The sequence below is a fragment of the Capra hircus genome, chromosome 7 (genome assembly GCF_001704415.2).
Source record: "Capra hircus breed San Clemente chromosome 7, ASM170441v1, whole genome shotgun sequence".
NCBI classification, from domain to species: Eukaryota; Metazoa; Chordata; class Mammalia; order Artiodactyla; family Bovidae; genus Capra; species Capra hircus.
This window is the reverse complement of record NC_030814.1, coordinates 48,285,285-48,347,020: the sequence shown is the minus strand read 5'-3', so window position 1 is coordinate 48,347,020 and position 61,736 is coordinate 48,285,285. Positions and strand designations below refer to the sequence as shown.

General features: G+C 40.0%; 1 protein-coding gene across 2 annotated transcripts; it reads right to left on the bottom strand.

The window, feature by feature from the left end:
- Nucleotides 4,015-37,293, bottom strand: DCTN4 (dynactin subunit 4). 2 transcript variants are annotated; one of them, XM_005683178.3, is made up of 14 exons: nucleotides 37,119-37,293; nucleotides 34,073-34,143; nucleotides 31,762-31,940; nucleotides 26,883-26,926; nucleotides 24,696-24,803; nucleotides 23,504-23,524; nucleotides 23,037-23,110; nucleotides 22,704-22,816; nucleotides 22,301-22,410; nucleotides 18,464-18,537; nucleotides 15,171-15,225; nucleotides 14,040-14,147; nucleotides 9,542-9,639; nucleotides 4,015-6,604 (listed from the first exon to the last, which is right to left on the bottom strand). In XM_005683178.3, exons 1-14 carry the CDS (start codon nucleotides 37,251-37,253, stop codon nucleotides 6,391-6,393), a joined length of 1,404 nt encoding a protein of 467 aa, XP_005683235.1. In that variant the 5' UTR covers nucleotides 37,254-37,293; the 3' UTR covers nucleotides 4,015-6,390. The 2 variants fall into 2 exon arrangements, with proteins under 2 accessions (XP_005683235.1, XP_005683236.1); XM_005683179.3 differs by lacking the exon at nucleotides 23,504-23,524 and having other exon boundaries at nucleotides 37,119-37,292.

The window sequence follows — 61,736 nt, the reverse complement described above, 5'->3', positions numbered from 1 at the left end:
TATATTGTCACCCTGCTTATTTAACTAATATGCAGAGTGCATCATGAGAAATGCTGGACTGGAAGAAACACAAGCTGGAATCAAGATTGCTGGGAGAAATATCAATAACCTCAGATATGCAGATGACACCACCCTTATGGCAGAAAGTGAAGAGGAGCTAAAAAGCCTCTTGATGAAAGTAAAAGAGGAGAGTGAAAAAGTTGGCTTAAAGCTCAACATTCAGAAAAAGAAGATCATGGCATCCAGTCCCATCACTCCATGGGAAATAGATGGGGAAACAGTGGAAACAGTGTCAGACTTTATTTTGGGGGGCTCTAAAATCACTGCAGATGAAATTAAAAGACGCTTACTCCTTGGAAGAAGAGTTATGACCAACCTAGAAAGCATATTCAAAAGCAGAGACATTACTTTGCCAACTAAGGTCCATCTAGTCAAGGCTATGGTTTTTCCAGTGGTCATGTATGGATGTGAGAGTTGGACTGTGAAGAAGGCTGAGCACTGAAGAATTTATGCTTTTGAACTGTGGTGTTGGAGAAGACTCTTGAGAGTCCCTTGGACTGCAAGGAGATCCAACCAGTCCATTCTGAAGGAGATCAGTCCTGGGTGTTCTTTGGAAGGAATGATGCTAAAGCTGAAGCTCCAGTACTTTGGACACCTGATGCGAAGAGTTGACTCATTGGAAAAGACTTTGATGCGGGGAGGGATTGGGGGCAGGAGAAGAAGGGGACGACCGAGGATGAGATGGCTGGATGGCATCACTGACTCGATGGATGCGAGTCTGAGTGAACTCCGGGAGTTGGTGATGGACAGGGAGGCCTGGCGTGCTGTGATTCATGGGGTCACAAGGAGTCAGACAAAACTGAGCGACTGAACTGAACTAAACTGAGAGCTCCAATTAGTCTCCTGCACATGAAAAGAATGTTTCAGCTCAAATCCCTCTGACGGCTCTTTAACTTGCCTGACAGTTGGAGGCTTTTACAACTTGTGATTGTTTATAGGCCCCCAACCGCGAGAGGCACAAAGCTTACAGCATCTTAAAGATATAGAGCCTTTTCTAAAAAGCTAAAAATTATATTGGTGATGGGTTTCACTGTCGAGTCAATGGCTGCTGCCAGGCCTCCATATTCTTTATCTTTTATCCTCCCAGGCACCTGGGAGGATATTAATCAATGTAATTGGGATATAGAAAAAGGAACATAGTAGTTTTGATGTTAGCAACACTAGACTTTTGAGTTAATGAATTTTCTCTTTGTTATAAATCACTGTACTCTTCTTTGTTATAAATTGTTGTGTCCTTGCTATGTAAGAGTGTAACTTATTTAGTGCTTTCTGAGAGTGGCACCAGACTTTGGGAAGAACAACACGATTAAGACAAGTAAGTTCTCTGGTTGACAGACCCTTATCAGAAAAGGACCGTAAAATGTTAATTGGCCTTCTGGCCAGAAGATGATGTAAATCACCTAAGATTTGTGAATACAGCTAGGTATGCAGAGAGAAAGCCTGATCTCGATAAGAGTCAGGGCTGCTGATGCTGCATAATTTTGTATTATCCGTTGATCTCTATGTACAACCAAAAGTATAAAAGGCTTTTCCAGACAATAAAGGATGTGCCAGTCACTGGAAAGATTAGTTTCCCCTGTGTCTTCTTTACTCTATTTTCTGGCTGAATTCCCATCTGGGGCGTGGAGGCTCACCATGTCTACTTACTTGTCCTGGCTTCTAAGACCCACGCGAGAGGGAGCCCAAGGCGGGACACCCTCTGCTATTCAAGCGGGTGCCGGTGGCCTAATGTAGATGGTGCAAACCTCGTCTCAAGGTTTTATTACCTCTCTGCATAAACCAAGTTATTCAGCCTTTCTCTCCTCTATTCTCTTAACTGCAAACTCTTTCCTTATCTCTCTCTAAATCTCTCTCTCTCGCCACGCTGTGCCCACTTCGAATTACCCTGGATCCACCGGGGCTGGACCCCGGCAGCTATATAAACAAGAAAAAGGCAGATGGTATTATTTAACAAATACTAGTTGCCAGCTACTTGCCAGGCATTGCTCTGTGCTCTGCAGATCTATCAGTTAAAAAAAAGAAACACTATGGAGCTTATGTTCTAGTGCAAAGAATCAATAAAGTACATAGTGGTGGATGGTGATCAGTGCTATTGGGGAAAAAAAGCAGCAAAGAAGGGGGATATGTCTATTAGTGGAGAACAGTTTACATGATTACCTAGAGAGAATATGGAAAGCCTAAGGAAGAAGCAATCAAACACAGATCTGACTGGCGGGGGTTTGGGTCATACAGAAATCTGGGAGAAGAGTTCTCCAGGCAGAGGGAACAGCCAGTGCAAAGACCCTTAGAGGGTGCCTCCTGGGGTGACTCAGGAACAGGAGACCCCTGTGGCTGGGATGCACTGAACACAGGGAGGTACTTGATGAATTCAGGGAAACAGGGGGAGGCAGTGGGGTTCAGTTCCTATAGGTCCTCCTAAATTATTCTAAGGACTTTGTTTTGCTCTTGAGCAAGCTAAGAAGCCTAAGGATTTTAAGCAGCAAAATGATTCTGGCTGCTATGCTAAGAACTGACTAAAAAGTGGGACAGGGACCAGGACGGCTTCAAGATCAATTTAGACCTTACTGGATTAATCATCTGGGGTCTATGCAGATGACTCTGACTTAGCCCAGGATAGTAACACTGCAGAGGCTGTGGAGTGGTCACAGTTTGAAGACAGAACTGAAAGGGGTTGTTGCTGACTTTCCGGATGTGGCATGTAAGAGGAGCACTGGTGACGTGTGATACTGTGAGCAACTGAAGGTACACAACTGCCACCTGCTCATTCGCTTCAGTCATGTCTGACTCTTTGTGACCCCATGGATGGTAGCTTGCCAGTCTCCTCTGTCCATGGGATGTTCCTGGCAATACTGGCGTGGGTTGCCATTTCCTCCTCCAGGGGATCTTCCCCACCCAGGGATTGAATCGGTGTCTCCTGCATCGCAGGCAGATTCGTTACCACTGAGCCACCTACTGGAAGACATCTAGTTAGGGATAAATCTGCTGGAGAGGCAGATGTGGCGACAGAACATCCAGACTGTGGTTCTGGACTGTGGACCAGGGCTGGTATGTAAACTTGGGAATGGCTTGGAAAATGGATGAGGTCACTCACAGTGAGTATATGCTCCAAGGTTAGGAAGATGGGACAGAACTAGCAAAGGGCACAGAAGCAAAGCTGCCAGAAGGGCACAAGGAAAACCGGGAGAGCTGTGTTCCAGAAACCAAGAGAACTAATTCTTTCAGGCAGGGAGGCATCCACTGGTAGATGCTACCCAAGTGCTAAAGAGGTAAGACCGGAGAACTGACCACTGTATTTAACGGTCTGGACTGCTGGGGACCTTCACAAGGACTGTTTTGGTGATATGGTGGTGATGGCAGCCCAAGTGGAACAGGCTCAGATGAAAATGGGAGGAGGAAGTGGAAGGTAAAGCTGCCAGCTTTGCTGAAAAGGGAATAGAAAAATGAAGTGGTGGTTGAAGAGGGGTGTTAGTCAATTTTTTTAAAGATACATCACAGCATGCCAATGGAAATGATGCAAGAGAAGGGGGGTGGAGAAACTGCTGAAGTGCATTCCCTGAATAGGTAAGAAGGTGAGAAGTGGTGGCACTGGCTTTAGACAAGAGGAACATGAACAATTCACTACAATAAGAGGAGGGAAAAGCTGAGTACAAATGAAAGTGGATGAGTGGCTACTTGTACATTTAAAAGGTATCTCTGCAAGCAATGATCCAGGAGAAAAGTTGGTAGAGTCCTAACAATGTAACATTTATACAACAGTTCTGAGATAGGGAGCTTAAGCAACATCTATCTATACAAAGTTACAGTGAACTAAGTTGAGGTTTTACCTTACTTAGTTCATTTTAAGAAATGAGAAGGGAGCAGGCCCCACTGACTCTGGTGCTAACTGCTGACTCCACCCTCCCAAGCACTAGCATGCTACTCCAGTCAGCCATCATGAAACCAAACAAGACACACTCAAGCTTTGTTTGCTTTATTTCACTACATGAAGTTAAGCAATAAGGCAAAATAGTAACCTGTCATTCATAAAGACCAAGGAGTGCCTCTCATTCCCAAAATGGACCAAAAAGCATATTTCTTTACAAATACGCCTGACATTTAGCTCATTAAGTCTATAAACAGTCTGAACAAAACAAAACTCTAGTGGGCCAATCAAATCACAAATTCAGATTAAGTTCCCCAAATTGCAGTTTCTAGTGCTAATGACATCTAATTTGCTTGCAATAGTACACACTCACCATACTTTAAAAACCTTGCACCTGATCTAATATAAAAAATGAACAAATTAAAGTCCAAATTCACCAACTGCAGATATTGAACCATTTCTACTAACATGCAGAATTACCAGCCTGTACTGAAAACTATCTTGAGGAAACAGTAAATCAAGAGCTCTGTTATTCTGCAAGCTAATTTGGCTTCTGAGGAAACAATTCTATGATCAAAAGTGTTTTTGTGTTTCTGTGTCACATGGGGGTGATGAGACCCGTTACTTCAACATTGTTATTTCTGGGAACAAACACCAGCTATATGCCATAAATGTGTAACAGTGTGTAGTCTGTGCAAACATGTAAACACAGGACGTGATTCTCTACCTTGAGAATCATCTCCTCCACTGGCAAATATGCAGCACTGGCATCAGGGCAGGCTGTAGCGGGTAGTGAAATAGAAATTAATTTGACACTGTACGGTCACAAAAACTTAAACTATTTCTACGGTTTGCAAATTTGTCATTATACAACACACTGCCCCAACTTCTCAGAGACTAAGCCTTATTACTATCATAATATTAGAGATATAAGTTCTTTTTTTCTTACACTGCAGCATATATATTACTCTGTGGAATATTATTTCATAATATTGATCTTAAGAGTACTACTTAGTGTCTTTCAAAGGTTTCCTAAATATCTCTACCTTACAAGGGGAGCCGAAAAGTTACTGTGTCCTGTATTTTAAATTGCTATGTACATTTTTTTTTTAACTAAAGGCTTGAACTTAGAAACAAAACCAGGGTATAAACAGGAAATTTCTCTTTCTCCCAAAAGTCTGTTGGCCACTTGCTAACAATACATTTATGGAAATATGGTGCAGCTGGTGGTCTACTTGTCAAGTCTCATTTTAGAAAACATCACAGAAACTAAGGCAGGCAAGCCAACTCCAGGATACCAAGTGAAAACAGCATGTGTGTTGTTAGGCAAGTATTCTGGGCTGCTTGTTGAACTATTTTATGGTTTATGATCAAAATGGGCTTATTTGACAAACTGTACGATAAAAGTCATAAACTCAGGAAGGAGGAAGGTTTTTTCTTAATATCCAGTTTTGGATTCAAGAGATTACAAATGTTACTTTCCTCTTCAATCACTGGAAAGAACATTAGTTCAGATCATGATAAAAATCTAACCTTTAAGATATTTTCTGCATTCCAGAAGTGAACTTGCCCACCAAGTTTTCTTTGGGCTCTTTCCAGGTTCCAAATAGTCAACAACTTACTGAGTTAAAGAGGCAGAGAGGAGAAGGGGTATGAAGTAAGACATATAAAGCATGCCTCCCCATGGCAGCATAAATCCCTGGATATTGTGGCAACAGTTAAAATGAATAGAATTTGCCACCCAGTGACATGACATGCAATTGCTTCCTTCTCAAATTTTCCCTAGGAGAAAAAAGTTCCATATTCTGCTGGGAAAAAAACTTTTAAAGCAACTAATAGGTAAGTATCCTACATTCACTTAAAGAAGTCAAATGAAGGTGCCTTAACTATTTCACAGGTCTTTCCAATCATTGCAAAACTAAAGACAACGTGACAATTCTATTTTCCTGTCAAATGGATGGAAGCCAGGAGGCAAGGGAACGGATATATATTTAGAGTGCTAGACTATATCCAGTGGAATGCATAAAGCATTTGGTGCAACACTGAGACCAGTGCCAGGTCATCAATAGCAGGTCTAACTTTCAGTTATTTTATGTTTTCATCTGTGAGACTGATCCTTTATGAGATCAGGTCGGGAGACAGTATGGACAGTTTCTCAAGTGGTCAATTGAATGCCACTCCAAGGAACAGCACATCCTCTCTTGGGATGGAACTATGCTGTTGTGAGTCAACGTGCAGGGTTCAGTGAGGGAGACACAGACTTACGGGTGTGAACAGAGGAGAGAGCCAGAGGTACAGCAGTCGCTGTGTTCCTAACGCCTTGCCTATGCGCCCACCCTCCTAGGAACAGGACTCAGTAGTGCATGGTACATCATTATAAACAAGGTCTAACGAAGCAGCGGCTTCCACATTTTAACGCAGGTTCGTGGTGATACTGTCCTTGGGGATCTGCCCACCAATGGAACATTTTAAGGAAGAAGCGGGCCCAAGCTGAGTTCCACATGCTGGGTGAGCCAGATGACTTCTGTGCCCTGGTCAGTTTCTTCAATGGGGCGGATGGGAGTGGCCAGGTTTTTAAAATCATGCTTCATCTTAAAGCAAACGGTCACTTCTCCCTCCTCACGTTGCGGGGTCACTTTGATGAAAATACCCACTTTGTTGGCCTTTCTGAAGGCTATAATGCTATGGAAGGAAATAAGCACAGCATTAGGCAGGTCACAGGTCAGCCAAGCCAGTTAAACTCACAGTCATTTTATGGCCCACAGGAAATCTCTGACAACAAGATATGACTAGAATCCCGTTTGTCAACAATGAAAAGTTTCTTCAGCAAAATGCCGATCTCCTTATTACAAAAGTAAAATACAGTCATAAAACTTAGGACAGGAAAAAGTACATAAGTAAATCTTTCTTATTTTCTTCTTCAGTACACAGAGAAAAACTGTCAACAGCTTGGCTCTTAACCTACTACGTATTTTTCCATGCACTTACACTTTTATGCTTTTTTAACCAATAGAAAAGGGACACACTATTCTGTAACAAGTTTTTTTCCCACTGTTTATCACAAACACCTGTCCATATTGGTATATACAGATCTCCTCCATTTTACTTAATGGGTACACAGCAACCATAATTTGTTTACACTGATTTCCTGTTACAAACATATCTTCATATTAACTTTTATAAACATGTGGTAATATTTCTACAGGATACAGACTGATGCTAACTCAGAGCTTTAAACAATTTCTGGAATATCATAAATCAGTGTGTCTTATAAACAGCCTCTGTGAATTAGGAATTTTTAGAATAGAAAAAAAAATCTCTAGTTCAAGTTTCCATCTCAGTTTTCTGATACGCACTTGAAGTTTGTGTTTAAACAGTTTAGCTTCAAAAGAAAAAAACAATGAAATAAACAGAACGTGATCTACTATCCAAATGATACTCAACTACTCTAAGAGAAGTTACTGAAACTAAACATTTTCATATTATCCACTATTATGTACTATTAATTTCCAGATATCTGGAAGTCCTAAAAAGCACAATAATGTGAAATATAAAAAAGCATTATACTAGCACAACCATTTTGAACCAACTAAATCTTTCATATTAGATTCATTTTAAAAATTTAATTAAAAATAGTTGAAAAAAAAAAAAATTTCTAGCCTTAATTTCCCAGGCAACCATTGATGCCTGGGAAGCTTTAAAAAAAAATTCAGATTCTTGGTACCTACCTAGCTAGACCTGCTAAAGAGTAGCTGTGGGGACTGGTACTCTATACGGAATTAAAAAAAAAAATTAAAACACCCAACCTGGTGCTTTCTGAAGTTAACCCAAGTGTTGCAATCGCTGTACTAACCTTACCTTTGCAGTCACTTGGTTTTTCTTGTTTGTCCCATGTTATTATATTTGTTCTCTCCAGTATCTTGGTGAGGAAGCTTTTAATCATTTTGTTCAAAAGCCTTAAATATGCCCTATTCTAGTGTACTAAATGCTACTGCTTTTCAGCTCAAAGCACACTCTGTTTTCTTATTTCCTTGGCCGCACCACACACCTTGTGGGATCTTAGTTCCCTGAACAGGGATGGAACCTGGGCCCTCTGGAGTGGAGGTGTGGAGCCCTAACCACTGGACGGCCAGGGAATTCCCTCAGCCCACTTTCTGTATCTTGCTTTGTGACACAGGATTCTGCTAACCACACTCCTGCTTTTTAGGCTGGCTCCCTGTCAGGCTCCCTTCAGGGGCTCTAACAGAGACCAGCAGCCTGTGGGAAGAAGGGGCTGCTCCTCCGGGTAAGCCTCCTATCTCCGTGTAGCTCCAGCAGGCAGCACTCCAGCAATGCGTCTTCACTCACGAAGTGGCATATCCAGGTACATATTCCAACTGCATACCCAGCTTCAGCATGCCACCCCTCCTCTGCCAGCCTGCCATGTCAGCACTAGTCAGGCAGTGTCCCCTCCCTCCCCCACTTCCCAGAGGTCTGAGCTGCAGCTCCACGGGACTCCTCCTTCCTTCAAGCTTCTAAATTGTAATTATTTTAACCATTTCTCTTTACCCTCTTAGCCCTAGGCATGGTAACTGCTTCACTGAATTGCCATCTCTGGGATATTTCAGATTTCTTTTTAACTTTTACCCAGTTAACAAGTCTTCATATTAAATTTTCTCTGTTCAAATAACAGATGTGATTTCTGTTTTTTAGACTGAAAGCTAACCAAAGTATTCCTCATCTGGGAAAGGCTTGGCTTTTACTTCTCAGTTAATAACTGAGAAGTATTAGGTATGAGAGAGTAAAATCTATTAATCACTAATCACTCAAAGAGGGAAAGGTGGCAGGGAAGTCGATAAATCCAATGATAAACCTCTGGGGACAGAGTACTGTACCCTGTACACAACCATTAACAAATACACACCTGAAAATTTTTTACCATGGGAAACACAGGTTAAAAAAACTGTGCTTACAGAATGATCCTAATTATGGAAATGTTACTGGTTTATCTCTGGTGGTGAGATTTTATTTTCTTCTTCATATATATGATTTAATATATCATATAATAATGGGCTTCCCTTATGGCTCAGTGGGTAAAGAATCTGCCTGCAATGTGGAAGACCTGGGTTTGATCCCTGGGTTGGGAAGATCCCCTGGAGAAGGGAAAGGCTACCCACTCCAGTATTCTGGCCTGGAGAATACCATGGACTCTATAGTCCATGGGGTTGCAAAGAGTCGGACACGACTGAGCAACTTTCACTTTCACTTCACTAATATATCTTCATATATATCAGTTAATAATAATAAATAGGAAGAAAAAATTATTTAAATTCAGGTAAGGTAAGGTAGTCACTCAGTCGTGTCCGACTCTTTGAGACCCCATGGGCTGTAGCCTACCAGGCTCCTCTGTCCATGGGATTTTCCAGGCAATAATACTGGAGTGGATTGCCATTTCCTTCTCCAGGGGATCTTCCCGACCCAGGGATCGAACCCAGGTCTCCCACAGTGTAGACAGACGCTTAACCATCTGAGCTACCAGCGAAGTAAGAAAACTGAGATCTATCAGTGGGCCTCCTGCAAGCCAGCCAGCTGTGGTGTGTGGGTGGGTGGGTGGGGGCAAGTCCCAGGAAGATCACTTACTCAGGGTCGTCCTGAAAGTCCTGGGGCTCTGCCAGCTCGTCATACTCTGCTGCTGCATCCTTGCCAGCTAAGACGAGCTCTTTGGGGGGCACCACCACCTGGAGAGCAGCACACAGAGGCTGGCTCAGAAGTGGTCAGTGCACTGCACATTCGTCCAACAGAATACAGCACAGTACTGCCCTGACCCAGACATGCTGAAGGGAGCAGCAAGTCTCAGGAAACATACAACATTACTTCACTTACAAAAAGTTTCAAAACATATTGTTTGGGAATACAGACATTTATGATAAAAGATTAAGAACAAAGATATTTAAGGGAATGAAAAAGTCAAGAGAGTGCTTAGTTCACTGGGGTTGCCATGGGTAATTCAAGCGGGAGGACACAGGGGCTTCAACTGTGCCTTCAATGTTTTCTTTCTTTCGGGGCTGGTGGAACATGGGTGTTTGTATATTGTTCTCTATACTCTGTGGTATAAAAAAAAGAAAAACAAAAAGGAGAAACACATAAAACATATGAAGAAGAAAAATATAACATAAAACAAAGGAGAAACATAAAACATATAAAGGAGAAAAACATATAAAGGGGAAACTTAAAACTTCCAACAACGCAAGAGAAGACTCTACACATGGACATCACCAGATGGTCAATACTAACATCAAACTGATTATAGTCTTTGCACCCAAAGATGGAGAAGGTCTATACAGTCAGCAAAAACAAGACCGGGAGCTGACTGCGGCTCAGATCATGAACTCCCTACTGCAAAATTCAGACATAAGTTGATGAAAGTAGGGAAAACCTCTAGACCATTCAGGTATGACCTAAATCAAATCCCTTTTGATTATACAGTAGAAGTGACAGATTCAAGGAATTAGGTCTGACAGACAGAGTGCCTGAAGAACTATGGACGGAGGTTCATGACGTTGTACAGGAGGCAGTGATCAAGACAATCCCCAAGAAAAAGAAATGCAAAAAGTCAAAATGGTTGTCTGAGGATGCCTTACAAATAGCTGAGAAAAGAAGATAAGCTAAAGGAGAGAAAAGGAAAGATATACCCATATGAATGCAGAGTTCCAAAGAATAGCTAGGAGAGATTAGAAAGCCTTCCTCAGTGATCAATGGAAAGAAATATCAATGGAAAGAAATAGAGGAAAAACAATAGAATGGGAAAGACTACAGACATCTTTGAGAAAATCACAGATACCAAGGTAACATTTCATGTAAAGATGAGTACAATAAAGGACAGAAATGGTATGGACCTGACAGAAGCAGAAGAGATTAAGAAGAGGTGGCAAGAATACACAGAAGAACTATACATAAAAGATCTTAATGACCCAGATAACCACGATGGTGTGATCATTCACCTAGAGGCAGACATCCTGGAATGTGAAGTCAAGTGGGCCTTAGGAAGCATCACTACAAAGCTACTGGAGGTGATGGAATTCCACCTGAGCTATTTCACATCCTAAAAGATGATGCTGTTAAAGTGCTGCCCTTAATATGCCACAAATTTGGAAAACTCAGCAGTGGCCACAGGACTGGAAAAGGTCAGTTTTCATTCCAATCCCAAAGAATGTCCAAACTACTGCACAATTGCACTTATCTCACACACTAGCAAAGTAATGCTCAAAATTCTCCAAGCCAGGCTTCAACAGTACGTGAACTGTGATCTTCCAGATGTTCAAGCTGGATTTAGAAAAGGCAGAGGAACCAGAGATCAAACTGTCAACATCTGCTGGGTTATAGAGAAAGCAAGAAAGTTCCAGAAAAATATCTATTTCTGCTTTATTGACTATGCCAAAGCCTTTGACTGTGTGGATCACCACAAACTGTAGAAAATTCTTCAAGAGATAGGAATACCAGACCAGCTTACCTGCCTCCTGAGAAATCTGCATGCAGGTCAAGAAGCAACAGTTAGAACCAGACATGGAACAACCGACTGGTTCCAAATTGGGAAAGGAGTTTATCAGTCAAGATTGTATACTGTCACCCTGATTTAACTTATATGCAGAGTACATCATGTGAAATCCCAGGATGGATGAAGCACAAGCTGGAATCAAGACTGCCAGGAGAAATATCAATAACCTCAGATACGCAGATGACACCACTTTTATGGCAGAAAGCGAAAAAGGACTAAAGAGCCTCTTGATGAGAATGAAAGAGGACAGTGAAAAAGCTGGCTTAAAACTCAACATACAAAAAACGAAGATCATGGCATCTGGTCCCATCACTTCATGACAAATGGATGGGGAAAGTGGAAATAGTGACATTTTCTTTTGGAGGGGCTCCCAAATCACTGAAGATGGTGACTGCAGCCATGAAATAAAAAGATGCTAGCTCCTTGGAAGAAAAGCTATGACAAACCTAGACAGCATGTTAAAAATCAGACACATTACTTTGCTGACAAAAGTCTGTCTAGTCAAAGCTATGTTTTTTCCAGCAGACATGTATGGATATGAGAGTTGGACTATAAAGAAGGCTGAGGGCTGAAGAATCGATGCTTTTGAACTGCAGTGTTGGAGAAGACTCTTGAGAGTCTTGGACTGCAAGGAGATCAAACCAGTACATCCTAAAGGAAATCAGTCCTGAATATTCTATTGCTAGGATTAATGTGGAAGCTGAAATTCCAATACTTTGGCCACCTAATCCAAAGAACTGACTCCTCAGAAACGACCCTGATGCTGGGAAAGATTGAACCTGGCAGAAGGGGACAACAGAGGATGAGATGGTTGGATGGCATCACCAACTCGCTGGACATGAGTTTGAGCAAGCCCCGTGAATTAGTGATGGACAGGAAAGCCTGGAGTCCTGCAGTCCATGGGGCTGCAAAGAGTTGGACACGACTGAGCGACTAAACTGAACTGAAAGGAGAAACAGTTTTCTTCAGACTTAGCCTTTGGTTGTAACTAGGCTTCAACTTTGCTCTGTTAGAGGTTAACAGATAACAATGTTAGTAACATTTCTAATTATGGAAATAAATGTGGCTGGGGAGCTAAAAGAGAGAGAAAAGCAGCAAATTCATAAGCTGGGTATATTTATCAGACACTTATTTCTATCTGGATAGAGACACTGGATAGACAGCTCATTAGTGATATTTTAAAAAGGAGCAAGGACAGATGAGTGTCATCTCTCTTTAGAAGTGATGCTGGGAAATGAAATCATTAAAAAGCAGAAAGAAAAATAAAGAGATAAATTCTCTACTAATAAGCATAACTCGAATAACAGCTAATTAAAGATATAGGCATCCTTTCTGCTGATTTGTTATGAACATCATGCTGAATTATGAGACAATAAAATGGCCTACTACAGAGAAAAGTTCTTGTTCTAAAATTTCAAGTAGTAGACGAATCATGAAATAAAATATAGAAAGTTCTCAGTTCATTCATTCAAGTAATACTGAGAGTCAGAATCGCCTATTTTAATATTTAGTGCCACGTATACTCTCACCAACTCGATGGACGTGACTATGAGTGAACTCCAGGAGTTGGTGATGGACAGGGAGGCCTGGCGTGCTGCGATGCATGGGCTCGCAAAGAGTCGGACACGGCTGAATGACTGAACTGAACTGATAGTCTATGTAGGGCTTTCCAGGTGGTGCTAGTGGTAAAGAACGCACCTGCCAATGCTGGAGACATAAGAGATGCGGGTTCAATCCCTGGGTCGGGAAGATCCCCTGGAGGAGGGCATGACAACCCACTCCTTTGCTGTTGCCTGGAGAATCCCATGGACAGAGGAGCCTGGCGGACTGTGGTCCACAGGGTTGCAAAGAGTTGGACATGACTGAGGTGACTTAGCATGCACGCACACATGCATACTCCATGTAAGCAGAGGGCCTCTAGCTGAGGCACATCAGCTTTTAAAAGGAAATGTCATTTCCTTTGCCATCTTGAAGAATCAGTATGCCTCAGGAAGAAAGGGAGCGATGGGCATGTCTGTCAGAAGAGTGGGATGGGAAGGAAGAATTCTAGGTAAAATGAGTAGCATATGTAATTCTCCAGGAACATGAGAGTTTATGACCCACTGGATCTGCTTGGATCTCAACCATTAATGTGCATGATCTAGAGAACGCTAGATTTAGCCGTTTTAGGGAAGATCGTAATGGAAGAAAAGAGATGAGGATATTAAGGAGCTCTTAAGCTATGGCAAGGAATTTAGTTTATTCCAATGTCCAAGGGACACCAAACAAACTGCTTGCCATGATCAAAGCTAAATCTTAGAAAGATCATCCTAACAGCAAGACAGAGATGGGCTGGAGTGGAAGTGGGGGTGAACTGAGAACAGGGAGTTGAAAGTTGCTGTCCTAGTCCACATGAGAAATGATGAAACCTCCAAAAAGGGCGGTGGCAGTGTGCCTGCGGGTAAAGTAGAAAACTCTAGAGGTGAAATCAAGAGAACCTGAAGACTGGATGTGAAAACCAGAGTGTGGAATCCTTTAAAGCAGGTCAAATGAGGCCACTTCAGGAAAGTCAGGGTCACTCAGAATGAAGCAAAACACTCCTACCTTGGCAGTGCTGTTGATATTATCAGGGTCCCCCTCCTCGCACTCCAAAAGAGTCACGTGGGTGAGGTTCTCCACTGGATTCGTGAGAGTAAGGAGGACCTGGCTCTCCTGGGGAAAAGGAAACGTATCTTTCAGACATGCTACACTGCTGCCACCTAGGTCCACCTTCTCTCATGATTATATCACAAAATCATCAGCCCGTGCACCCCCGCCTTCACCATCATTCTTGAGTACCCCACCTGTACCTCTGCATCGCTGCACTCTTGAATGCTCAACTCCTACATTACTTATACACTAGACTATATCCTCTCTAGAGCTGCTATTTCACTGAGGAAATGGATCAGATTCCATATAAAGGGCCAGTTACTCGATCCAGAAATCTGAGAAATATACATTATCTAAGTGACTGTTTAAACTTTGTAACTCTTACTCTACCCAGGATGTCACTAGGACTTAAAAGAAGGAAGCCCTCATAAATAAACTATAGGAGCCTGAGGCCAGCCAAATGTATTAATATAGCCAAAAAAAAAAAAGGGCATATCAAGACTATAGAAGACTTTTAAGATATCTTGAACTTTTTTGGTATGCCCTTTAGCAAAAAAAAAAAAAAAATCTTTGAAATGAATAGGGACTATCAAAGTGTCTTTATTGCTGTAGAACATTCTGTAATTTGTTGGGAGGCATGTGTGGGAGTCAAGGACTCAAAGAATAGAGGGGCTGAGGTAACAAAGAAATCTATGACAATACACACACACACACAGATGGTGGAGAATCTCTCTCACACACACACAGACAGATGTTAGAGAATCACACACACACACAGTGTACACACATACACACACAGGAGGAGACCTGAAGCTGCCTGTGGGGTCTAACATCTCCGTTTTTACCAGCCATGATTCTACCACCATGTAATGTGCACCCTGCTCCTTCTGCATATATTCAAAGATGCTATAATCAAGAATCCCAGCTTAAGGACACTTAAAGTCTCAGTCCCCTTATTATTTCAAACTTTCTTCTATCTCTTGCTCATTGAATCCCGTGTCAAATATGCACAGCCACCACATACACTAAGCACACCTCTTCGATCAATTAACTCTTTCTCCTCCCATTAATATACATGGTACTAACCTTCATGTAGCGAAGGTTGGGAATTGACATGATTCTCACTTCTGGGATGTAATTGCTGTAAGTGAATAAAAAATGCATTAATGTTCATTGCAGTCTCTTAGAAGAAATGATTTCTTCTTGTCAATTAGAACAAGCCAGAGAAAATTTTAAAGATTCTTCCTATCACTACAATAAGAATTTAAGACATGAAATCAAACCGGTAATGAGCTCTTTCTGAAATCTCACGTGTACCTCTATATATCCATGCATCAAGGTGGATATCTCCCTTATGTATTTATTAGATATGTCTTTTGAGATTTTTATTAATTCATTTCTGTGAATCTATATAGCAACTGGTGATAAGACCCAACACTGATTTTATAATACATTCAGTTCAGTTCAGTCGCTCAGTCAGGGGTACAAAAACAATACCACATACTAACCAAACACTTTTACGTAGCATTTACTATGTGCCAGGCAATATTTGAAGTTTGTTACAAATATTAATTCATGTAATCCTCATTGCAACTGCATTAAACAGGTATTACTATTATCCCCATTATAAAGATGAAGACACCAGGTTTAGGAGAAGCAGTCTGCTGGAAGCAGCCAGGATTCAAACCTAGGCAGTCTGGCTGCAGGGCCTTGCTCTTAACCACTCTGTATGCTACCTCTCTGAATAAGACAACAGAATATTGTACTTGTGTGTGCTTGTTCTGGACTCAAAACCACTGGGGTTCAAATTCCAACTGAGTATTTATATACTAAGATATTCTTTTGTAAAGAGCAGGGCAAGATATTTAGCTCTTTGTGTCTTGGTTTCTTTAATCATAAAATGAGAACACTGAAAGTTCCTTTTTATTGTGAAGAATAAATTAAATAGTATGTACAAAAAGTGCTTGGAACAAAGCACACATAAATGTTATCATGCAAATATTAACTGAAGATAAAATCTATTGCAGAAACACTTCAAGAGGGTGTGTGTAGGAGGACATCTTAGCACTACGGTATTTTAACTTCAGACTAGGTATTTTTTATGATGGTCATCACGATTATCTGAGTAATTTGATATTAAAATTCAAGGGCCCCACTATCAAAGACTTGGATTTAGCTGGTCTGATTTGTGGCCAGAACATATATATTAAGATTCCTTGGTGACCCTGCCATGATACCAGAAAAAAAAAATACACTTTTTCCCCCAAAGAGCTCTTAAGAAACTGATGTGAAGCACATTTGGCCATTCGGGATTTCTGCAAGGAGTGTAATTCTTAATTAGGAAAGGAGTTCGAACCACATGTCACTTCTGTAGTCCTAATCAGTCATGCATTAAATAAAAGTAGTTAGGAAAACAGAACATACTGTATGGCGATTTACAGTTACAAAGCATTTGCAAACGTAATAGCTCATTGGATCCTTCTTAACAATGCAGCTATGAAATTAAGACACTTACTCCTTGGAAGGAAAGTTATGACCAACCTAGAGAGCATATTCAAAAGCAAAGACATTACTTTGCCGACTACGGTCCGTTTAGTCAAGGCTATGGTTTTTCCTGTGGTCTTGTATGGATGTGAGAGTTGGACTGTGAAGAAGGCTGAGCGCTGAAGAATTAATGCTTTTGAACTTTGGTGTTGGAGAAGACTCTTGAGAGTCCCTTGGACTGCAAGGAGATCCAACCAGTCCATTCTGAAGGAGATCAGCCCTGGGATTTCTCTGGAAGGAATGATGCTAAAGCTGAAGCTCCAGTACTTTGGCCACCTCATGCGAAGAGCTGACTCATTGGAAAAGACTCTAATGCTGGGAGGGATTGGGGGCAGGAGGAGAAGGGGACAACCCAGGATGAGATGGCTGGATGGCATCACGGACTCGATGGATGTGAGTCTGAGTGAACTCCGGGAGTTGGTGATGGACAGGAAGGCCTGGTATGCTGCGATTCATGTGGTCACAAAGAGTCGGACATGACTGAGCGACTGAACTGAACTGAACAAATACAAGAGGATGGCAGGACTGGTGTTATGCCCATTCAGAGATAAGGAAAATCAGTTTAGACAAATTCTGTGACAGAACCCGTATCTGGCCCTCCTAGTTCCTTCCTCCTAAGTTACCAGACCAGCACTTATCTGCCATTTGACTGCCAATGATTTCAATTGTTGTATAATACTCTACATGCATGTATCTCAACGAATCAACTATTTCTTTGTTAATGGTTAATCAGTTTGACATTAAAACTGTTTCCAGCTTTTACCATTAAAATGTTACAACACACATCTTTTAAAAATGTATCTTTATATATTATCGGTCTTTATATATTGCTTTTATTTCTATAGAATAGATTCCTGAGATAGTACTACCAGGTTAAAATCTGTATGTCATTTTGTCTTGATATTCCAAGTCACTCTCCAGAAAGACTCTAGCAATTCACTCTACCAACAATATGTACAAGTGTGTTTACCTACATTCCCACTAGCACTCCGAACTAATATTTAAAATTTTCCTACCAAATCCCAGCATCTTTCCATATATTTACCAACCATTGGGAATTTCTATTCTGTGAGCTACATATTCAAATCCTTTGCCCCACCTCATCTCCCCATCCCACCCATTCCAGGGATATTCAAGTTTTATTTATCATGCAGTAGCAAATATTCTTTCTTACTCGACTGTCTCAGGACTTTGTGGTCAATTTTGTTTTTTTATAACTCATATTCTTCTGCTAAGCTCAAAGCTGGCTATTTTCCTTACTAGCTTCTGGGCTTCCTGCTTTATTCAGGAAGGGCTCTCTCATCCTAAAGTCAAGACAATAATTTACTAATTATTCTTTTCGACAGATGATTTTCATACACAAAATTCCCTTCTACTGACAAGTTCCAGTGAGTTAACATGAATTATTTTCATCCCATGCAACAAAGCACTATCAGAACATAGTTCAATAATAGTGTTACATGATATTCTTCCATCTGCTATTTTGATTTCATTTTGCTGCAAGATCACATACATTTTATTTTTTTATTTTTTAAAGAGATCATTCCCAAACTTAGGTACTTTATCATTTGGAATGAATGACTCTCCAACCAACAACATACCACATTGCCAGAGACCATACTATTACATGTCCCTGATATAAACACCTTGGATTCTGTGTCTGTAGATTTGCCTTAAACTTCCTGTTCTGTATTTCAAAACCAAAATAAGAACAGAATAGTAAGATTATTCTGATGTAGCTTCTCTCTTCTCTTTTAAGCCAAGAATAAGCACATTTCATAGTGGGGGGGGGGGGAACAAAACAGTAACCTGAAACACCAATCCCAAATACTCACACAGCAACCATCTGGATTTTGAATTTAATAGATGTTGGATTAAATTCTGGCTTGCTCAGATTATGTTCACATTTCTAAAAAGAAAAAAAATACATAATATGTATCAGAGGAAAACAAGAATACAATCTGCTGATCCACACAGCTGTTAAATTCAAAAGCACAGCATTTAATACAGTTTGATTTCATTTTGCTGCAAGATCACATATATTTTAAAAGAGTGTATATTAACTGATAACCAAAATAAAGGAAAGATGATGTTTTGGACTTTTGGAAATAAGCAACCACACTATCAAATATTATAACCCTTAGTGCTTCAAATTGAAATAATAACTAACAAATACTTAAAAATTTTTTTTTTTTTAATTTATTTTTGGTTATGCTGGGTCTTCACTGCCATGCACAGGCTTTCTCTAGTTGTGGTTAGAGGGCTTCTCATTGTGGTGAGTTTTCTTGTTGCAGAGTACAGGCTCTCAGAAAAGGCAATGGCACCCCACTCCAGTACTCTTGCCTGGAAAATCCCATGGATGCAGGAGCCTGGTAGGCTGCAGTCCATGGGGTCGTTAAGAGTCGGACACAACCGAGCGACTTCACTTTCACTTTTCACTTTCATGCATTGGAGAAGGAAATGGCATCCCACTCCAGTGTTCTTGCCTGGAGAATCCCAGGGATGGGGGAGCCTGGTGGGCTGCCGTCTATGGGGTTGCACAGAGTCAGACACGACTGAAGCGACTTAGCAGCGGCAGCGGCAGCAGCACAGGTTCTAGGTTCATGGGCCTCGGTAGTTGCAGCTCGAGAGCTTAGATGCTCCACAGCATGCAGGATCTTCCCGGATCAGAGATCGAACCTGTGGTCCCCTGCGTCGGCAGGTGGACTCAAAACCACTACACCACCAGTGAAGTCCCTAACACATACTTCTAATTAAGTGTGGACAATTTTGCTGAGTTTTCCTCTTTCCCGTTTTCTTTTCTTTTTGGCTGTGGCTTGCAGTGGCATGCGGGATCTTCCCCAGTCAGGGATTGAACCCATACCCCCTGAAGTGAAAGCATGGTGTCCTAACCACTGAACTGTCAGGGAAGTCCCTTCTTTGTTTTATGTTATTTTTATTAGTCCTTTTAAATTTCCTCTCTACTAGTCTAAAAGATACCCATTCTTGGTTTAAGTGAACTTAAACACCACACTGACTGTAGGAGGTAGGTATAGGTACTGTAAATATTGTCTGAATTTCACAGATGATGAAAATGGGGCATGGGAAAGGTAAATCATCTGTGCAAACGTCACAGAGCCAGTAAGACTTGGAGCTGGGATTTAAATTCAAGTGCTGTGATTCCAGATCTCATGCTTTAGAATAAACAATTACTTGCTTACTATCTTGAATAGGCTCCACCTATATCCAGTTAAAAATTTTTTTAACTCTAGAAAAAAAAGAACAGTATAAAGATACCAGTTACTGATCCTACTGCTCCTCTCCTCAGAGCCCCCAGTTTCTCATGTACAGCTGATGAGCATAAAAAGTATACACATACATTATCTTTCTTTTTCACAGTAACACAAAAGTGAACATTTTATATTCTTCCGCCTTTTCCACCAAATCTATCTTGGAAATTATATATCAACACACACAGAGGTATCTCTGTGTTCTATTTAATAATTCTGTAACTTATTTAACCAGACCCAAATTGATAAATGCTTCCACAATTTTGCTACTACAAATAACACAGCAATGAGTAATCTTGTAGGCAAATCACTTCCCACATGCATATATATATATCTGTAGGATAATTTCCTAAAAGTCCATTTGTTATTTTGATGGATATTGCCAAATTGCTAACTTCTGCCAATCTGATGATTATGAAATGGTTTCTCATTGCAGTTTTAATGTACACTTCCTGATTACTGTACATGTTGGGTATCTCTCCTCTTTACTGGGAACTGGAATTCCCTCTGCCATAACTGGCACATTAGTATCTACGTGTCTAATTTTAGAATGGGGTATTATCTTTTCCTTACTGGTTTGTTACACTTCTTCATACATTCTAGATACTAATTCTCTGTTAATTACATACTTTACAAATTACTCTTAGTCTATGATCTACCTTTTCATTTCTTTATAGGTTTTCCTTGTAATGGGGGTACAAATTTTAATGTGTCAAATATGTAATTTTATCCTTTATGGTTTATCTTACTTATGGATCACTTACTCCCTTAACCAGAAGCCATAAAGAATGTCTCCATATTTCCTTCTAGAAATATTGCTCTTCATATTTACTCTTTAAAGTTTTTAAGGTTTCTAAAATTGACTTCTGTGTATCATGTAAGTTAGAGGCCCCATTTTTTTTTTTCATAGAATCATTTGAGATGATTTCACAAGCTATTCTTTCGCCAGTGACTTGAAAGGCCACTACTTGGTAAAATCAAGTTTCCTGACATGCGTAAGTCTATTTCTGCTTTCTCTATTCTGTTTCAACAGTCTATAATATAATCTAACATAAACAAATATTTTTTATGTGTGTGTGTGTGTATTTATATATATATATATTCCCTCTTTTCTTACATAAAAAGTTATGTGCCTGCTCTACACCCTGCTTTTTTGCATTTATAAATACATCCCGTGTTACGACATTGTTCCTTATAGATTTACAGTACTCATTGGATAGATATATCCTAATCTCTACATATTTTGGTTTGTATTTGTAGAGGTGTATCTCCAGGGAGGTTGATGGGTCAATATTTATTTTTTACCTGCTGGATCTGTCCATTTCTGAGAGACAGGCGCTGAAGTCTCCAACTATGATGGTGGAGTCATCTATTTCTCCTTATAGCTCTATCAGATTTTGCCTCACATGGTTTGACACGCAATTGTTGGGCAAATGTACATTAAGAATGGTTATATCTTCTTGGAGAACTGACCTCTTTATCATTATTTAATATCCTTCTTTAGCCCTGCTAACTGTCCTTACTTTGAAGTCTGCTGTCTGAGATGAATATGGCTACTCTTGCTTTCTTTTGATTAGTATTAGCATGGTATATTTTCTTCTTTCCTCTGGTCCCTTCCTTCCTCTATCTCTCCCTTCTTTCTTTCTATGCTTTGTTTGAATGAGGAATTAAAGTCTATACACTATATTTGTTTGGTTGACAGGCCTAAGTCTCTTCTAATATAACACTGTGTTATTTGATAATAGCAGCTATTAGTCACATGTCATTATTTAAATGAATTTCATCTTAGAAAGACTCAGGACCCACAGCTGCACTACCATATTTCAAGTGCTCAGTAGGCTACATGTGACTTGTGGCTAATATGCTGGACTGTACAGATAAGGAATATTCCCATCACCACAGAAAGTTCTGTTGGATAGTATTGGTCTAAAATGTCTCCCTTCCCTTCTTTGGGTCTATTTTCTTTTACAGTATTTCTTTTATTAATTGAAGGGACTCTGATGTTTCATAGATTCCCTGAGCCTAGATTTTGCTTCTTTTTCTTCTTTCTTGCTTTTCTTTTGAATTGATTTTTAAAAACCAGTCCTTTTTGTTTCCTCCCTACTCTCCTAAAAGCTTTATATTCTTTCAGTATTCTTTTAGGGGTTAGCAGTATGAACTTAACTTTCAGATACCCCAGCTTCCACATTTGTAAAATAAGGCTAACAACAGTACTTACCTCACTGAGTTAGGGGCTTTAAGCTTATCTTGAAAGCTTTAAAACAGTGCCTGCACACTGGAACATTCTCTATAAACATTTTCTAGTTACTATTTTCCAGAGGTTTTGATACTGACCAGATCCCCACTGCATTTATTTTTGCTTTTTTCTTACAAAATGACAACTCTACAGAGAGGAATACTTACTCGGCAGCGCAGGGACCGTTTGATCAGAAGATGCTTATGACGAGGAAAGAGCTGTGAAGCACAGACTGGCTGGAAATCAGGCTGTAAGAGGCGCTGCTGAAGGGTGGTCACTAGCATGAAAGGCAGAAACCATGCTTAGTTTAAGTGACTTGCTCAAAATCAGATGTATATGTGATAACTACACAAAATAACACTGCCTTTGTGACTTCCAAAAAAATATTGAAATTTGACGGACATTTCTTCAAATGATTACCTTTATCTTATTTTCTGCATGATTCATTTTACTACTAACAACTATACCATTAAAAATCTCAAATGAAAAACAAAAATCACAAGGCAAAGAAGTAACAAAAACAGAATTAGACGTAAAACAGAAACAAAGTAGAATCATGTATAAAATTACCCTCTGTTAAATTTACTGGTCTCGTGTAATAGTCTTCAGGTAGAGGTTCCACTTCATCTACAGCCTGAGCTGGCTCAATCTTTATCTCCTTCTGGTCCTCTCCTTCTTTAAGGCTAAAAGATAACAGCAATCATTTCTCAAAGGTCCTCCTAAAAGTCCACGAGATCGCTAACTGAAGTACTGTTCTACTGTAGAATATTCTTTCTGGCTAGGTTTTTCCTAAGTATGAGCATCTTCTTCCCCACTGGCAACTGTTACTTTAAAACCACATTCCTTCAATATTCATTTTGATACCAGCTTTTTCCCTCAAAGCCATTTAATGTCCAAACTTACGAAAGTCCAGCAAGGGTACTAATGGTTGTACCAGCTCGTGGTCGCTGAAGCCTGGTTCCAAGACCGTATTTGTCCTAAACAGAGTTGAGAAATTTCTCTTAGAAATTCTATTTTTATATATGTTTTGTATCAAATAAAGAATTTGGGGAGGGACAGCATGAGAAGCTCAGGGAAATAAGCAAAAAAAAAAAAAGCTAATTTAATAAGTGCTTCTTTTAAAGACAGTAAGTGTAGCCCCACATCATCTTATTTTTAAAATGACAACAAAAGCACCAAACATGGAGACTGAAACTACATTAATACAGTGAAAATGAGCAAAATGTGATTTTTAATCTAAAAATACCTAAGCAATGGCTTATACCAGAAAATTATGTGAAGTATCTAAGACACACGATGAATGTCTTCTTGGAACACCAGTGAGATCGTCTGCTAACTTTAGGGTCAGCAAGAATCATAAAAGAACTTACCACTACATGAATAGTATGTTGCTGTAGGCACCAAAATAGCAGCAGGTTGCAACAGAGACAAAAAAATGCAGGATAAGATACAAGCAAACTCATACAGCAGGCAGGTCATAGGGGAAAGTTGGAAGAGTAACCCATTTAATTCAAATTCCTCCCTAAATACACTACTACATATGCTGATTATAACACTGGATTGTTCAAAAAATTCATGGAGACGTCATAAGAGTCTCTGGCAAATGTGGATGCTTTGCAAGTTCTAATGTTTTATTAAGTTCTAAAAGACATTTTTATATGACTCTTACCAATTCTTAGGGTTTTAATGGCTTAACTAATTCTCAGGCAGAAGCAGTACAAGAATTTATTTAACCATTACAAGTCTCATTCCCTTCAGTGTAAAATGGGAATATACCACCTACTACACAGGACTGTTGTGAGGATTAAGCACAGTAATATGTATAAAGAACTCAGCACTGAGTTTGATACATCACTGCCATTCACGAAACATTATCTGTTAAATGCCAATCTGCTTGGCTCCAAGAAAACACACAAAAAATAACTTATTCTGGGAGCAAATAAAACTTCAGGGGACAACAGCAAAAGCGTCAAACCCTAATTTCTCATTTCTAATTGGCAGTTTACAAACTAGTAGAGAATAACTTTGATCAATAATTTCTATCAAAATTACACCTGCATATATTACTACTTATTTAACCACAAAAAAACTCAGTATAAAAGTCAGTATTTTTCACATTGGAGAAATATTGGAAGGTGCCAAAAAATTATGATAGCTAAAGTCCGGAAATCACTACTACCAGGATGCCAAAGGTGGGTGGACTACATGTATAGCATGAATAAAATCTACGATTTGTTCATATTCTTCTGACTTTCTGTAATGTGCAAAAGCTGTAAATGTGGGTGCCTACAAAACTAAAAGTAGCCTCTTTAGGAAATAAGATGATAGAGGGGAGTGATGGAGAAAGAAACACAAATGTACTTAAAACCCAAAGAACTCAGACCTAATGATACTGCAAAAGCATATCCTTTGGACTTAGACACCTATCACCTAAGGGACCTTTTTTTGCTAGCCATCATTCAGGAATCTAGGGACAATGGCCGCTTTCTGAAATGTTCACCGCTCTTATTCCATACTGGTCTTGATCAGTGAATTGGAAACTCCTCTATACCAAGTTCTCACCGAAAAAGCCAAAGGCATATAGTTTCTACGCCGTGCCAGTTTCTTGCGATCTCGCTCAACCTTCTCCTTCTGAGCAAGCTGCTGGTAATATTCAATCAGTTTGTTCATCTGTAAGAAATCAAATATGTGAAACAGCTAACAAGAAGCTTAGGAAATTCAACTAAACTGACTAGAGATATAATGAATAGAAAAGACACATTAAAGTGGGCAAGTTTCTCTTCCCTGAAGAGAATCTGTCTTCCTTACATGATCTATTTTCAGAATTGAAATGGAACTTTCAAGTTCAACAACAGAAGAAATGAGCAATGAAAAGGCTTGAAAATTCCATGTTCTCTCTTCACTGCTCTTTTACTTCACTGCTTACTTACCCTCACAACCACTCCTATTTTCCTGGCATGGCCACAGGACCATCTATTTCCAACAATGTGACATTTCATATTCTATTTCTCCTCAACTCCAATGCATATTTTCATTTCAAAAATATTCTTTAATCATAAAAGCCATACAACTGTGAAAAGTTCAAGCAATATAGAAATATAAAGAATGGAAGGTAAAATTTCTCTTTTATCTCTTGTGCCCATGTTCATCCTTCTCCTCACCACAGGTATCCACTACTACAGGTTAGAAATCTTTCTCACACACAGACACAGGTATGATATTATACTCTGCATACATTAAAAAAATGCATGCATAGACATACAACTTTTGTATGTGCAAAATAAATATGTCTTTATATTTTTCATATAAGGGGGAAAAACTTGCTCTTTTAAAACTTTTTCACTTTATGTGTGAATTTTCCACTCAGTACATATATTAATAGATTTACCTCATTCTTTTTAAAGGTTACATCTTATTAAATGGTACAGGTGTCCTAAAGGTATTTAACCATTTCCTCTGAGAGCACTTAAATGTCTCCTGATACCCACTCTTCTATCAAGTCAATAGTAATTGTTTTTTAGAAACATTTATCTGATCCTGTCAGCTCTTCTGCTTTAAAGGCTTCTCAAATGCCTTAACTTGGTCCAAATGGTTCTGCGCAGCTTGGCTCCAAATCCTTTTCTCTATTCAGCTACCGCAACTCTCCACTATGGCACACTTGCCCACTGGTCTACAACTTGCTCCTTCCACTTACAAGCTCTTTGCCTTGGGTGTTCCTGCACCCTGAATTCTTTCCCTTCTCTGCCTGTTGTCCTCAGATCCTAGTGCAACCCTCAGATGCAGACTTATCTAGTTCAAATTCCCTATAATAAATGCTCACACGCACAGCTTCTCTCTCCTTCACATTACTTTGAGTTTTTCCTTTATCTGGGGATTAACTGATTTTGTTTTCCTATCAGTCTTAAACTCTGTGAGAGGAAAGGTCATATATTCCTATTGCTCAGCATGGTCCCTGGCACACAGAATGGAGCATATGCTTGATACCTGCTTGGTAACTGAATATACATATTTTCATGCATAAGTACAAGTATTTCTGTACTTCAGAGTCCAGGAAGTAGATACTGCTGAGAGACCAAGAAAACTGTACTAGTTCACACTGACAATAGTATATGTGCAAAGGTCCAATTGGATACACTCCCATCCAGGATATTTTCAGTATTTCTAATTTTAGCTGAGTCACAAGTGAATAATTATTAATTATTATTTAATCCAGTTTGACTGTATAACTTCATTTCAATCACATTTCACCATCTTTCTAATATTCTGCTTCCAAGGCAACAAAATCAGTCCTAATTTACACGGCAGAGATCAATTCACTGTGAACTATTAAAGGATGTCTAAATCATGATTGCTACTGATTCCAAGAGCATCTTCTAAATTAGTGATGTTTCCAAGACTTAAGATGTTTATATGCTGATATGTTTACATGTTGATGATATGATATTTCTGAGAACAAATGGGCCTTTAACTTAGTTTGTGGGTATATGGAAAACAGAAACATATTATTTCCTTTTTCCAATTAACAAGAGTACAGAAATAAAATTACTCTTAGGTTTCTCTATTAACTTAAGTCAGGCTGGAAAAAACTGCCATTATGATTTAATGTCTTACATGAGAAGCACTTTCTAAATGTAAAAGACACCAAAACACACATCATGGATTTATAAGCCTAAGTCATAGTCACTGATAAAATGGTCTTTTTCTTCATCTTTCCTCATGTCATCCTCTCTCTGATGACCCTTTACTTACCCGTTGCGTGTGAGGATTTTCAGGCTCCTGCCAACCACCACTAGCTGAAAAATAAAGGAATATTAAACAAGGCTTACATAATCTGATTTTATTTTCACAAAAAAAAAACAGGTCATCTGCAGGCCACAGACTTAAACTTAAAAACATAAAATCACAGAATTTTCAAGAAAGAGTCCTAGGAATTACATAGGCCAGAGTGCTTAGAATCAAATTCTTTCTTTAAATATAATGGTGGTGATAACAATAACCACCACTAGGACCACCTCTACAACTAATACATGTATAATTTCTCTGCCAGGTATTTGAAATCTATCAAACTTTGTTTTATTTTCATAATAACCCTCTGAGGTATGGACTTTCATTATTAGGCTTATTTTACAAGTGAGGAAATTGAAGCTCAGAGAGTTAAATAACTTGCCCAAAGTCACAGAGATAGTAAGCAATAAAGCCACGATTCAAATGCAGGCAGTCTGACTCCAGAGAATTTGCTCTTACCTATAATAATGTACAATTTCTATGTTCTATGACCTCGGTTTAGAGAAGAGTTTCTTAACATAAGAAACAAAAGCACAAACAAATCATAAAGGAAAAAATTATTCCAAAAAGCTGAAAGTAAAACCATAATGAATACTTTCAACAAATGGTACTGTAACCATTTACACAATTTATAAAAAATTAACCTTAACCCTTACACCTCACAACATTTACAAAATTTACCATGAAATGGTAATAAACTTACACTCAAAAGCTGAAACATAATATTCCTAGAAGAAAACCAAAGTGAAACTCTTAACAACCTTGGGTTAAGCTAAAGTTTCTTCACTAGGACACAAAAGGCACAAATTATATATTAAAAAAAATTGATAAACTGAACCTCATCAAAACTAAAAACTTGTGTTTTTCAAAAGACACTTGAGAAAATAAAAAGGCAAGCCACAGACTGGGAGATAATAGCTGCGAAACATATATTCAATAAAGGTCTTGTATCCACAATATAGAACTCTTACAACTCAACAAAAAGATAAAAGTTCAGTTTAAAAACAGGCAAATAGGCAAAAGATTTGTACAAACACTTCACCAAAGAAAACACATAGATGGCAAATAAGCATATTAAGAAAATGCAACTTAAAACCACAGTGAAGTATCACTACACTCACTAGAATGGCCAGAATGAAAGAGACCAACAATACTAATGGTTATTGAGGAAATGGAACTCTCCTCCTTTGCTGGTGAGGACCTGAAACGGCACAGCCACTTAGAGAAACAGTTTTCAGTCAAGGTAAACAAACACTTAACCCCATGACTCAGCAATTCAGTTCCTAGGTAAATACGAAAAATGAAAATACATATTTACACTAAAATTTGCAGGCAAATGTTCATATCCAGTTTTATTCATATGAGCCTCACACTGGAAAAAATTTCAGTGTCTATCAACTACAGAATGAATAAAGAAAATATGGTATACCCATACAACAGAATACAACTCAAAAAAACCCCAGCAAAAACATGAAAGAATCTCAGAAGCACTATACTAAGAGAAAGAAGCCAGACACAAAAGATTAAAACACTCCAACTATGTAAACTTCTAGAAAAGGCACAATTACAGTGAAAGAAAGCAAATGAGTTGTAGTCAAGGGCCAGGAGGTTCGGGGAAGGAACTGACTGGGGCATGAGAAAACTTTTTTGGGGTGACAGAAATATTCTATATCATCACTGTGGACGTGGCTACGTGCCTATACACGTTCGTCCAAAATCAAAGAATTCTACGCTTAAAATTGCTGAGTTTCATTATATGTAAAATTACATCTCAATAAAGCTATGCCAAAAAAAGGGAAAAAAACTAGGAGGTGCCATTTCACAACCATGGGTTTGGGAAAACTTGAAAGAGTCAACAGTACCAAGAGCTGCCAGGGATGTGGAGCAGTGAATAGTTTACTCATGTATTTGTGGGAGCGAAAATTGGTAAACGCATTTCGGAGAGCTAATGATGTACACATCTTACAACCAGCAATTTTACTTTAAATTACGCAGAGAAATCCTTGCTCCTGTGACAGGAAACACATGTAAGAAGGATTCTAACAGCACTGTTGTCAGAAGCAAAAAATTGAAGACAACCTAAATGTCCATTTGGAAGAGACTGAAGAAGTAAACTGTGGTTAAGCCAGGGATGAATCACTGACCATCACTACTACACACCACAAACAAACTGGATAGAGAGAAGTTGTAGCAGGATACATAAAACAAGGTTCTATTTGTTTCAAGTTCAGAAACACGTTTGCTAATGGCTACATACATTATGTGGAGAACTGCAAAAATATGCAAAGAACTGATGAAAACCTGAATTCAAGACTGATGACCATCTCTCTTGAGGAAGGTTATACTGGGCTTACACTGTTTTGGCTCTGTTTAATTTCTTAAGCTGAGTGCTAAGTTCATGAATGTGTATTATTTTTATAAAAATAACTTTTTTCCCAAATAAAAACAACTCCTATTGAACGTGACACTGTAACTCCTTGTAGGAAATGGCAGCAGTAACAACCTTTAGTATAATATTTATATTTTAAAAGTTGTTTTACTTAAGGCAAACATGAAAAATAATTATGTGAAAACAATGTTTCAATAACATTTTAGAAAAATCTTAAGTTTTATCTAATTGCATTTTTAGAACTGCTGATTGATTCTGAACACAAATTTGAGAGCCATTATGATCTCATTATAAGTTTTTGCACATTACTGATGACACAAGGGCTTACTTATAAATAAACAAATAGTTGTAACTAAAGTGGTTTCAGGCTTCTCAGATACCAATTACATCATGGAAGAAATGAAATTATCTGTACTTCTTAAGAGCTCTGAGTATTCAATTATCATTGTCAAGATACCCTTAGAGGAGCTAGATTTCTAGAAACAAGCACAGGCTTTAAATTCTAAAAAATAAATTATCCAATCCTAATGGTTTATAGTCCAAAAAGTACCAAAAAAAGACTTAAAGAGTAACAAACTGAGATATCTATTTGGATTTCTAGGTTTTGTTTAATCTGATAAAGAGAAACAAAATACAAACATGGAAAAAAAACACTTAACTCACTGAACTAAGTGCCACTTTGAGGTTGTTTTTTACATTTAACTTAAATTCATAGACAAATTTAAACAATTTACTTGCTACACTAAGACACAAATATTTACTGACAATCTAAAAAGATGGTACAGAAACTTTCCAATATAAATCATATTTCAGGAAATACCTACCCACCAACAAATACTTTAAGAAACTTGTTTGTTAACTTTTTGTTTTTGAAGAATGTTTTATCAATATAATGTATGAAATTAGGAAAACAACCAAGAGCTCAGGTATTCTACACCAAAGGGCAAACTGAAGAAAATCAAGAATTAAGTTTTAAGAACAGAGTTGAATCTGAAAGAACTTCACCCATTTTTACTACCAAATTATATAAGAAGCTATAGGAAATTTTTACCTAACGTCTATCTTTCTTTGGGTTATGTCATATAACAATATATTTTTAATTGGCTTCCTCGTGTATTAGTAAGCTGATTATTTTTCAAACTTTAAACATTTTGTATTGGGGTACAGCCGATTAACAATGTTGTGGCAGTTTCAGGTGAACAGCGAAGGGACTCAACCATATATACACATGTATCCATTCTCCTCCAAACCTCCCTCTCATCCAGGCTGGCACATAACACTGAGTAGAGTTCTATGTGCTATACAACAGGTCCTTGTTGGTAAGTTGACATTTTTAATGAAAATCTAAAAATGGTAATTCTTAACAAGTCTAAAAAATTTTCAGAAAATTAATGAAATTTCAGAAAGAAAAAAGACAATGGAAAGTTAGTAATGCTACTGTTTATATAAAAAAACAAATAGCAACTCAAGATTCTGAACTGACTATAATAGTGTTTCTCTGTTATTAACCACAGAATACAGAAAATGAAAAAAATTAAGGAAGTTTCCTAATAAAGATTAAGTGCAACCTCTGCTTTGAAACCCAAAAATGATGGATAGGCAATTAACATTTTAGACTGTCTTTAGGTCCAAACACACATAACTTTTCTGTATCACTTATGATATATATAGATGTCTCTTTAAGCATGTGTTTGAATGCTTCAGGATAGATATCCAGACATGGAACTTTTGGGTAAAAGAATAAAAGCAATTTAAAAGTTTAATAAAAACTGCTATCTACGGTGGTAGCAGACAAAAAAACAATTATCTTGTATTTCTGTGATACTACCAGATTTTTAAAATTTCCCCAATCAATGGATTAAGTTTTAATATGCACTTTCCTGATTACTAGTAAAACTGAAACATATCCTTTTGCATATTTATTGACTTAAAAAAAAATCACCTCACCAAGTTGTGTGCAAAAAAACAAATTCCAATGATTTGTGCACATTTTGGTTATTGAACATTTTTATTTCCATTTCTGAGGGCTGCTATTCCTATTCTTTGACATTTTTTTTTTCTCTTGGGTAGCTTCCCTGTTGATTTATAAGGGTTCCTAATTTTTGGTTATTTATCTGTAGTTTGTTATATATAAGATTGGCCACTTTAATCTTTTAAGTTTGTTCATGGTGTGTTTCACCATCAGCAGCAATTATTTTTTATGAAGAACATTAATCTTTTGATCCTAAAAAAAATGTCAGCTATATAAATGCTATTTTACCAACCTTAAGAATACCCAGTTTCCAATGAAATATCATGGTCATAAATGTGAGAATTTGGGAACAAAGAAGATTTAGTGGCAAAATACTCTGAATTTCTCACCTACCTCCCAACAAGTAACAGAATTCATGATTTGTGTGCAATTACAACTCTGCTGATTTCACAAAATCTCATGCTAAAGTCCACCTCACTCACCCACAGATTTATCTGCCATGCCCACATCTCTAGATGTCCAGCGACAAAATCCACAGGCCAAATAGTAGGCTTTCTTCATGGTGGTCTTGGCTGGGTCATCTGGAAGCTGTGTCGAGATGCTTGTTGCCCGAGTGGAGAGGGTGTGCATGCAGCCAGGACAGTCAAAGCAGTTGGCACATCTGGAACACAACAAACAATCACTGATTCATCCCACAAATATTCACCAAGCACCTACTGTGTTCAAGATATTGCTCTGTATGTCAGGAGTTCAAGAGAGAACTGTAAGGGAAGGGTGACTCTCAAACAAAAGGAAACCAAAAAGTACTCTGAAGAGATATAAACTTTTAAAATTCAAAAGCATTACATGCCAATTATTTTTTAAAATATGCAGTCATCACCAAAGTTCCTGAATAACTACAGCATGACCTAAGCCTAGTTCACAGAGGGAATCATTGTTAACAGTCTGGAGTTAACTTTTAGACTCTTCTTATGCTTGCACAGACCACAAAGATTCTGTGGGACAAAGAAACTTCACAGCTTATGACTTTAGAGAGGACAGACCAATTGAACAATGGAAAACTGAGAGGCAACAATTTGATAAGCTGTGAAATTGAGTTTGGAAAATAACTGCTTGTTTGCTGTGCCAGAGAGCTGAAACAGATACCAAATAATGCTACCAAGGTGAAATGGTTCAGAAGTGCAGCATTTTCAGGACTTTCTGCTCTCTTCAGGCATTACTTTTCCTAGTGAACCAGTCAACATTCCCTTACAGGGGCCCCCATGCCTTTTTGTGTTTCTAGTAGAAAGTTTTCTACTTTCTTACCATCTGAGATGATCAAGATTGTACCTTCAGTCATAGACTTGCTCTAAAGTTCCATAACTCCAATTTTCTGTGATATTTTGCTACGGGACAATATTCTCAAGTAAGAATAATAATAGTACCTACCTTAAAGGGATACTTTGAGGATTAAATGATAAAATAAAGGTATGGATGGCATACAAAGCTGGTTTATATGGAGCTCTTTCTCCAGGACAGGAAGGACAAATAGTGGTTTATATCCATGGAGGTACAAAGGTGTGACTGGTTGCAAAGGACTTCCACACCATGCTAAAAACCAAAATGGCACCAGTGACAATGACCATATCTACTACTCAGATCTTGATTTTTAATACCAATCTCTAGTAAAAGGCGCCAGGGCTCCTTGGAGAAATGGCTCTGGGACAGAAAATATAGGTAAGCCTGGTGTAAGTAGGAAAGTTCTCAAGTAACTGAATAATGCTTCCCTCCCCCTCAATGCCATAAAATGATGGGGGTATGCCAAAGGGAGACAGAAATCTACTAAAGGAGGGTTATAATGGCCAAAGCTGGAACAACCTGAGTTAAAAAAAAAAAAATAGTAGTACTGGCGTATTACCTAAAGTATACAAAAATATTCACAAGTCCACACAGTTTTAAGTAAATGATTAAATAAATAAAAAAGGGAAAAGAGAAAAATCTTCCATGCAAAAGAATTCCAAGTAATTCATGGAGACAGCTCTTATGGAAGGGAAGTACAACTCACTACTAGTTAAGTGTGGGCTGTACCAGTACATTTCCTTCCCAGAGTATGATATGGGAAAGGAAAAGGGGGAAAAAAAAAAAGGGTAACTTTAAATCAGAAAAATCTGACAAACAAGAGCTCAAGCCAAGTACTCAAGGTTAACATCTCCAGTGAAAAGTCACATTGGTGGTACACACCCCGATATGGTGTGGCGAGAGATGCACTCTACCTATGTGATCCTCTTCCCCATAACACATTCTCTCAGATGATGACAAAAGCATCAGACAACTTCCAATCAAGGGACATTCTACAAAATATCTTACCAGTACTCCTCAAAACCAAGGAAACGCTAACAAAATTTCACAGCAAGAGGAGCCTAAAGAGATATGACTATTAAATACAATGTGCGTATCCTGAATAGGATCCTAAAACAGAAAAATGAGATTAGGAGAAAAACTGAGGAAATCTAAATTTAATAATAATGCTACCAATAATATTCATTAACTGAGACAAATAATACCATACTGATATACGACATTTACAATAGGGGAGACTGGGTAAAGATTAAAGGGAATTCTCTGTATCATCTTCACAGTAATCTTAAGTCCAAAACTGTTATAAAATACAATTTATTTTTTTTTTAATGGAAAAGTCACCTTTGGCAAAAAAAAAATGATGCTAAGAAAAGAAAAACAGCTAATTTCATGTGTTTTCTTACCAGCTATTAAAACATAGCTGTGGAAAATAGGAAAAATGGATCCCAGTCTTACCTGTTCTTTTTTAGTTTGGCTTCAGCCGATGGCATATTTTCCAAACAACTGGGACAATAATGGGAGTCCACCTAGAATGAAACAAGAAATCAAAAAATCATATTGGCTTGTGTATATACCTATAACAAATAGTGAAATTTAAAATACATTATTTTGCAGCAGAAGGTGAGAGACCATTGTTCTGGCAAAGAACTTGGACTGTTTCCAGCATAGGGTTTATTCTTATAAAAATCACCTGTTTTTTTCTTAACCTCTGAATTTCTTGAAATCTTTTTATTTTTCTTTTCTGAATTTTCCTATTCCCTTTCACCAGAGTTTTATGTATTAGACATGTTAAAATAGGTTTATGTTAAAAAAGACTCTATGATAATCTAAATAGATTAACAATCCAAGTTATGAAGCTGTGATCAAAAATCCTTTTACCTAGTCTAGCTTTGCTGCTGCTAAGTCACTTCAGTCGTGACCGACTCTGCGCGACCCCAGAGACGGCAGCCCACCAGGCCCCACCCCCACCCCCTCCCTGGGATTCTCCAGGCAAGAACACTGGAGTGGGTTGCCATTTCCTTCTCCAATGATGAAAGTGAAAAGGGAAAGTGAAGTCGCTCAGTTGTATCCAACTCCTAGGGACCCCATGGACTGCAGCCTACCAGGCTCCTCCCTCCATGGGATTTGCCAGGCAAGAATACTGGAGTGGGTTGCCATTGCCTGCTCCCAGCTTTATGGGACTGCAATAACTGGACTACACTTTAATTGTTGAGAGATTTTAAAAGTTCTCTCCTTACTGATGTATTACATGTTCGCTGAAGAAAAGCATAAATTAACAGTTACAAAGTCAGCTATAGCCAACCAACTAGAGATTTTTAAATGGCAAATTAAACTACTAGGTTAACAAGATAGTCTTATTGTATTTAGCTTGAAAACACAGTATAAAAATTAAATTCACTGTATTTTTTTAAGGGCTGAATAATTATTTCCTTGAATGTAGGTAGATCCTATTTGATAATTCTAGAACTCTGGGCATCTGCAGATGGAAAGACAGACTCACCTGAACATAAATACTATGACAGAAACTGGTTTCTGTTATTATCATCTGCTTATAAACAGAACCACCTTTGAAAGATAAAGTTGCTGCTCAAATAGTCACCAGGAACACAAAATACAGTACTGTTAACTTATATTTACACTCAGTGCATCATAAAAGGCATAATGCACTCATCATAAAAGGCAAAATGTAATTCATTGCCTTTTGTTCCTTTCTGAACTATGCTCCTCCCTTCAGGTGCGGCTCCAATTCCAGGCTCCCCATTAGAACTTTCTGGACTGCTTCAACCCTCATTGGCATCATCCTTCCCCAAACCCTAATGGCTTCTGTTTCACAGGTGCACACCAGTCCATAAAAGATACAGTCACAGACTGAATGTCCTAGCTGAAGGTGTCCTTACAGATTATGAAAACTAGCTCCCTACTGATCACCAAATGAGAATCTAATCAGTAAATTCTGGAGGTGAAGCTGGGACAGGGAGGCATCATAGAGAGAAAGGGCCTGCCAAAGGGATAAGGGTACAAAGTGCTAATAGAGAAAAACAAATGCTGTATATAATACAGCATTGATTTTTCTTTTCCCCCTGAGTTATTTAACTGCTTTCTCTGACTATTCTGAATAGTATGAAAAATATTCTCAATAAAATAGTAATTAATAATGTGTAAAATGGCTTATAGTATGGGACATATTCTCATAAGCATTTTTAACAGTCCAGGGATCCTGACTGAAGTCCACTGAATCAGGCTGCTCGGTTTCAAATCCTGGTCCTTCCTCCCTTCCTCAGATTTTTGGCTGTGTGACATACTGCAAACATTATGCGTGTCTGTAACTGTGAAGTACAAGGGTCATCAGTCACTTCAGTCCTGTCCGACCCTTTGAGACCCCTGGGCTGTAACCCATCAGGCTCCTCTGTCCGTGGGATTCTCCAGGTAAGAATACATAAGTCGGTTGTCATACCCTCTGCCAGGGGATCTTCCCCATCCGGGTATCGAACTAGCGTCTCCTGCACTGCAGGCAGATTCTTTACGGACTGAGCCACCAGGAAACCCCTTAACGGTAAAGTGTTTTTTTAAAAAAAGGTAGAATGATTAAAGGAGATTATGTAAAGCACATGGTATACAGAAAGTACTGAATAAGCATAAACTATGTATTATTAATACTAATCAGCTTTTCCGTCAGGAGCCTGCAAGTAACTCAAGAGCAGGATTTATGTCTTAACCCGTCTTTTAATCCCCAAATCTTACTGAATGAACACGTGTCAAGTGCTGCAGACGTTTGGGGGCTTTGTTATCGTTGATGATTTTTTTCCCCCAGGGTGGAGTCTTTTACATTCTGAGCAATCCCACCTCCAACGCCCACTTGTATCAGTGAAGGATAGAAATGTACCCCCAGGAGAAGCGCCATAAATATAATACTTTGAGCTTCTTAAACAACAGATCCGATTCTAAGCGCTTTTCTCTCAGCTCACCCCATCCCAACCCTCTTCTCTGCTGCAGGCCTTGGGCTGGGCTGGGAAACAGAACAAGGCAGTCAGAAGGCCGGGTTTCTGCCCAAGGAGGGGCAGAACTTCCAGGATAGGAGGCCCTTGGATGAGAACGACCGCGGACTTTCCCACTACCTCAATCAATCCTGGGAAGACCGTATCTCGCCACTCAAGGGGCCTTAACTAAGCACCCCGACATCTTTTCCCCCCACAACCCGCCCAATTACCAAACCCCCTAGTACATGGCCAGGGTCCCCAAAGTCTAGTTTGTCCAATCAGAAGACGCTATAGAACAGAAAGGCCGTTCAGCCCCACCCAAGGCCGCTCCTCCTTTCCAAGTGACAAATTATAAGCAAATTAAATCACAGACAAAACCGAGTGACGGAAAGCAAAGCCAATCAGCATGCTAGGAAAATGACTACCCGCCTCCAACTGACGGAACTTCCCCGCTGGTCGCGGTGACTAGGGGGAACGCCTCCCCCATCCCCCAACACACACTCTTCATGGGACGACTGCGTTACCTCGTGAGACACACATTCCAGCGACCGCAGATCGCTACAATAGCGGCAGAAGTACAGCTGCGACAGCGGAGCCCGAACCTTCTTTTCTCCCTGGACTAGATAGAGAACCCGCTCCGATTGCAGCAAGGACGCCATCTTGTGGGGGAGGAGTCAACGACGCTCCCGTCGCATCACGTGACCCGAGGGCCGGCGTTTCCTTAGCTTCCTTCCTTACGTCTGTCAACGTAGACTTTGACGTAAGCATTCCGAGCAAGTGGGGCTTTGCGCAAGACGAAAGTCAAAATGCGCATGCTCACCAGAGATACCAGCTTTCTCCCCCCTAGTTGGGGCCTGTTCTCCCAATCTCGGTTCCCCAAGCTCGTCCCCCTCCAGCATTTTTGTGAGTGTCAACCGCCCGGACGGAGCTCAGACCATTGTTTTGCTAGATGTGGAGTCGCAGATCAAATCCAGACAGACTCAGTACTGTTCTTTCCTTCATTTCTAACAGGAAGATTGCTCATTTATTTAAAACTGCCTCTCCCGCTCTCACCTTCCAAATAAATCTCCAGAAGTTAGATGGAGGGTTTCTGAGACAGAGTTTCTTGGAAACTAGACACTTGAGAGTCCACACCAGCACTTCCTTCCGACAATCTTACTATTGACCTATAGGAAACTTTCACAGATACTATCTCTTTTGTAGTTTCTTAGATCGAGCTCTTGCACGCAGAGCTCTATCTCATTTCCTGGCTTTCCATATTTAGCATGAGAACCAAGTCTATATTGTGGATGTTAATGAAGCAATGAAATCAATGAATAGTGTTGCTAGGTGTCATTTACATTTTTCTAGTGCATGCATTAAGGCTTAGACATGTAAAATGACCACTTACAGCTAGGCTGGCGGAGACTGGAGCCCATGCTACCTGCTTCAGTTCACTGCTTTTCTCTTTGTACTAGAACTGAAAGTGAAAGTCGCTCAGTAGTGTCCACCTCTTTGCAACCCGATGGACTATACCCATGAAATTCTTCAGGCCAGAATACTGGAATGGGTAGCCTTTTCCTTCTCCAGGGGATCTTCCCAATCCAGGGATTGAACCCAGATCTCCTGCATTGCAGGTGGATTCTTTACCAGCTAAACCACAAGGGAAGCCCAGTGTTGTATTACTATCTGTCTGATATTAGAGTTGGTGACTGAGAAGAAACAGAACTGAATAGTAATAATAGTTAACGTTTACTGAGCACTTACTGAATGCAGGACACTGTGTCATAACTATGTAGTCTCATTTAATTTTCACCAGAACTCCAGAAGGCAGGTGCTATCATATATTTTTATCTCACAATGCAGGAAATTGAGATCCCAGTGCTCTTCTCTTCTCCCTGGAAAGCCTGGCCATAACTGAGGCAGACTGAGATTCCTCTGCTCTGTGACTAGTAGTCACCAGTAGCAGAATCCCTAATGCATAGCGTAGTGACCAGCATGGGCCCTGAGCAGCAGCAAGGCCCAGGCACTAGCATGGGAGGTAGGCACTGGGAACAGAAGGGGAAAGTGAGTCACAGGAGGATACCCAGCTTGATTCCTGAGGCTCACAGGGCCAGCCTGCATCAGTGGTGCTGGCAGGTTTTTACCAAAACAGACAACAGCCACAGGTTGGAGTTTGCTGATGAGTGCTATTGCTTCCTGGGGTAATAGACTGGGTAACTGAGAATTATCATATACTAGAAAGATCCTAGTTCAATCCTTGTAGTTTTCAAATAGAGAAAATGAAGTCCCAAGAGTCAAAGGAACATGCCCCAGCTTTTCTCACTCCTGGTAGAGTAGTATTCTGTTTTCTGAGTCCACAAATGCAGTTCCTTGCACACTATGTCAGTTCATTCATATTTACAGTTGAGTAGGAAACCAGTTGCAGTTCTAAAAAGAGAAGAAAGCAAATGCAAGGGAAAGTGGAACATTAATGGATAGCCTACTCATTTTTGCCCTGGAAGTTTGCTGGGATTGCATCATTCCCATCTGGGACACATGAGTTTCACATCTCTAGAATGCTCTCTGCTTGGTTTCAACAGGAATTTCCCAAGAATACCTGAAGCCTAACCAAAGCTTATCCCCTTCCCCCCACTTCCTCTGCTTGGTAGACTAACTGTTTCAGTTCAGTTCAGTCACTCAGTCATGTCTGACTCTTTGTGACCCCATGGACTGCAGCATTCCAGGCTTCCCTGTCCATCACCAACTCCAAGATCTTGCTCTAACTCATGTCCAGTGAGTTGGTGATGCCATCCTACCACCTCATCCTCTGTCATTCCCTTCCCCTCCTGCCTTCAGTCTTTCCCAGCATCAGGGTCATTTCCAAGGAGCCAGTTCTTTGCATCAGGTGGCCAAAGTATTGGAGTTTCAGCTTCAGCATCAGTCCTTCCAATGAATATTCAGGACTGATTTCCTTTAGGATTGACTGATTTGATCTCTTTGCAGTCCAAGGGACTCTCAAGAGTCTTCTCCAGCACCACACAAAAGCATAAATTCTTCAGCACTAAGCTTTCTTTATAGTCCAACTCTCACATCCATACGTGACTGCTGGAAAAACCATAGCTTTGACTATTTGGACCCTTGTCAGTAAAGTAATGTTCCTGCTTTTTAGTATGCTGTCTAGGTTTGTCATAGCTTTTCTTCCAAGGAGCAGCGTCTTTTAATTCTATGGCTGCAGTCAATATCTGCAGTGATTTTGGAGCCCAAGAAAATAAAGTCTGACACTGTTTCCACTGTTTCCCCATCTATTTACCATGAAGTGATGGAACCAGATGCCATGATCTTAGTTTTTTGAATGCTGAGTTTTAAGCCAGTTTTTTCACTCTCCTCTTTTACTTTCATCAAGAGGCTCTTTAGTTCCTCTTCACTTTCTGCCATAAGGGTGGTGTCATCTGCATATCTGAGGTTATTGATATTTCTCCCAGCAATCTTGATTCTAGCTTGTGCTTCATCCAGCCTGGCATTTCACATGATGTACTCTGCATAGAAGTTAAATAAGCAGGGTGACAATATACAGCCTTAATGTACCCCTTTCCCAATTTGGAACCAGTCCATTTTTCTATATCTGGTTCTAACTGTTGCTTCTTGAGCTGCATACAGATTTCTCAGGAGGCAGGTAAGGTGGTCTTGTATTCCTGTCTCTTTAAGAATGTTCCACAGTTTGTTGTGATCCACAGAGTCAAAGGCTTTAGTGTAGGCACTGAAACAGAAGTAGGTGTTTTTCTGGAACTCTCTTGCTTTTTCTATGATCCAATGGATGTTGGCAATTTGATCTCTGGTTCCTCTGCCTTTTCTAAATGTAGCTTGAACATCTGGAATTTCTCGGTTCACATACTGTTGAAGCCTAGCTTACAGAATGTTGAGAATTACTTTGCTAGCGTGTGAGATGAGTGCAATTGTGCAGTAGTTTGAACATTCTTTGGCATTGCCTCTCTTTGGAATTGGAATGAAAATTGACCTTTTCCAGTCCTGTGGCCACTGCTGAGTTTTCCAAATTTCCAAATGCTACTCTGGCAGCAGGGAACACTTTCTCTGTGCTCTGGTGAGGATGCAGGGAGCTGAGATGGAATCCTCTTTTGGCTGAAGTTTGCAGAGGTGACTTCAAGTTAAACAGTGCAGCCATTACCCAGTTGCTGCTGGTGCTGAAGGCAGACCTCAGGCCCCTCAGGTGCTGGCTCATAAGAGATAGTTCATGGCCATGCACTCTCTGTACCACTGATCCCTTACTCCTGCTTATTTGTCCTGAGAACTCGCAACTGACACAAGAAGTCATAGCTCTCAGTGAGGAAAGGGCAAAGTCATGGAACTATAGAGCCAAAAGTGACCTTCAGTTCAGTTCAGTTCAGTCGCTCAGTCATGTCCGACTCTTTGCAACCCCATGAATCACAGCACACCAGGCCTCCCTGTCCATCACCAACTCCCGGAGTTCACTCAGACTCATGTCCATCGACTCTGTGATGCCATCCAGCCATCTCATCCTCTGTCATCCCCTTCTCCTCCTGCCCCCAATCCCTCCCAGCATCAGAGTCTTTTCCAATGAGTCAACTCTTCGTATGAGGTGGCCAAAGTACTGGAGTTTCAGCTTTAGCATCATTCCTTCCAAGGAACACCCAGGGCTGATCTCCTTCAGAATGGACTCGTTGGATCTCCTTGCAGTCCAAGGGACTCTCAAGAGTCTTCTCCAACACCACAGTTCAAAAGCATCAATCCTTCAGTGTTCAGCTTTCCTCACAGTCCAACTCTCACATGCATACATGACTATTGGAAAAACCGTAGCCTTGACTAGATGGACCACTAGTCGGCAAAGTAATATCTCTGCTTTTGAATATGCTATCTAGGTTGGTCATAACTTTCCTTCCAAGGAGTAAGCATCTGTTAATTTCATGGCTGCATTTACCATCTGCAGTGATTTTGGAGCCCAAAAAAATAAAGTCTGACACGTGATTTCCACTGTTTCCCCATCTATTTCCCATGAAGTGATGGGACCAGATGCCATTTTCTTCATTTTCTGAATGTTGAGCTTGAAGCCAACTTTTTCACTCTCCTCTTTCACTTTCATCAAGAGGCTTTTTAGTTCCTCTTCACTTTCTGCCATAAGGGTGGTGTCATCTGCATATCTGAGGTTATTGATATTTCTCCCGGCAATCTTGATTCCAGCTTGTGCTTCTTCCAGCCCAGAGTTTCTCATGATGTCCTCTGCATAGAAGTTAAATAAGCAGGGTGACAATATACAGCCTAGACGTATTCCTTTTCCTATTTGGAACCAGTCTGTTGTTCCATGTCCAGTTCTAACTGTTGCTTCCTGACCTGACCTTAGAGATTAATTAATCCTCTCCCCCTATTTTCAAGATGGAGAGCTGAAGCCCAGAGAAGGGAAGAGATCCACCCCAGATTCCCAAAGGACGTTAGAGGTGAAGCTAGGGCTCAAATGCAGATCCCTGTTCCAACTTTATAGCCTTTCCACATTTAGCTGGACTTCCATCTCTCTACAGTTCACCTTCCAACTCTAAAGCTTGCTTCTAGGAGACCACCAGTGTGTTGTTTGAATTGAATAAAAGAGAATTGAAAATTAAGATTCCAGCCTAACTCAGTAATATAATCTTCAACTATCTGAAACCCCTAAATTAAAAAAAATTTTGGGGGGGTGGTCTTTAAGTAACTTCTTTAAGAAGGTAAAGGAAGAAAGAGGAGAAGGAGCCTGGTCACAATTTTAAATAGGGTGGTCAGGGTTGGGCTTGTGAGAAGGTAATATAGGAACAAAGATTTGAAGGAGGTGGGGAGTGGACCAGGTGGCCATCTGGGGAAAGAGGTTTCCAAGCAGAGTCTGAGCAAAGTTTCTAAGGCCTAACTGAGGAACAGCAGGGAGGCAGTGGAGCTGAGAAGGAGGGAGCAAAGGGGAGAGGTATAGGGGTGCAGCTCATGTAGGACCTTGAAGGCATTTTAATGACGTTGGATTTTGCTTTGAAAGATGTAGGGAGCCATTAGAGAGCATTTCAAACAGAGCAGTGATATGATCTAAAGTACATTTTACAAGGGTCACTCTGGATGCTGTTTTGGGAATGGACTTCAGAGGAACAAGGATAGAAGCGGAGGTTCAGTCTGGAGATTACTGCAGTGACCCAAGCAACAGGCAACAGTGTCATGGACCAGGGATTCTGACTATATTTTGAAGTAGACCTCACAGTATTTCCTGATGCCAAACTCTGGAAAGACGTGTATAGAGACTGGCATATGAAGGGTAGTTTGGAGTCTCATCAGAGATGTCCTCATTGGGCTGGGGGAAAATCCATTTCATGGTTTGGCCAAATTCAGCTGCTGGGAGATTATTTCCTCAGAAATTATCAAGACTCTCTGTTTCTTGTGCCGGAGATCAAAACAAAAAAGCATCACGGAAAGGATTAGACAGTTTTATGTTTAAAGGAAGCGGATGAAGCTAGTTTGTTTGGTCTCTAGTTAACTGTGTTCCAAGTCACAAAACATGATGATTGCCACACAGGAAAGCATATTTCACAAGAGGCCCAGAGAGGGAGCCAGCCCGTTACCAAACTCATGAATCAGATCTTTAGAGCTCCAGCTCAGGCTGAGAATGGGAAGCTGGTGTGGGAGCACCCAACCCATTTGCAGTGGTGCCAAGAGCTCTTCCAAACAAGTTTTGCCCTTCATCGTGCAAGTAAAGTGTGTTGAAAGTTAAAGCGACATGACAGAACATGATAAATTGCTACCTAAGTATTTGTTCTGAGGCCACAGAGTTTAGCCCAGTCTCTTCATTTACAAGTGAGAAAATAGTTCCAGAGGGAGAAAGAGTTTGTCTGAAGTTACACGGATCTCCGGCTTACTCGGTGAACACTGAGCTGCTTTCCTTTATTATGTTTGGACGATTGGGATCTCCAGGCTTTCCCACCCTCTCATTTGTGTCTCTTGAATGCCTCTTACAGCTCATTTCTGGGAAGCTCTTTTAGATTTTTGAGCTGTTGCTTCGCATCAGAGAATCTTTCTGCCCTCCCCGGGAAGTTCAATGGAATATTTTGTTACTTTTGACTACCTGTAGAAGCCAGCCTGCAATTTGTCCTTCAGTGGTATTATACCCTTGTATATTCCCCTTCCTCACTGTACCAGATTTGGTCTGTGCGACCAATAACATACAACAGAAGTGGCTGTTGGGAGCCAGCGTGAGGAACTCCGCCCATGGCAAAAGTCATGAGGAAGGAAGCTTGGCATATGCAAAGGCGTGATCAAGCCTCAGGAAATCCCCTGTTCCCGAGCATCTACCCCCAAAACCAGAGTACTTTATGGGGAGCTCTCCCCCATAACCATTTCTCTCAGAGAAGGAGTTAACTTGCAGCTCCAGTTAATAAAAATTCCTGGGTGTGATAAGAGTGTTTCAGCTTAACGAACTCTGAAGGTTCTCTGGCCTGCCTGATCAGGCTCGTCTGGCCGCATGTGATTATTTACAGCCTCCCAACTGTGAGAGGCACGAGATGTTTTAAAACTTTCTAAATACAGACTCTTTTGAGAAGTTAGAAGATCATTAGTATAGTATAGTGGGTTGATTAGGAATTATATTGGTGAAGGGTTTTTTCTTCATTTGTCGTGCCAATAATTACTGCTAATTCCCTGCCCTGGGTGTGACAAGGATGTCTCAGGTCAAACCTCTCTGCTGACAGACTAGCTTGTGTGTGTGACAACCTCTCAACCATAAACAGCACAGAGAGTTTGGAGTATTAGCGTAGGGCTTTTTTCATTGATGAGTCAATGATTGCCATCAGGCCTCCATATCCTTAGGCACCTGGGGATATATTAATCAACGTATTTGGAATATAGAAAAGAAAATATAGTAATTTTTTGATGTTAGCAATACTAGACTTTTTGAGTTAATGAATCTTCTTTTTTGTTATAGATCACTGTACTTTGTTATAAATCACTATAAATCACTATGCTATGTAAAAATGTAACTTTATTACTATCTTAAGACAAAATAGATATGAAGGGGAACATTGGTGAAGGGTTTACATTTGTTGAGCCAATATTTGCTGCTAAATGTCCATATTCCTGCCCTTATAATGAATATAACTAGCATATAGGAGAAATAAGTATTAACCTTTAAGATTAATCATGTTAAACCTTAGGTTAAGTAAATTCTTTTCTTGATTGTAACTCACTACACCCTCACCCTATAGGAATGCAACTTTTTTGGAGGGTGGCGCCTGATTTAAGAAAAAAATCACCCCTGGAAAAACAAGTTTTCTGGTTAACTGACCGGTATCAGAAAGGGCCATAAAATGTCAGCAGACCTCATGGCCAGAAGATGATGAAACTCATAAGACCTTTGTATAATTTTATATGAAGCACCTGATTGTGACAAGGGTCAGGTCTGCTGATCCCCGCGTGACTCTGTATTCATCCCTATGTATAACAAAAAGGTATATAAACAAACCTGAAAAATAAAGAAATCAGATCAGTTTCCAGAAAGACTGATACCCCCACGTCGTTCTTTCTTGCTCCTCGTTTTTCTGGCTGAATTCCCATCTGGAGCATGGATGCTATTCCACGTAATCCAAGTTATTCAGCCTCTTTTTCTCCACTAATCTTCCTACTACACTATCTATTTCTAATCTCTCTCTATATCTGTGATTAAATATGTATTTTTCCAAGGACGCCGACGCCGTCCCACCTTCGAATCACCCTGGATCCACCGGGGCTGGACCCCGGCAAGTGGCGGTGACACTTGTAAGGTTACATTATGAAAGTCTGTGGTTTCTATGCAGGGTGCCCTCTTGCTTTGTACAGGGCTCTCTTAGATTATTTGTTTGGGATAAGCAAGCTGCTGTTTTGTGAGCAGCCCTATGAAGAGGCTCGTGAGGTAAGGAACTGAAGCCTCTGCCAAGAGCCAGTGAGGACCAAGGCCTGCCAACAACTAACTAGTGTGTGAGCTTGGAAGTGGATTCTCCTGTTCTAGTCAAGTATTGAGATGACTACAAACCCAGCTGATAGCCTGACTGCATTCTCCTGAGAGACCCTGAGTTAGAACGACCTATCTAAGCAGCTCCTGGACTTCTGACACGCAAAACTGTGAGATAATAAATGGTTGTTTTAAGCTGCTATTTTTTTTTTTTGAGATGGGGTTCAGTATCAATTTTATTTTGACTCTTTCACCTTTAAAAAATGTAAATGCTAAGAAGCTTTGTTCACATGAATAGGTAGGAAGAAATGAAAAGTTTTTCTCACAGCCCTGTCACACAATTCTTTATGTACCAAAAATTGCTTTCCTCTGAGTTATATACCAAAAATTCCATCATGATCCTCAAAAGTTAATTTTCATGATTCATTAACTGACAATTCCATTAGTCACTTCAGCAATTTTGTTGAAAGCAAAGAATTAGCAACCACTTGTGTTGTAAAAGGTCCTGTAAGGCAGAGATTAGAGTCATTCATTTTTCCATATCAACACCCTTGTTTTGGCTGGCCCTGTTGTTTAGTGCTCAAAGGTTTCTGCCCCCTGGGGCAATGCACCAAGGTCAGCCACATGGTGGGAAAAGGGGAAAGAAGATTGTGTTTCTTCTATAAAATGAGAGAAGGGCTGTTGAGAAAGAGGAGATGGGGAAGGAGAACCTACCTGTCAGAAACTCAGGTACATCATTTAAAGAAGTCAGTTCAGTTCAATTCAGTCACTCAGTCATGTCTGACTCTTTGTGACCCCATGGACTGCAGCACACCAGGCTTCCCTGTCATCACCAACTCCCAGAGCTTGCTCTAACTCATGTCCATTGAGTCAGTGATGCCATCCAACCATCTTGTCCTCTGTCCTCCCCTTCTCCTCCTGCCTTCAATCTTTCCTAGCATCAGAGTCTTTTCCAATGAGTCAGTTCTTCGCATCAGGTGGCCAAAGTATTGGAGCTTCAGCTTTAGCATCCAGAGAAGGCAATGGCACCCCATTCCAGTACTCTTGCCTGGAAAGTCCCATGGACAGAGGAGCCTGGTAGGCTATAGTCCATGGGGTCGCTAAGAGTCGGACACGACTGAGCGACTTCACTTTCACTTTTCACTTTCATGCATTGGAGAAGGAAATGGCAACCCACTCCAGTATTCTTGCCTGGAGAATCCCAGGGACAGAGGAGCCTGGCGGGCTGCCGTCTATGGGGTTGCACAGAGTTGGACACGACTGAAGCGACTTAGCAGTAGCAGCAGCTTTAGCATCAGTCTTTCCAATGAATATTCATGACTAATTTCCTTTAGAATTAACTGGTTTGATCTCCTTGCTATCCAAGGGACTCTCAAGAGTTTTCTTCAACACCACCGTTCAAAAGCATCAGTTCTTTGGTAGTCAGCTTTCTTTGTGGTCCAACTCTCACATCCATACACGACTAATGGAAAAACCATAGCTTTGATTATTTGGACCTTTGTTGGTAAAGTAATGTTTCTGCTTTTTAATATGCTGTCTAGGGTAGGAATTCAAGAGTCTAGAAATTGTTTTCTGTACAACTGAATGTGCCAACGGACTCGTGACAACTCTTCATGTTGCCATGAATAACACATACATATCTATCACACTTTTTTCATCCTTTCCTTCATGGCTGGATACTTGTTTTGGGTACTGTAAACAATGCTGTAATGAACACAGGGGTGTAGATCTCTTTTCAAGTTAGTGCCTTCTTTTTCTTCTGATAAGCTGCTAAATTTTCAGATACTTTGTACACAGGAATAGATAACATAACCAGCTTCCTTTCCCACTACAACAGTTAGTCTTTTTTGCACTGTCACTTGTCATTCCATCTCTGTCCCCTCCACTATCCTTGTCTCGTCACCTTGTGCCTTCACCTGTATCCTCATCACGAGCACTCCTGAGATCAAACTCAGACGTCATCAAACCTGCTAGTCTACACATGGTACCAGTTGGAAAAGATTGTGGACTTAACTTGGAATTTGAGAAAAGCTGAATAAAGCAACTGCTTGCAAAGGTTTGAGTAGGGCAGAGGGTAAGGAATATTGCAGTACCCCAGGGCCAGTAGAGGTAGGCGGCTGTTTACAGCCTGATGCCTGATGGAATAAGGTGAGGGAGCACTAGTTGGCACCTCGAGACAGAGAGGACTCTGTGAAGAAGGCCCCCTGACAGGAGTTGGGCCTGTTGGTCCAGGACCCAGCCAGGCACTGACATGCCATGCCAGCCGGGAAGGTAGAACGCAAAACACCTCAGTTCCTGCTGGTGCTTCTCTCTCAGCGAAATCCAGCAGGAAGACATCAGGGAAACCTATGTTAGTTTGACTTCCCTTAGAAGACTGTGCAATAAAGGCGTAAGTACAAGTCATTCATTTGAGAGGTTCAGGGAAAACTAGTAGAGAAGGGAGGAAGTGACGCAGAGAAGAGAAAGCAGCCAGGAAGACTGTGTTATACTAAATCAACTATCAGAGTGGGTGCCTGGAGCTGAGTCCCACACAGCAACTCAGGGAAACAACGTAAATACACGCCTCATAAGGGTCTCATAATTTCTGCTGTTACAGAACTCCACCAAAGGGTGAGGGAGTGGGGGTGTTTATACCTCTAAAGTCTTTGGTTGAGAGCTGTTCCTGGGGACGACTGTTAATTCCTGGGTATGTATGGAATGCCAGGCTAGCAGATTGGCCTTGTGTGGTTCTGGGAAAAGCCCTCAGACACAAAGATGCAGATACAGTAGCAGTTGGAAGTCTGCAGAGAACGGAAGAGGGTGAAGTCTGAAGGTTTTGGGCAGGGCATCAACAGGGTCTGCTACAGGGCCCAGTGATGTGGGCTGGATGCAGTGGAGACGCCCCTCCCCGTATACAACACAGAGTGGAGAAGCGTGTGAAGGGTGAATCTGGAGGGACAAGTAAAACTTACATGCATATCTAAAGTAACTAGGCAATCACTTTGCTAACAAAGATCCATGTAGTCAAAGCTATAGTCTTTCAATAGTCATGTACAGATGTGAGAGCCAGACTGCAAAAAAGACTGAGCACTGAAGAACTGCTGCTTTCAAACTGTGGTGTTGGAGAAGACTCTTGAGAGTCTTTAAGACAAGCAAGGAGATCAAATCAGTCAATTCTAAAAGAAATCAACCCTGCACAGTCACTGGAAAGACTGATGTTGAAGCTGAAGCTCCAATACTTTGGCCACCTGATGCAAAGAACTGACTCATTGGAAAAGACCCTGCTGCTGGGAAAGACTGAAGGCAGGAGGAGAAGGAGATGACAGAGGATGCGATGGTTGGATGGCATCACCGACTCAATGGACATGAGTTTGAGCAAACTTTGGGAGATGGTGAAGGACAGGGGAGCCTGGCATGCTGCAATCTATGGGTCTCAAAGAGTCAGGCATGACTGAGTGATTGAACAACAACATTTACGAAAACTCTGTAAAATTTAGCAGCACTGTTTGTTTTCAAAACTACTTTTCCTTTTGAGTCTCACAATTACTTCCTCTATCACTGTCATGCGTCTAGTGGTCTGATTGCACAATAACCATGGCAGGAATTACTCTAGTACATGGAGCAGAAGACAGAGGCACAGAGAGAACTTAACTCAGTAAAAGTCAGCTGGGTCCAGGGCATTTAGAATCAGTTCTGCCACTTAGTGGCTGGGTTATCTTAGATAAGTGAACTTATCCTCTTTGGGAGATTAAGTTAATAACACTGAGGGTATGGACATTTTCACAACAGAATTGTTGCAAGGAATAAGTGTTATGATGCATGTAAAATCCTAGCTACATGTTATGTGCTCTTAAAGAAATGTTTTTTAATTAAGTAATTTTTTGAGGAAAAAAAAAGCAAAGGCTTTTATTACATATATTTTTCTTGAGCTCATAGTTTACTTCAAAAATTAGTTCAACTGGACTGAGATATCTTCCAGTAATAGGCATTCTCTTCAGCTACATGACTGTGTGATAATTGAACATTCTGGAATTAAGCCATGAGAATTGATTCAAATAATAACCACATTAATGAGACCGCATGACTGCCACTCCACTTGAAAGCTATAAAACAGAAACTTTCATTTCCTTTTCTTTATTCCTGTACTCTCAGAAGTCTGTTTTATCTCAAATTCCACATATTTGGAGAGAGTTATTTCATTTTACCTTCTTACCTAATCATTAGTTCAGAAAGTTTGTTCAGCTGCAGTTAAAAAAAAAAGTTATTAATTAAAACATGCCTGTATCTAGTTTATAGACTCAGAGAAGGCAATGGCACCCCACTCCAGTACTCTTGCCTGGAAAATCCCATGGACGGAGGAGCCTGGTAGGCTGCAGTCCATGGGGTCACAAAGAGTTGGACACGACTGAGTGACTTCACTTTCACTTTTCACTTTTATGCATTGGAGAAGGAAACAGCAACACACTCCAGTGTTCTTGCCTGGAGAATCCCAGGGATGGGGGAGCCTGGTGGGCTACCGTCTATGGGGTCGCACAGAGTCGGACACGACTGAAGCGACTTAGCAGCAGCAGCAGTTTATAGACTAAAAGCATATTTCTTTTCAGAGTTAGCAAGCAAGTGGGGCTTCCCCAGAGTAAGAAGGCATTTTGCCCAAGGATTTGTAGAGCACAAAGACCTTGAGAATTTTTCCAGGGGGAAGGGAAGTGGAGGAGCACAGTGATCAGAGGAATCCTGGCGCTGAGTGCCTGAACTCTCTGGAAAGAATTGAGCTGTCTGGGGACCTGTAAAGAGGGAGTTTATGTCTGAGTCAGGCCACAACCATACGTGGAATGAGATGGATCACCCCACATGCATATGCTTTTAACTCAAAACTGTGGTCATCTTATAATCTGTGAGTCTTAGCTTTAAAGGGATTTTGGAAGCGTAAGTGTCTTAAAAGACTACCTAATTTATCTCTGTCTCTTTTTTTCCCCCCTTTTGAGGTCAAAAGACCCGGAGAGGGGTAGGGACTCACTGAAGATCACTTTGCAAGCTAGTCAGAGCCAGCAGAAGAAGCCAGAATATAGTATGATTTAGTGGCAGTTTTATGCCCAGTACTTTGTGTCCATGGGGCATTCACTTCCCTCTGACTCTCCAACTTTCCACCATTCCAATGGAATCCTCTATTTGTATACCTCCAATGTAGGGAGCTTATGACACCCCAAGAAAGCTCATTCTGTTCCATTTTCAGACAGCTCAAAAAGAATTCTTCTTTAGAATGAACTAAGAACTGCCTCTCCTTGGCTGACATTCTGGGTCTAGGCTGGCCCTCAAGATGGCTCTGTCTGTCCCAGTGTACCTTAGAGCTTTGCTCAGAGTCCACATGGCCTCCAAGAACCCCTCATCACTGCATCCTGGTTTCTTATAATCCTGTATTTTTTGGACTGCTTTAGAAGCTGTCACTCAGTCATGTCCAACTCTTTGCAACCCCATGGGCTGCAGCACACCAGGCTTCCCTGTTCATCACCAACTCCTGGAGTTTACTCAAACTCCTATCCATCACGTCAGTGATGCCATCCAACCATCTCATCCTCTGTCGTCTCCTTCTCCTCCTGCCTTCAATCTTTCCCAGCATCAGTTTCTCATTTCCAATGTGTTGGTTCTTCATATCAGGTGGCCACAGTATGGAGTTTCTGCTTTAGCATCAGCCCTTCCAATGAGTATTCAGGACTGATCTCCCTTAGGATGGACTGGTTGGATCTCCTTGCAGTCCAAGGGACTCTCAAGAGTCTTCTCCAACACCACAGTTCAAAAGCATCAGTTCTTCAGCACTCAACTTTCTTTATAGTCCAACTGTCACATCCATACATGACTACTGGAAAAACCATAGCTTTGACTAGACAGATCTTTGTTGGTAAAGTACATACACAATTACCTAGTTAAGGTTTCCTTGAGACTGGAAGGCTAGAAGGAAACACAAATGTGACCCCTAATTCTGTGCATCAGCTAGGCAATATTACCTAGATACTTGGTCAAACACTTCTTGGTGTTGCTATGAAGGTATTTCTTAGATGAGATTGCTAGTTTAATAAGTAGACTTTAGTAAAGCAGATTATCATCCATAATGTGAGTGGGCCTCCTGCAATCAGTTGAAGGCCTTAAGAAAAAGCCTGTCCACCTCTGAAGAAGTGGAAATTCTGCCAACAACTCTTCCTCTGGGCCTCCAGCCTGCTGTTCTACCCGAAAGATTTTGAAGTTTTCAGCCTCCACAATGATATGAGCCAATTCCTTAAAATAAATCAACCTGTTTCCCCCCATCTCTCTTTATAGCACACAATTGGTTCCGTTTCTTTGGATAACCCTGACTGATATATGTTTTCAAGCACAGGACTTTGCCTTTAGGCAGAACTTCAGGCCTCTCAGCATCCTTTGTTCATTCACTCAACAGAGAGGCCATTATTCTGAACCAAGTGCTGGTGAGAGAAAGGAAAATATTGCAAAGGCAGTTCTGAACTTAGGGCTCAGAACGTAAAGCATCTGGCTGCAGCGCGGGAGACCCAGGTTTGATCCCTGGGTTGGCCAGATCCCCTGGAGAGGGAAATGGCAATCTACCCCAGTGCTCTTGCCTGGAAAATCCCATGGATGGAGGAGCCTGATAGGCTACAGTCCATGGGGTTGCAAAGAGCCAGACACAAGTAAGCGACTTCGCTTACCTTACCTTAAATTCATACTCTGACCAAAATCATAGTGTAGAGTGCCAGAATGACACAATGCAATCAGGATAGTCCTGGGTTCTTGTCCAGCTTTGACAACTGCCAGCTGGTGTCCTTGGGAAGTCACTCACCCTCCTTGAGCCTCAGTTTAGTTTCCCCATCTTTATAGAGGGAATTGGATTAGATGATTGTTAATTTTCCCTTTGATTTTATATTTTCAGTGTCCTAGTTTCTTGAAAATTCAGGAAGGGAAGAACTGTAAATAGTATCAGGCAACCAATAGGATGACAAAAAAATGTTGAAATAAGACTGATAAAATTAGATGCAAAATGGATTAGTGTTCTAAAGGGCAATAAAAACACCTACTTTAGGGCTCAGGAAAAAACCTGTGGATGAATATATAATTTATATTCACTATGTATACATAGCGAAAGGAGTGTGACAAAGCTGTATCTTGTCACCCTGTTTATTTAACATCATGCAAAATGCTGAACTGGATGAATCACAGCTGGAATCAAGATTGCTGACAGAAATATCAGTAACCTCAGATATGAAAATGATACCACTCTAAAAGCAAAGAAAGTGAAGAGGAACTAAAGAGCTTATTGATGACGGTCAAAGAGGGGAGTGAAAAAGCTGGCTTAAAACTCAAAAAAACTAAGATCATGGCATCCAATCCCATCACTTCGTGAAAAATAGAAGGAGAAAAAGTAAAAGCAGTGACAGATTTTATTTTCTTGGGTTCCAAAATCATTGCAGTGACGGCAGCTGTGAACTTAAAAGACACTTGCTCCTTAGAAGAAAAGCTATGACAAACCTAGATAGCATATTAAAAAGCAAAGATATCACTTGGCTGATAACAAAGGTCCAAATTGTCAAAGCTATGGTTTTGCTAGTAGTTATGTACAGATGTGAGAGTTGGACCATGAGGAAGGCTGAGCGCCAAAGAATTGATGTTTTCTAACTGGTGCTGGAGAAGACTCTTGGGAATCCCTTGGGCTGCAAGGAAATCAAACCAGTCAATCCTAAAGGCAATCAACCCTGAATATTCATTGGAAAAACTGATGCTGAAGCTTAAACACCAATACTTTGGCCACCTGATGTGAAAAGCCAACTCATTGGAAAGACCCTGATGCTGGAAAGGATTGAAGGCAAAAGGAAAAGAGGGCAGCAGGATGAGAGCACAGAGTTAGTGTGAGAGTTAGTATTTCACACTAACTCTGTGAGATAGTGAAGGACAGGCAAGCCTGATGTTCTGCAGTCCAGGGGTTTGCAACGAGTTGGACACGACTGAACAACAGATGTATACCAACAAGCAGTGTTACCAGACATAAGCTCTTTCACATTCATGAGTTTATTCTAGTTTATCTTCATTAAAACACTTGGAGGTAAGCATTGGCAGTCACAGTTTGTAGAAGAGAAAATTGAGACTCATAGACAGTGAATGCTTTGCCCAAGTCATGTAGTTAGTAAGTGCCAGAACCAGGCCCTATTCCGAGTGCTGTATCCTCTCTGAATAGCTTGTCCAGGGATAATTTTGAAAATGCTAAAAGTATTCAAATATACAGTAAGCATGTGTCAAAGTTTTATTTAGATGTTTAAACAAAGGAAATATAAGATGACAAAGGATGCTGACAAAATATTGCTGACAAAATATTGCTGTTAGATGCAAAATTGGTTAATGCCCCATGGGGCAGTAAAAACACCACTTTGGGGGTTATCTTTTCTATCAAACAGGAGTAATTTGCATCTCTACTGGACAAACCAACCAACCAACTAACCGAACAAACAAACTATACCTAATCAAACATTCTACAAGTTAGCGTCTAACTTTATACAACTATAAAATCTCTGGACCCTAATTAACAGTAAATAGTAAATCAGACAAACATACGTATTTCTAGAGAGTCAGATGATCTTTAGGCAGCTTGTTAGGCCATGCTCTTGTATGATGTTGACAAGACATCTGGTCATCCTTTTGATTTATTCCTGAGTTCTGGGTAACTTCATCAGTTCATCTCTATGACTACAAACTTTAAAAATTGTTTATGATCACAAAAATGGCTGGCTTCATCATATGCTGGGGATATTTGACCTGACTCATTGACATAGAAGACCCCTTGTTATATGGTGGTCAGCAAATCTGGAACACACGGTGCTGAACAACTACCACAGCTGGAGGACTGACTTCTGCTCGAGATTTCACAAGAAGCTAGCACTGAATGTTCATTACCCACTATCATTCCGAACATATTTTTAACTTGACTGAGATATAATTCACATTATCACACACTTCATTCACTTAAACTGTGCAGTTCGTTGGCTTTTAATGTTCACAAAGCTGTGCAACTATCATAACAATCAATTCTAGAAGATTTTCATTATTCCAGAAAGAAATCTCACCTTCTTTAGGTGTTGCTCCTCAACCCCCTAACTACTCTGAGCCCTGCTGCTGCTAAGTCGCTTCAGTCATGTCTGACTCTGTGCGACCCCACAGACGGCCTGCCACCAGGCTCCCCTGTCCCTGGGATTCTCCAGGCAAGAACACTGGAGTGGGTTGCCATTTCCTTCTTCAATGCATGAAACTGAAAAGTGAAAGTGAAGTCGCTCAGTCATGTCCGACTGTTAGAGACCCCATGGAGTGCAGCCCTCCAGGCTCCTCTGTCCATGGAATTTTCCAGGCAAGAGTACTGGAGTGGGGTGCCATTGCCTTCTCCGACTCTGAGCCCTAGGAAACCATTAATATTTCCACCTCTATTGATTCACTTGTTTTTGATGTTTCGTGTGAATGGAATCACATATGTGGTCCCTTGTGACTGGGATCTTCCATTTAGCGTGATATTTTCAAGGTTCATCTTGAAGTCTGCACCAGTATATATTTTTTTTAATTGCTGAGTAATATTCCATTGTAAGGTCATGAAGAATTACTCTATTTTCCTTTTAGAGTTTCACAGTTTTAACTCTTTCATTTATGTCTTTGATCCATTTTGAGTTAATTTTTGTATGTGGTGTGAGGTGGGAATCCAATTTTACTCTTTGGCACGAGGATATCCTGTTATCTCAGCACTTTTGTTGAAGAGACTGTTCTTTCCCCACTTAATTGCTTTGGCACCCTGATAATCAGTTGATTGTAAATGTGAAGGTTTATTTCTGACTCTTCACTTTTATTTCATTGATCTATATGCCTATCATTATTCTAATACTGCACCGTTTTGATTACTGTAGCCTTGTAAGTTTTGAAATTGAAAAATGGGAATACTCCAACTTTGTTCTTATTTTTAAAGATTGTTTTTGGTACTTAAGGTCCCTCGCATTCTCATATGAATTTAATTTACAAGCTTGTCCATTTCTGTGAAAAATACCATTGGGCTTTTGATAGAAATTGAATCAGATGTGTATTTATTGAGATGATCATGTTATTTTGTCCTTGGCTCTCTTGATGTGGCATATTACATTGATTTTTGGATGGTAAACAACCTCGTATTTCTGGGATAAGTCCCACTTGGCCATGCTTTTGGGTATCTGTGGTCTTGTTGCTAGGTGCATATATGTTTATAACTTCCTGATGGCTTGACCCATTATAAAAGTGGCTCTTTTTGTATAGTTGGATGTACACCTGCCATTTCATTTTTTAAATATCTCATATACATTTTTGTTTTTATTCCTCCTTTACTGTTTTCTTTTGTATCAAGTAGTATTTTCTATAATTTAATGATATTTAAAAATTGCTCTTCTTTGCTCATCTATTCCAGTCTGAGAAACCCAAAGCTAAGAAATTAACCTCTATCAGATTCTACTTGCAGTCCCTAAAAGTAAGTGACTTTGTCTTTTCTCAAGACCCCCAACATTTGCTAAGCTTCCTGACCTGCCAGCAAGTGAACTTCTTACTATCTTCCTAGCATAATGCTGAGCTCTGTAAGCCATAAAATAGGTTTATCAGACCAGTCTCCTGGGAGGATTCATGGTCTAGCTTCCACAAGGAAGTACAACTCCTGGTCCTTAATGGTTACATGATCATATTTTCTCAAAAGTAAAATTATTTGAATGGCTTTGTTTGTGTAATAGATTTGTTCAGTTTCATCCTGATAGAGATTAAGGGCAGATTCTTTGATTCTTGGCCATTATTCTTTGCAAATAATTACTAGGGGCTCACTAAAAGTATTCACTTTTGAATTTCAAGGGGTCAGTGAGAACGAAGTATCATTTTTAAATATTTCCTTTTAGTTTGTACAAGCATAGCTTAACATATTGGGGGTTAGAGAGATCAGGAAGAAAGGAAAAGAGCAAAAAGGCTATTCTCACAGGCACAACAAATATAAAACATTAAAAATGGTCCAATGACAATATTCTATAACAAATGACCACAGTCCACAATTATGCTCCCCTCATCAACTTATTAGGCTTATATGACTTATTCTTGACTCATAAATCTTGGACCAGAAGCGTACTTCCATGAGGTTTTCACTTGTGGACTAGCAAGAGTCCTAGCAATCCTGCCTCAGTGCTGTAGTTCAGTCTATAGGTATCTACTTGTGGCTGCAATGCCAGCTAGTATGGAGAAGTGGCGCCTGGTGCAATCTTTCCCACCAAGACATTGGGACTGTCCTTGGTTGAAGACTTAAGCATGCAGTAGAAGTCTTGAGGTAAGCATGCAAGGAAAGCCAAAACCTCTTGATCTTGATCAGACTGATGGCTCTGTTAATTTATTTGAGAAAACAACTAATACTGATTTTATTCTAAAATCCCATTGGATTGCAGACTTTGGCAGGGTTTCCTGTGGATGTGGGCATACTGATAAATCTACTTAAAAAATGGACATAGGGAAGACAGAACTTCTTTTTTTGATAGGACAGCTTGTCCCATTTTGTGGGCTTAATATATAATGTGTATCCTACAACAGTATTAATTCAATTAAGAAAACAGAGCATATCAAACACACCTAAGTAACTTATCCTTCCTGACTGTGAATGACAAACCATGGATTATAAGGTAAGAGGCCAAGCCTTTGATACTTTAGTCATCTAAAATAGAAAACAACAAAGATGGTTTGACATGTAAAAACACATTAATATTTACATTTTTATAAGCTACAAAACAGATCTTGGGAATGTAATATTGAAAAGAATCTTCAAAGAACCATCAATAGCTTGAAACAGAAGCACAGATGCCTGGGGACAATGAATGGTTGTAGCTTGGCTACCTATTAACCAGAGTGACAATGCTTGCTTGCTTAGTTATGCTTAGTCATGTCTGACTCTTGCGACCCCATAGACTATAGCTTACCAAGCTCCTTTGTCCATGGGATTCTCCAGGCAAGAATACTGTAGTGGACTGCTATGCTGTCCTCCAGGGGATCTTCCTGATCTAGGGATCAAACCCAGGTCTCCTGCATTGCAGGTGGATTCTTTATCAGCTGAGCTACCAGGGAACACTGGTACTAAATAAACATAACTGTGGGTACAATTATAAGGAACTTCAACTGTTTAAAAAGTGAGGAACTTCTGCTATTGTTTCATTTTGAAATAATCAAGGGCATGACAAAGTCAGCAGAAAGTACTGACAGTTTCTTCTGGTTAGATATATAATATCTGATATCTGGGCAGATTACACAGAAATTAACTTTTACTATCTCTCGTTGAGAACAAACTGAATGGTGGTGGTGGTGGTGGTTTAGTTGTTAAGTCATGTCCAACTCTTGCAACCCCATGGACTATAGCCTGCCAGGCTCCTCTGCCCATGGGGATTCTCCAGGCAAGAATACTGGAGTGGGTTGCCATTTCCTTCTCCAGGGGATCTTCCCAACCCAGGGACTGAACCCAGGTCTCTCACATTGCAGGTGGATTCTTTACGAGCTGAACCAGAAGGGAAGCCCACAAACTGAATAGTCCAAGACAAGTTTGCCATTTTAACATAGAGGAAAAAAATCAAATTCTACTCTTGTATTAATGTAACAGTTGGCATCAAAGAGCTTTTTAACAAGTCTTATGAGTAACAAGCCCAGTAAAGAAGAACCAATTTTGTCAAAAGTTTTAACATATTTCATTGCTTCTTTTGAGACTTATTATTTGTAGGTATTATAAACCATAGAAAACAAAGTTTTCTTTCCCTCAAACTTCTACAGTGTACTCATTCAAATTTTGTCTCTTACTAATGTTTCACATTCTGACACAGTCATTTATTTTACTTCAAGACAAATTGCTCTTTTATGTTGATAAAACCATGCTCATAATCTTACATACACATTCATATTTCTTTGCTACTTCAATTCTTAATATAGTCTCAATGGCCCATATAAATTAAAACTTTTTAAAATTTATACATTTATTTGAAAAGAACTGACATTATCACAACTAGATTCTTTTCTTCTAGAAAAGTGATAGGTTCATATGTTTGCTTATATCTTATTTTGTGAATCTCAAAAAGATTTTTCTTGTTTTCATCATATTGAATAAAATGGGATCCTAACAGAATAGATAGTCCAGAAATAAACCCACACGCCTATGGTCAATTACTCTTCAACAAAAGAGGCATCAATATACAATGGAGAAAAGATACTCTCTTCGGCAAGTGGTGTTAGAAAAGCTGGACAGGCACGTGCAAAGCAATGAAGTTAGAGCATTCCCTCACATTATACACAAAAATAAACTCAAAATGGTTTAAAGACTTAAATATAAGACATGATACCATAAAACACCTAGAAGAAAATAAAGACAAAATACTCTCTGACATAAATTGTACCAATGTTTCCTTAGGTCAGTCTCCCAAGACAAAAGAAATAAAAGCAAAAATAAGCAGATGAGACCTAATCCAACTTAAAGGCTTTTGTATAGCAAAGAAAACTGTAAACAAAATGAAAAGGCAACCTACAGAATGGGAGAAGATATTTGCAAATGATGTGACTGAGAAAGGCTTAATTTCCAAAATATACAAATAGCTCATACAACTCAGTATCAAAAAAATAAATAATCCAATCAAAAATTGCAGACCTAAATAAACATTTCTCTGAAGAAGACACATAGATGGCCAAAAGGCTCATGAAAAGATCCTCAACATTGCTAATTATTAGGGAAATACAAATCAAAATTACCACAAGGTATCACCTCTCATTGGTCAGAATGGCCATCATCAGAAAGTCTGTAAGTAATAAATGCTGGAGAAGGTATGGAGAAAAGGGAACCTTCCCGTACTGTTGGAGGGTATATAAATTGGTGAAGTCACTACACAGGTTCCTTTAAAAACTAACAATAGAGCTAACATTTGATCCAGCAACCTCACTGTTAGGCATGTGTCCAGAAAAGATGAAAACTCTAATTTGAAAACATACATGTATCCCAGTGTTCATAGCCACAGTATTTACAATAGCAAACACATGGAAGCAGCCTAAATGGCCATTGACAGATGAATGGAGATAAAAAGAGGTGCCCCTACAACAGAATATTATTCAGTCATGAAAAATTCCATTTGAAGATACATGGATGAAAAAAAAAAAAGAAAGAAGAAGAAGATACATGGATGGACCCAGAGATTATCACACTAAGTGATATGTCAGATAGAGAAAGACAAATGTCATATGATAGCATGATATGTGGAATCTAAAAAAATGATACAAGAACTTAATTACAAAACAGAAACAAACTCACAGACACAGAAAACAAACTTATAGTTACCAAAGGGGAAGGGGTAGGAGGGATAAACTAGGAGTTTGGGATTAACAGAGTACTAAATACAAAACAGGTGAACATCAAGGTCCTGTTGTATAGCACAGGGAATTTATATTCAGTATCTTGTAATAACCTATAATGGCAAAGAATCTGAAAAAGATTATATATTTATATATAATATACAAATCATTGTGCTGTACACCTGAAGTTAACACATCGTAAATCAACTATGCTGCAATTTTTTAAAAAAAAGATCATACCCATTTCTCTTTTTTTCCAGCACTACTGAGATATAATTGGCACTTAACATTCTATAAGTTTAAGATGTATAACATGTTGATTTGATACATTTATAAATTGTAAAAATTATTACCACCATAATATTAGCTACCACCTCCATCCCATCACATAGTTACCATTCCCTTTGTGTGCTGAGAACATTAGGTTCTACTCTCTTAGCATATAAATTACAACATTTAACCAATGTAACTGCCTTCTATTTCCTCATGGAGATAACTGTAGGCAAGTAACTGAATACACTTTGAAATACACAAACATTTAGCTACTAGCAAAATAAACATTACAAAACCTCCTCTGGCCACACACATCCCTTTTACATTTATTAAGGTGGAAAACTAAAGATATATACTTGCTGCTGTTGTTCAGTCACTCATTCATGTCCAATTCTTTGTGACCCCATGGACTGCAGCACGCCAGGCTTCCCTGTCCATCACCAACTCCCGGAGCTTACTCACACTCATGTCCATCGAGTTGGTGATACCATCCAACCATCTCGTCCTCTGTCATCCCCTACCCCTCCTGCTTTCAGTCTTTCCCAGCATCAGGGTCTTTCCCAATGAGTCAGTTCTTTGTATCAGACGGCCAAAGAAAGTGTTGGAGTTTCAGTTTCAGCATCAGTCCTTCCAATGAATATTCAGGACTGATTTCCTTTAGGATTGACTGGTTTGATATCCTTGCTATCCAAGGGACTATCAAGAGTCTTCTCCAACACCACTCAAAAGCACCAATTCTTCAGCACTCAGCTTTCTTTATAGTTCAACTCCTACATCCATATGTGACTGCTGGAAAAACCATAGCTTTGACTATTTGGACCCTTGTCAGTAAAGCAATGTCCCTGCTTTTTAATATGCTATCTAGGTTTGTCATAGTTTTTCCTCCAAGGAGCCAGTGTCTTTTAATTTCACAGCTGCAGTCACCATCTGCAGTGATTTTGGAGCCCAAGAAAATAAAGTCTGTTACTATTTCCATTGTTTACTCATCTATTTGCCATGAAGTGATGGAACCAGACGTCATGATCTTCGTTTTCTGAATGCTGAGTTTTAAGCCAGCTTTTTCACTCTCTTTTTTCACTTTCATCAAGAGGCTCTTTAGTTCCTCTTCACTTTCTGCCATAAGGGTGGTGTCATCTGCATATCTGAGGTTATTGATAATTTTTCCCAGCAATCTTGATTCTAGCTTGTGCTTCATCCAGCCCAGCATTTTGTATGATGTACTCTGCATGGAAGTAAATAAGCAGGGTGACAATATACAGCCTGATGTACCCCTTTTCCCATTTGGAACCAGTCGGTTGTTCCATGTCTGGTTCTAACTGTTGCTTCTTGAGCTGCATACAGATTTCTCAGGAGGCAGGTAAGGTGGTCTGATATTCCCATCTCTTGAAGAATTTCCCACAGTTTGTTGTGATTTACACAAAGGCTTTAGTGTAGGCAATGAAACAGAAGTAGGTGTTTTTCTGGAATTCTCTTGCTTTTTCTATGATCCAGTGGATGTTGGCAATTTGATCTCTGGTTCCTTTGCCTTTTCTAAATCCTTTCTTCTAAATCCTTTCTTTGGGATTAGAATGAAAACTGACCTTTTCCAGTCCTGTGGCCA

Bases quoted from the DNA above. Each gene is read 5' to 3' on its own strand.
- DCTN4 (XM_005683178.3), bottom strand. From the start codon at position 37,253: ATGGCGTCCTTGCTGCAATCGGAGCGGGTTCTCTATCTAGTCCAGGGA. The intron at 23,525-24,695 runs GTGAGAACTTGG...TGGTGCCTACAG, and splicing joins ATATGCCTTTGGCTTTTTCG to CAACATACTATTCATGTAGT. The intron at 15,226-18,463 runs GTGAGTATTTGG...ATTCACTTACAG, and splicing joins AAAATCCAGATGGTTGCTGT to CAATTACATCCCAGAAGTGA.